The sequence below is a fragment of the Clupea harengus genome, chromosome 2, assembly GCF_900700415.2.
Source record: "Clupea harengus chromosome 2, Ch_v2.0.2, whole genome shotgun sequence".
Taxonomy (NCBI): Eukaryota; Metazoa; Chordata; class Actinopteri; order Clupeiformes; family Clupeidae; genus Clupea; species Clupea harengus.
Window position 1 is genome coordinate 29,708,486 of NC_045153.1, and position 65,211 is coordinate 29,773,696.

Consider the following 65,211-nt stretch of genomic DNA (forward strand, 5'->3'; position numbering starts at 1 on the left):
GTGGCTGCCACTCTGGTCTTCACTGCTGTCAGCTCTGCCTCTTGTGCTGCGTGTTCCATCTTGAGTTTCTCCACCTCAGTCTCTCTGGCAGACAGTCTGGTCTCCACTTGGGCTTCACCAGTGTCCATCCTTGTCTTCAGCACTACCAGTTCTGCCTCTTGTGCTGCTTGTTCCAATTTCAGTTTCTCCACCTCAGTCTTCATAGTGGTCAGGTCTGTGTGTTGTGCTGCAGTGTCTTTCTGCACGTGCTCCATGTCAGTCTCGGTGACTGCCACTCTCTCAGTTACTGACCTCAGATCAGCTGTCTGTGCTGCAGCTTCCTTCCTCAGATTCACCACTTCAGTTTCACTTGCAGCCAGTCTGGTCTTCACTGCTGTCAGTTCTGCATCTTGTGCTGCATGTTCCTTGATCAGGTTCATCACATCAGTCTTCACAGCTGTCATCTCTGCCTCTTGTGCTAAATTCACCCTTTCCAGAGCCTCCACTTTAGTCTCGCTGGCCACCAGTCTTTGTTTCACAGCTGCTAGCTCTGTGTCTTGCTCTTTATTTTCAGCCTCTATTTTGTTCAGCAGATATTTGGTGTTCTGTAGCTCATCACGAGTGAAGCTCAGAGTCACCCTCAGCTCCCCTACCATGTCTCTGAGTTCCCTGAGCTCAGCAGAGATGTCCAGCTGGGTAGAGACTTCAGCAGCAGCAGCAGCAGCAGCCCCAGTGCTCTGGCTCTCTGTGTGAACTTCAGTCTGGGTGCCCAGAGTCAGAGATCCACACATGGGGAGCAGCAGCACCAGCAGTGTGATGACAGCCCTCATCTTTAACATCACTCCCTCTCTGACACACAGTAGTTTTGTAGTAGTAGTAGTAGCAGTAGTAGTATTTGCAGTAGCAGTAGTAGTAGTTGTAGATGGTTGTTAGTCTCACTCCTGAGACACCCTCTTTTATATGCCTCAGTTACTCCTTCTTGACCATTGCTACTCGCAAATACGGAACAGCTACAAAACCCCTCCCCCGCCCCGCTTTTGGGAAGTCGGATCACACCTCCGTTATGCTCATCCCTACCTACAAACAACGCCTAAAACAGGAAAAACTTTTTTTTCGGGCAGTTCAACGCTGGAGTGCTGAATCCATTAGCACTCTCCAGGACTGCTTTGAAACAACAGATTGGTAGATGTTCTGTGTTGCAGCTGATGGGGACATTGATGAATACACAGACTTTGTCTGCATATATCTCTAAATGCATCGATGATGTTGTCCCTAGGGTCAGTGTTAGGACTTTCCCAAACCAAAAGCCCTGGGTAAATGGTATTGTCCGACATCACAGGCTATAAAGGGAGAAATAGCAGTGATGATCAGCCTGCCGCCTCTCTACCTGATGACCTCAAAACCTTTTACGCATGGTTTGAGGCAACCAACCCCCTTCCTTCCGCGAGACTGGCAGAAGACCGAGACACCTACACTCTGTCCCTGACAGTGGCTGACGTGAGGCGAGAGCTTCAAAGGGTGAACCCTCATAAGACATCCAGATCCGATGGAGTTCCAGGCCGCGTCCTCAGGGGGTGCGCCGACCAGCTAGCGGAGGTATTCACCTCCATATTCAACCTCTCCCTACCTCTGTCCGCAGTCCCCACCTGCTTCAAGCAGGCCACCATCATCCCCATACGTAAGAAACCATCCATCACCTGTTTAAATGACTACCGCCCTGTAGCACTGACCTCAACCATCATGAAGTGCTTCGAGCGGTTGGTCAGAACCCACATCTGCTCAAACACCCTAGACCCCTTTCAGTTTGCATACCGCCCAAACAGATCTATGGATGATGCCATCGCCCTGACAACTCACACCACCCTCTCCCACCTGGAAAAGGGTAACACATATGTGAGGATGCTGTTCGTGGATTACAGCTCAGCATTCAACACTATTGTGCCTGCCAAGCTCGTCCCGAAGCTCAACTCAGTATGCATATTGAATAAAGAGATACTTATCCACAACATCGGAGCGAGGTAAACTTAATTTTTTTTAAAAGGTTTTCACCTTACAACTTGTTTGGACAGTACTGGCTGCTCTAACTGAGAGCCTGCTTGCGTGTCTACAGATTCTTTATTTAAATGAGTGAGAAGGAAGAAGCAAACAATGCAAACAAAGCTTCCCTTTTTTAAAGCATGTGTACTGCACATTAATATTTGTGTTCTTTGTTTAAAGAAGAGGTGTAATTATATTGCTTTACATGGAGTGAAAAAAACACATGAAGAATCCATTCTAAGTATATTTTGTAATCATTTGGGAGAGTGAAGTTCACAATGAGCATTTTGTTCAGCAGAGTCTTGGTGTTCTGTAGTTCATTCTGGGTGACAGTCAGCTGCCCTCTCAGCTCCAGCACCATGGCTCTGAGTTCCCTGAGCTCAGCAGAGACGTCCAGCTGGGTAGAGACTTCAGCAGCAGCAGCAGCTCCAGTGCTCTGGCTCTCTGTGTGATCTTCAGTCTTGGTGCCCCGAGGCTGAGATCCACACCTGTAGTGTGATGACAGCCCTCATCTTTAACATCACTCCCTCTCAGACACACACAGTAGTAGGTGTAGCAGTGGTTTCTGAGGTCCAGTGTGTAGACACCCTCTTTATAACACTCAGTTGGCTCTTTTGTAAGATATATGTCCTTTGTGTTCATATGACAGAGCTGATTTTGTGGGTATTGATCTTTAGTTCCTCATTGTAATTAGTCAATGTATCCCATCTGGGAGGAAAGATAAGAAAGCCACTGAAGGTGTTGTGGTGATCAGAATCATCTCTGAGTCTGCCATGTGTGTGTGTGTGTGTGTGTGTGTGTTTGTCTGTGTGTGCGTTCGTGTGTGTGTGTGTGTGTTGGAGCTCGGGGGGTGGAACGAGAAGGCCTGAAATGTTGGGGTCGGAGGTCAGAAATAGTACGGAGGTGGCATAGCTTTGGAAGGAAAAAGGGGGTGGTATGTAGCTGTGTAAAAAAATAACAGAATGACTAAATGCAACTAATAAGCAGTCATACTTGGACACATTTGTGTGTGTTTGGGTGTTTGAGACAAAGACAAAGAGTTAGTGTATGTGTTTGTGTGAGAGAGAGGGTGTGTGTTTATGTGTGTGTGTGTGAGGGAGAGAGAAAGAAATTGTGTATTTGTTTGTATGAGAGAGAGGGTGTGTGTGTTTATGTGTGTGTTTGTGTGTGTGTGTGTGCGTTTGTGGGTTTGTGTGAGGGAGAGAGAAAGATATAGTGTATGTGTTTGTGTGAGAGAGAGGGTGTGTGTGTTTGTGTGTGTGTGTGTGTGTCAGGGAGAGAGAGATGAACAGGCAGAGTGAGAGACTGACAGGCAGAGTGAGAGAGAGTGACAGAGTGAGAGACAGACAGAGAGACCGAAGGACAGACAGAGTGAGAGAGAGACGGTACCAGTTAAGCTACAGAACCTACAGACAGGACAGTATACATTGTGTGAGTTTGTAGAGAGAGAGAGAGAGACAGACAGAGATGGACGGACAGACAGACAGAGTGAGAGAAAGAGAGAGAGAGGGAGACAGACAGACAGAGAGACAGAAGTACAGACAGAGTGTGAGAGAGAGAGAGAGAGACAGAGACAGAGAGAGATAGAGAGACAGACAGTTAAGCTACAGAACGTACAGACAGAATAGCATACACTGTGTGAGTTTGTGGAGAGAGAGAGAGAGAGAGAGAGAGAGAGAGATTCATCCAGTCCTCACTATGACCCCAGACACCACAGAGAGCCTCGTCTCACAGAGCGCTGCCACAGACCCAACAGCAGAGACATTGGTGGAGACTGTGCAAGAAGCCCTGACAAGTGTGTGTGTTTGTGTTTATGTTTGTGTTTGTGTGTGTGTGTGTGTTTGTGTGTGTGTGTGTGTGTGTGTGTGTGTGTGGTGTCACCAATGCATAGGAGTTGGTGGCTCATATGAATGGCACTGAAATAATTTGACTCCTCAAACACTTGTATGAATGGAACTGAACTGGTTCCCATATACTGTATATAACTGGCACTGAACTAAATTGACTCCTCTGGTTCCCATACATATGAGTGGCACTGAACTAATCTGACTAATCTGGTTCCCACACACTCTCCTTGCCTGACCCCCTGCCATGTTTGCACACAAACCTCACTGGCGTAGTGCAGCGGGCCTTCGAGATGCTCTTCAGTCAGAGACAAACTTGGCGTGTGTTTAATGTGAGGTGATTGAAGTCAACCCTGTGTGTGTGTGTGTGATGTATGTGCATAGGCGGAGATCCCGGGGGGGACGTGTCCCCCCCTACCATAAAGTTGTCCCCCCCAACAATCATTGAAAACTAAAAAAAATATATATTTTTTGATTTTTTTTTAAAAATAAAAATACGACGACACAAGCGGTGCTAATTATAGACGTAAAAAAAATGTGTTTTTTAAGTGTTGAAAAATCATGTTCCCCCATTCCTCAAAGTGGTTTGGTTCACATGCTGTTTCCAACGGGCAGGGCTACCGGCAGCTCCGTGTTTCAGTTAATCAGCCCAGTAGCCTACACGGTCAGATTGTCAGACTGTTTTCTCCTCTGTCCCCTGTCGCTGCCGCTATGATACACGATATGTAAAGAGATTTACCTCATTTTCGAACGCAGTAAGAACATGTAAAGAAGAAGTTTTTTTCTAAACTCCATTTACGAAGTTCCAATCGATATGCACAAGTATACATAAGCTTATTAATGGATTGGCATGACAACGTGAACGTTTGCAGATAACACACGCATGCCGGTAATTAACACAGTTAAGATAGCTTGCTAGACAGTCTAGGACACTGTCCTGTCAGGGCAGGTTCATGCTAGACAGGACAGGTAGGCTAAACGTAGGTCTACATCTCAGTGCCTCTCCAGATTTGTTAAATTATCTGAAGTTAAATTAGTCATCTTTTTCTGCGGTCCATGAACTATGCTGGTATTGCAATATGGAATGACAGTGGTGTAGGAGGTAGAGAAGTCGTATTGTAATCAAAAGGTTGCTAGTTCGATTCCCTCTTGAGCTGTTTTATAACTTATTTTGAGCATCAAGTTCTCTTGAACTTTGGACATTATTTGTCTGTGAATAGATATTTCGTGTTAGTACATTTAATGCTGTTTAGATAATTCTAAAATGACTTCGAATTTCTGTTTGTAAATGTGATAAGAGAATTCGGTATTTAGCAGTTCATGCTAGCTCTCGTGAAAGCAATTTTTTCATGCCCCCCCCCCCCCCCCCCCCCCCGGAATTACACTCTGAAATTTGACCATGTATTGTCCCCCCCTACAATGAAATGGGATCTCCGCCCCTGTGTATGTGTGATGTGAGGTGAATGAAGTCAACCCTGTGCTCCCGTAAATCACACACCCCGGTCGCCATGGCCCTGCTGAGTGATGAGGGGGGGAAAGAGTTGGCTGGAAATTGAAAGAATTCAAGGAGTGGAGTGTGGTGTGTGACTTCCTGGAGCTCCACCTGTTGAAGAGCTAAGCACTAATTGTAAGGATGTTTCCTAAGTCACACACATGGACTTCTGTTTAGTCTGCCAATACACGAGTGAGCCCGATATGCATATTGAATAAAGAGATACTTATACACAACTCTGGAGTCCGAGGTAAACTTTCGTTTTTTAAAGGTTTTCACCTTACAACTTGTTTGGACAGTACTGGCTGCTCTGACTAGGAGCCTGATTGCGTGTCTACAGATTCTTCATTTAAATGAGTGAGAAGGAAGAAGCAAACAATGCAAACAAAGCTTCCCTTTTTTAAAGCATGTGTACTGCACACCACACATAAGTCCAGGCACGTGCACAGACATTTTGGGGGGCAGGTGCTCAAACCAAAAAAAGGGCACCCATCGCCAAAATTATTAATGAAATAAAAAAAATAATAATAATAAATAAATAAAAAACACAGTAGGATATTCTCAACTTAAATATTTATTTTTGATAACAAACTAACTCAAATTATCTCCTGAACATAACTCAGTCCTACACTCTGTCTGTCCTTCCTCATCCATGATGGGCTCCTCTGAACCAGGTAGGGTTACTGATTCTCCCTTATTTGTTTTACTAGTTGATGGCCTGATCCAAGATAAAAGAAAGCTGCTACCCTGAGCTCCTTGCTGCAGTGCCCTGTCCTTCTGCTTTTGGAGTCTCTCTTTTCTTGGCATTTTGCTGCAAATTTTGTAAATGAGATAAATCAATGTTGTGCATAATGATCAAGAGTGACTTACATTATCTCTGTAAAGCTGACAACACAGTACACACACATTTTGCTTACTGTTTTCTGACTGAGTTGAAGCATAAGCAGCATTACACTAATAATATAGTCATGTAGCTCAACTTAAGACCTACCTTTCATTTCAATAATTACGATTTTAAATGAAACAAAACTAGTGAACTAGTCTAATTTGTAGAACCGTAAAACTGCCTTTAAATTCTCTGCCTGCCTGCTTGCCTGTCTGTCTGCCTGTATCTCTCTCCCTCTCTCTTCATTAAACACGACAAACGTCAGTAAACAGCTGGACAAGGCTTTGAAATCATGGATTTCGTGAGTTTTGTGTTTGTTAATTTTTTTAGGAAACGTCGGACCAGTTGCGACATAATGTTTTCAGCGGCGCTAATGTTGTGGTTAATTTATCACCAAACAACGTCGGGGGATTGCACAAACACCGTCATTACCTGTTTGTCTGATGCTGCGGGTCAGAGAAGTAGGCTGCAGCCGTTTGGCCTGGCGCTCAGCACTGCATGAGCACTAAAAGTGGAGGAGGAGGAGGGAGGGGCGCGTGGGGCTTGTGAGCGCCGGGTAGCATGTCGGGGCGAAATTCTCAAAAGAACTCAAATAAATGCCCCGTCAAATATCAAAACACATTTGGGGGGAATTGATGACAGAGAGAGTAATTTTTAATGTTAAATATTGATGAATGAAGAAAAAATTTGGCTCCAGCGGAAGGGGCACTTTTCTCATCCAAGGTAAAAGGGCAGGTGCTTGAGCACCACTAGGGGTCTATCTGTGCACGTGCCTGCATAAGTCACTGTGTGAGAAATAATCAGGACATCAGGTTTTTAGTGCCTCTTTTATTGTACACATGTCTGACCTAAGGTTTACTATGAAACCAATCAAGTTATGAAGATTGGAAGTAACTTTCATGAGGCTGTATTCAAACCAGGTTTTGAGAATCAACATTGTCCCAATTAAATATTGAGTTTTAGTTTAAAATTAATAGAATTGTAATTACAGAAATGCAATTTTGTGGAACAAAAACTTTTACTAGCAACATATCATTAATGAAGCACTACCTTATTGTAGTCTAATATTCACAAGGTGGCCATTTTCCTCTGCCGTGTGTTTCTGTTAGCGTGTGATGACACAAGATGTCTATACTGATTAAGAGAGAGAATAGCAAGACTCTTAGGGTTAGGGTGGTTAGGGTATGCACAGGCAGCTGTCTGTAAGAGCCCCTAACAGATACGCAATGACATTCCACAAAGCCCACTTCAGTCATGGGGAATCTGGGCTAAATGTATGCAACTAAATATAGATATTCAGTTAGAGACAAGCTATCAAACCAAGCATTTCTTAGGGTGCCATATGAAATTTGTAGGTGTGCCGTTACAATACTCGCTGTCATCATCACCCTTCAGAATTTTGCTGTATTCTAGTTTGTTGTTGAGTTAGTTAGTTGAAGATGGTTCAATCAGGTAATCTACTTTGTTGGGTTACAGACAAAGGAATCGTTAGTTTGGTAGGAGGAATTTAGAGAATATATGACATCATGAAATAAAACGACCACAATCTTGAAGTCAATCCGACACTTCAACAGACTTACTGTATACACATGTACTGTTAAAGCATCACCGTTAGAGGGCAGTATTGGCATAATTAGAGCAACAGACAGACAGACAGACAGTCAGACATACAGTAGATGGATAGCAGGATAGATGGATAGCAGGATAGATAGATAGATAGATAGATGGATAGCAGGATAGATAGATAGATAGATAGATAGATATGCCTACTTTATTGATCCCGAAGGAAATGTAGGCATCCAGTAGCTTTTATCACACAAAAGCACAAATACACACAAGCAGGGTTCGAATTACACTGATGCTCGGGATGGCCGAACTCAGGGCATACCTAGTACCATTAATTCTTTCCTCGTATTCGTTTATTTCTATAACTGGTGTGATAGCAATCTAAAAGTGATAGCAATCTTTCAAGCTTTTGGGTTGATTTTCTTATTGTTTCTGGTTATGGTGTATAGCCTTATGGTCAATAGGTGACTGACTGTGAGTCGTGTATGGCCTTATGGTCAATAGGTGACTGACTGTGAGACGTGTATGGCCTTATGCTGTGATTCAGTGTTGCCTCAGTATTTGCTCTGAAGCAATTCATTTTTGTATCATCTCGACATTTATGCATCCGGGTGAATTTAGTAATAAATCATGCTCCCTGTGTGATACTATGGTGTGTGGCAGACATTCATTTATGATGAGGCAGAACTCATGGCAATATACTGTATACCTAGGCTGTATTGCTGTTGTGAGGTTTTATTGTGTACGGAGTGCCATCCTTAAGGTGGGAGCTTCAAGGAGCTGCAGGGTAATTTGAACACTGCACACAAGAACAGTAGGCTATAGTGCTGTGAACCATATGAGCTGTCACTGTGAAAGAGTGTGCCAATAGTGGCAGCGCAAAATGTAGAGAAAATTGTGGGTAAAGATGACAAACATATTTTACCAACATTTTATTGTTATGGCGCTATATAAATCAAATTTGATTGAATTGAATTTGGTGTTGGCATATATAAGCGCATATACTGTTTAGGTTGGAGAATCAATAAACATGACACACAGTCTCTGAGAGTTTGGGAGCACAACATGACTCACATAAAAAAACTGTCCTAGTTAAAAGCTTGGGATCAAAGTTTCTTCACACACCCTTTCTTAGCCCTCCTCTTATTGTTAAATAATTCACTTTCTTTAGCTCTCTCCTGGAAAGAAGATAGTACGATGCCTTCATGGTTTTTTTGGCCTTCATATTGAACATTCATAAACGTAATCTTACAAAGACAGAATCGAAATAAAATATGCCTTGGTGGGTGTGAGAACCCATGTTTTGTAATCAGGAAGTTTCTAGAAATGGCTGATTGACACAGTTCTTCCCACTGCCTGTCACTGTGAAGAGGATCGGATTGTAGTGCAGTGAGCTTCAACCAACGGAAGACTGGGGTGTTCCTGGAATCAGAATTATAATGGACCAAGGAACAGATGCAGGTTAGTCGAAATCTGGATTATTATCCTGGAAATTTGTATGTGTATAACATGTTCATCTCATGTAAAACATGCCATATTTGCATATCAATATCATATCCATATCAAACTGTTGAAATCAATGAAAGAGTTCTGAAGACGTGTGAACATTTTAGTTGGTAGGAACGATTTAAGGTCAGGTTTTTTTTTTTACATATTTAATTTTTTTATACACTTTTACATACCTCCCTTGAACTGTCTAATATCTACCTAGGCCGTAGCATGATATTTTGTGATGTTGGCTTCATTTTTCTATCAGCTTGTCTTATTGGCAATTTTTGTGAAAATGTATAGGCAAATGTATAGCAAATGTCCTTGTAACAAGTTTGTGGAATATGTTATAACTGTCTACATACACAGTATGTATTAAAGCTCTTAATGCACTGTTTTTAATGTCTACTTTAAAAAAATGATTGCATTACCACATTGATGCTGTTTCTAGTACTTACATTCCAATAATATGTCAAATTCTAAATGTGTAAATTGTCCATTGGTGTTCCGGTTTTGGGCTTATTTCTGCTTGTTTTAAATGATAATTAAATTCCCTTGGGCTACACTTCACAAATAATAGACAATATAATTTAGAATTTAGAAATAGACATTCATTGCAGACATAATGAGCCCACAGGATGAGGATCATGGCATGTTAGCCATCGCTACAAAGCAATTTGAGTGGGAGATCATTGCATTCTCATATTTTATTGACCATAATTAATCTTGGACACAAGGTACTTTGAGCAGCGATAAGGTCCTCTTGGGGTTCTTGCAAAGAGATAAGGGCTTGTCTCAAAGTCTAAAAGGTCTTTCGGTCTGATACAGATCTATCACCTTAATTATACTCCAGTGCAGATACAAAATTCTCTAGTCTGGCACACACTGCATGGCATCTAGCAGAAGAGAAAAGAGTGGTATGTTTTTCCACCCATTCAAGTCCAGAGTCTGGAAAAACGTGGCAATAGGGCGTAACAATAGTCTGCATGTGATGACATTCATAAACAATATATGTAAAATCTAAATCTGGTGTAAACTGGTGTTTCCCATTTCATATAAATCATGTCTGCACTGCAATTGGTCAGACCAAAGTCCAGACATCTGTCAAAGATGAAATAGTTTACACAGCATAGCAGTTGCTTTATAGTCACCACTTCAGTTTGAACTGAAAAAATGTATGGGGTTAAATTGTTGGAGGAAGTTTCCATAGAATATTTGCCTACATATTTTCAGGCATTCACAGTACATATCATTTGAATATAGCAAGGTGCAGCTAGTTGTTTCATTTCCTTCCCTCCAAAGGCACAATGAGTCAGTGGACAGTGTTTGTGGTGAGGACAACAAATGAAGAAGGATGATAATGTCGTAGTGAGATGCATCCATAATTTCTGTCATATCAGAATCTAATTACAGAAATTAGAGCTTGTGAAAGAACAGCTCTGTGCCCATTGTATGCTGTTAGCCCTTCTAAATAAAGTTTGTGCCATATTAACTTGTGTGGTAGTCATCACTGTTTTCTAAATAATGTGTGTGCCATATAAACTTGTGTGGTAGTCATCACTGTTTTCTAAATAATGTTTGTGCCGTATAAACTTGTGCGGTAGTCATCACTGTTTTCTAAATAATGTTTGTGCCATATTAACTTGTGCGGTAGTCATCACTGTTTTCTAAATAATGTGTGTGCCACATTAACTTGTGCGGTAGTCATCACTGTTTTCTAAATAATGTGTGTGCCATATTAACTTGTGTGGTAGTCATCACTGTTTTCTAAATAATGTTTGTGCCATATTAACTTGTGCGGTAGTCATCACTGTTTTCTAAATAATGTTTGTGCCATATTAACTTGTGTGGTAGTCATCACTGTTTTCTAAACAATATTTGTGCCATATAAACTTGTGCGGTAGTCATCACTGTTTTCTAAATAATGTGTGTGCCATATTAACTTGTGTGGTAGTCATCACTGTTTTCTAAATAATGTGTGTGCCATATTAACTTGTGTGGTAGTCATCACTGTTTTCTAAATAATGTGTGTGCCATATTAACTTGTGTGGTAGTCATCACTGTTTTCTAAATAATGTTTGTGCCATATTAACTTGTGCGGTAGTCATCACTGTTTTCTAAATAATGTTTGTGCCATATAAACTTGTGCGGTAGTCATCACTGTTTTCTAAATAATGTTTGTGCCATATTAACTTGTGTGGTAGTCATCACTGTTTTCTAAATAATGTTTGTGCCATATTAACTTGTGTGGTAGTCATCACTGTTTCTTGCAAGATTTTGCAAGATGTCTTGGAACTTCATACATACAAATAGACCATTGCTTACCTATGCAAATCTTCAAGTGATCATGCATATTAATAATGTCATGTTTACGGTCAACAGAGGAAGTCTGCCATACATCTACACTGGCAAGAGCTGAAAGCAAGGATCGTCCTCCAGACAGTAAGAGGAACTATTTGCTAAATTATATAATTAATGATATTGTAAAGTTCAGTGATTATATTATTGTAGTTCCTGCTAATTATTTTTGTTAGCCATCAGAAACTTTGTACTGACCTGGTATCTTGGATGACTATATATCCATTCACCTGCCTCCATCTTGGATGACTATAAATCCATTCACCTGCTTCCTAATACCTTGAATAGTTATCTGTGGCAAATGTGTTGTCAACTCACTTTTTGCCAAATTAGAGAAAAATCAGTAAATCACAAAGCAGCCATGTCTAACCTTGTCAGATGTTGAAGCTAATGTATAATATGTATTGCAATATAATATGCAAAATAAACAAATAAATAAATAAATAGTACAACGAACTATTTAGTCTATACATAGTCTCAATAACTATTTACATTCCACTCCCTATCATCACATTTCAAGGGTCACAGTGTAATCCTTCTGGCCCTTCCTCTCTGCAATTCATCAATCTCATCATCGTATGAAATCTGACCACCAAACTCATGGTTAATACTGATTACAGCCAGACCACCAATGCTTAGTTATTCAGCATTTTGGTGTATTTGGACAGTCTGACATACTTTTTTCATTCCAAGATAGGCATAACTCTTGATAAGTTGAATCAGGTCTAATTAAACTGGCTAGCTCACTACACCAAAACTAACGTTGTTAATATTACTCAAATTTCAATTTCATGACACAACGAAAATGACACAAATTGCGGTACAGCTGAACTTGTGCTGTTTTGCTACAAATAGCCTGATTACAGTTTAGACTAGTGGCAATAACAAATGTCACACCCCTTCACTGGCTAGCTAACATTAGCAAACTAGCAAGATTACCTGACATTATGATCCATTGGCTAAAGTTGACACTACAATCAAAATTGCATACCTTTCTCCTTGGCACGTTTCTGTTATTCTTCCTTTCTTTTTGTATTGCGCCCCGGATGGCTTTTGCCTCTTCATAGTTCTTTCTAGTCTCTTTCCTCCACGCTCGCTTTGACACACACTCCACCCATACCCATCAATGTGCTAGCATGTTCTGACAACACAGAGGTGGTACCCCTACCTCTTTAGATTTTTGGCAAATGTTTCCCTTTTTTTATGTCAAAATATTGGTTGGAGATATTAGAAGGGGCGCAAAAAACTCTGCCCAGCAAAACAAAAAGTTTTTAAATTAGATTCACTTCAAGCACGATGGACTATGCCCCGTTGCCCATTGCCCTGTTCATTGCCAATTGCCCGTCAATAAAATGAGGGACCATATCATGGACTTATAAACTCATAAAGTAGTATAAACTCGTGTACTGTACCTTGCATTGGTGTTTAGAAGTGTGTAGGGGAAAACATAAATCTTACCCTTGATAAAGTGTCTGAAGAGAAAAGGGAGAGTTACACTTCTAGTCTAAATAAAACTTATTTGGAATTTCTTTTAGAACTTATATTCCACAATTATCTGTCTTAAAAATCCAGATGAATGAAATATAAAAATAAAAATGTTCTTTTCGTCATTCCAGTGTCTGACCTTCGGATTGTGCTCCTGGGAAAGAGTGGAATGGGGAAGAGCTCGTGTGGGAACACCATCCTGGGAAGAGATGCATTTCAGACTCGCTCATCTTCAGCCTCTGCTCCTGTGACCCAACAGTGTGACATGGCTACAGGCAGAAACCGAGGCAGAGGCAAGCGTCTGCTTGTCACAGATACTCCAGACCTGTTTGATTCCCAGCTCACCTACGACCAAGTCCGTAAACAAATCACAGACATTAAGCACTTAACTTCTCCCGGTCCTCATGTACTACTGCTAGTTATTCAACCAAGTAGACTGGGAATTGAGGGTGTGGTACTGAAAATGATAGAGGAAGCTTTTGGTGACAGAGCTTTAGCCTTCACAATGGCCATTTTCACACATGTTGATAATGAGGCGGAACGTACCTTTATTGATCTACCCGTCAGCAAAAACTTACTAGGGCTCCTCAGTAACAGATATCATTTGCTAAACAACACAGACAAAGATGACCGCCGTCAGGTCAATAGCCTCTTAGATAAGATTAACAAGATGGTAGAGGAGAATGCATGCCTCTGCAACCCTAAAACTGGGACTGAATATGATAGCTTGGCTAGTCATGTTTCAAAATATGTCTCTATCACAAGACCTGATCCAGTGGGAGAGAGCATGTGTCAGAAGGGTGATAGGCCACACTCTGAACAGGAAGCACCCAAGCCAAGATTGACGCCGAAGCCCGGGGACCAAGTGTCTACAGCACAGGGGAAGGCACAGCCAGAGGGGTTGACTCACAGGGAAAACACTGGGAATGTTGTGAAGGGTGAGTACAATTTTAAGTTATAAGTGAATGTAAGTAAAAATGTACGTGAATTTCAGCATTTGTGTGGTTAGGCAATGTGGTTTTTCTCACCAATCTTACATTAACCATCTGACAGAGAGTGTGCGGCTCGTCCTACTCGGGAAGACAGGAGTGGGGAAAAGTGCTACAGGGAACACCATTCTCGGTAGGAGGGAATTTCAGTCTTCAAGTATGCAGCAATCTGCCACAATCAACTGTGAGAAGAAAAGCACAGTGATTGGTGCGAGAGAGGTAGAGGTTATTGACACCCCTGGACTGTTCAATAGCGCTGTAACACCCGAGAAGGCTTGCGAAGAAATTGGAAAATGCATTAGTTTTGCATCGCCTGGGCCCCATGTGTTCCTGCTGCTGCTCTCTGTGGGACGCTTCACCCAAGAGGAGAGAGAGGCGGTGAAGATGATCCAGGAGATATTTGGAGAGGAAGCCAACAAGTACACCATTGTGGGCTTCACCAGAGGAGATAATCTAGATGATGGAGATATTGAGGGGTACATCCAGAAAGGCAATGCCAAGTTAAGAGAACTTATTCAAGATTGTGGTGGCAGATATCACATTTTCAACAACAAAGACATAAACAATGAACACCAAGTCAGCTCTCTGCTAGAGAAGATTGATAAGATGATTCATCAAAATGGAGGAGGGTTTTATACAACCAGGTTCTATGAGAATATAGAAAGAAAAATCAAAACTAGGGAGAACAGTCTCAGGGAAATGTCTCAGCAACCACTATTACAGCAAAGTACAACACATTCAGAAATAAATGACCAAAACCTTCACACAAGTAAAAAAAATGAAAATAAAGACGTATCCAGTTTTGAGAAAAGTGTTACAGACAAGGAAGGTATGAAGATATATGTAACACCAGATGGTTTGGTCATAAGATTTGAGGCTGAGATGGCTCAGGCAGTGGAAACAGCAAGAGTAGTTGAAGAAAAAATAAAATCAGGGAATGCCAAAAAGACAAAAATCTTCTGCAAAATAGCATAGGATATCTGTTCTGTTCCTAGTAAAATGCCTATTACAAAATTAGCAAAGACTGTTGAATGAATGCACAACAGTTGCTAATAGTTTGTACATATGTACCATATCTGAAACACAGCATGACAAAGGAAGATATAGTGAACAAGGAAACGAGACTGAACAAGGAAACGAGATATACATTATCTGATTGAAGTACCAGCAGTTTTTTGTGGCCAAATGATCACACCCTCTGTCTTATTTAACAGATTGTTTGAAAGTGCAAAGACAACTCTTGTTATGCTGATTACTGTTGTGCTACAGTATGTGTTTCTTGTGTATTTATTTCTGTTTTCTTTGGTTGTTACAGACAGTGAGTGCTGCCTATAATTGCCGCTTTTCCCCGGTATTAGCCAATATTGGTAAAACACCTCAGAAAGTAGTACTGTAATTTTACGTTTGTTTCTTTTCTTTCTTTTTCCCAATGTTTTTGTTTATTGGTTTATTGAGGGGCCAGTAGCTAGTCTCTTGCACCTGATCCTATGCTCAATGAGCCCCTAGCTCCAATTTGCTGTGATTTTTACCAGTATTCCTCACTTGTTGACAAGTTGCCGTGTTTGTCTTCCTTAATGGGCGTGCTGTGCCACAAGTAAGATATTTGTAGTGTTGTTGCACTAGCTATTGGCTTCATCTGTGCGATCCTGGTGTAATTTATGACTGGCTGGCCCTCCATATTTTAATCATGTCTTTTGTATAATGTACAGTATAATAAATGGGCCTATTATTTTTTATATACCCGCCTCTGTAAAATCCTTAAAGAACTCTGTGACAGGGAGTAGGAAGGCTTTCAATAATAAGGTACATCTTGTTACACTCATGATGAGTTAAAATGCATGCCACTACCAGAGACAACAACAGATACACCTCAAGATAGACCTCCACAAGATTTCACAACTCAGGCACAACCACTGGCTTGCTTTTTCAGCAGCCTCAAACAGCCTCCTGTAAAGTTCCTTTGAGTGGCCGTCCTCAAAAAACAAAGTCCAACAGAAGTGATGAGGTATTTTAGCTACAAAGCCTCTAACACCTATCTCCACTGGTCTTGTGTGGCCTTGCCAACCTCGTTGCCTTGCTTCAGCTACCAGTTCCGCATACTTTAGCTTCCTCCTTTCAAATGCTTCCTCAATCGTATCTTCAAAGGGAATTGTTAACTCAGAAAAGTAAGCAATGCGTAAACACTCAGAATACACCACCATATCTGGTCTCATAGTATTCACAACAATACATTGTCGAACTTAAAGTTGTCTTAACAATTAATTATCTAGGCTCTGAAACCTGTCCTCAGTCACTCAATGTTGAACTGTACCACCTGCTTAAACTCCTCACAGGTTTTTCTACAATACGAGGAATCACTTCACCACAAGCGTTGTGTGTGCTATGCAATGAAATAAAACTTCTCTTCCACCAGTTTTTCCTTATTTATAGAAACAATTCTACATTTTCAGGATTTACGTATTGGGTGAAGAATGTTGAGCACAAGCCGTTGTGTGTGCTATGCAATGAAATTCTAGCTCATGTATACCTGAAGCCTTCGAAATTGAGACATTTAGAAACAAAGCACGCCAACTATAAAGATAAACACTTAAATTATTTTAAACATATGAGCCAAAATCTCGAGGCATCCCAAAAGACATTTGAACGTGCCATCAATGTTCAGGAGCAGGCACTGCGTGGATCCTATCTGGTCTCCTACCGGCTAGCTAAAAGCAAGAAGGCCCATACGGTTGCAGAAGTTGCCATCGATATGTGTGCACTGCACTCATAGGTGAAAAAGAAGCAGCAAAATTAAAGACAATTCCCCTGTCAAACGACACTGTTCATAGGAGGATATATGATGTCCAATGATGCTGAGCAGCAGCTCACTTAACATCTCTGCACTATTTTGCCTTACATCTCAATGAATCCACAGACATGGCTAGCCGTGCCATTCTCTTGGTTTATGTGCGGTATGTGCGGAATGATGACTTTGAACAGCAGTTCTTATATAATGCAGATTTGCCAACATCTACCACTGCAGCAGAGATTTTTTGAACATAAGTGCTGTGATAAGAGGAACATGTAAGTCCATCTCTGACAAAAAAGGTGAACATGTAAGTCCATGGATTCTCCTTAAGAGGTTGAACATGTCAATTCATAATTTCCTATTAAAAAGTTGAAAATGTATGGTCCATAATTTCTCAAAGAAGTTGAACATATAGGCCTATGTCCATGATTGCATAACTGATCCTGACTATTAAACAGTTGCATGTGTTTTCAATGGTAAAACAGTAGTATAGTATTAAGCCTAGTAGTAGTAATAATACAATTGTTAAATTATTCCCACCCCCCTCCCGTTTTGTCATTTCTCCCGTATTTTACGAGGTCCAAACATATTTTATTAATCAAATCAAAATGTTTGTCCAATGTTCTAAAGTTGCCAGATCATGTATGAAACGCAATCAATACACTATACCATTTTCAACCCATTTTGTCAATCTGGCAACCTACAACCTATTGCGCAGTTGATCATTCTGCTCCGGCTATTGACGCGCAAAGTTGAAACTCAAAGGGAAAGGGAAAATGGCAGAAGGCGACGCCAGTGTAGCACCAAAGGAGGATAAATATGCTTGTAAATGTTCTTGTTGGACAGAGGAGTTTCTATGAATATCGAACAGTGGTCACCAACCTTTTTTGGCCAAAGATCACGACCTCTGCCGTGGTGACAGGCAAGATCTACCTATTGAGGCGTTGAGGCTGTACTTACAACTTAACTTTTTATTTAGCCTAATTGTAATTGAATGAAATGAAACACTTTGGTCCAGCTTTCAAATTGATGTGACCAAGAACACACTAAATCACTTAATTTCAGTGCAACATAAAAAGGAAAATATTTGTTCACCGCACACAATATGAACAAGAAAAAACACATTTGCAATGAGCAGGCTGGATATGAACTGCTTTATTTATCAACTGAAGTTACAACACAACACTGACAATCTTTATTTTCAGATTTGACAGTTGTTTTGAGGCCCCCATGTTGCCACTCTTCAGAGGAGAATCAAGGAGAAGCACATCTTGCAATTGGCTACCTTAGATAGTTTTTCTAATGATTGAATGCACCTTTCAATGGAATTGAAGGCTTAACAAGCTAATCAGACTAATTATGTGTTGCAATTATTCAGTATTGAGTAGTTACAGGTATTCAAATCATGAAAATGATTAGGGTGCCTAAATATTTGCACAGCCTATTTTTCACATTTGATTTCATTTCACACAATTAAATACTGCTACACTAAATATTTTTGTCTGGAAAAACACCCCAGTACTCAGTGTTAACTAGAAAATGAATAATATACCACTGTGAGAGTAAATTAGAGTAAATTATCATGCAGCCTCAGAGGGGTGCCAAAACTTTTAATACGACAGTATGCCTCCTTATTAATATTTCGAAAACCAACGCGGGAAGTGGGAGTGGAACTAACATAAGCGCAAACGTACTCATGTAATGTGTCACCTTTAACATTAATATTAATATTTAGAAACACGTTGCAGTGTTAAACGAGTTGTAGAAGTTAAAATAGACAAATCTGTCTGGAAAACCGTTCTTTTGGGAAAGCTAATACATAACGTTAATCTATAAATAAGAAGTTTTTTTTAACAAACTGGCCGATAACCAACATAACAACGCCATCCAAGAAAGCTCGAGGATGTTATGCACGCGAGTTGAGCCTAGTTGCGAGCTGTCAGACGAGCTGTCAGAATGTTGGAAATATCTCTACATCTACGACGTGAAGTGCCCCCAAAAAGTTTTGTCTCCATGTTACTTTGAATCTCAATAGTAAGGCTATAATGGCCATATACATATATACATGTGTATATGTCTATGGTAATCTATTTTGATAGTTTAGATTTCTTCTCAGTATTTTCAAAGTGCACGAGCTGTGGGAAGCACAAGAAAAGTGAGCGTCTAGCAGCGATTATCATAGACATATGCACATGTATATATGTCTATGGCGATTATATGGCCTTACTATCGAGATTCAAAGTAACATGGAGACAAATCTTTTTGGGGGAACTTCACGTCGATCAGAAACCCTTGAATATAAAAATGACTCAGTGAAATCGGTTGCAAAATGTAAACGCTATAGTGATTTTTATACAGAAAAACCGCAGATCCACCGTTCATGTGTTTGTTTTACAGGACAGCTGGTCCCACTCCAATATGGCGGCGACGTAACTCGTCACGGCAACAGGCTGAAGCAGTCAAAAGGGCGTCTATCTATATATGTCTATGGACACATCTGGTGTGTGACTAACGAAAGAATAGCGTAGGACTGACGCATGACTAGCGTGGGACTGACACATGAGGAGCGTGTAACAGCGACCAAGTGACGTGTCACTGGTGCACGACAAATGTGTGCTGACGTGTCACTGGAGCGCGACAAACGATAAGTCAACCTTAGACGAGCGTGTTGAGCGTGTGATTAACGTTTGAATAATGACAGAATAGCGTTTTGCTGGCTTGTGGGTTTTATGGTGAAATGGGTATAAAACGCTGGAAAATCATAGTGGATTCAGTTGATCTGAACAGTGAACATCATGCCGCCAAGACGACGAAATGTTGTGAGGGGGGCTTCTGCTACTAGCGCTGCTGCAAGTAAGAAGATGATAAATGCTGCTGAAAGTAAGAAGAATACAAAGTCTCTTTCACTAGCAATGTCTTCGGACAAAGATTTACTGTTATTATTACTGTGATTTACGAAATAACGGGCGTTATTCCTGGGGTTTTATGTTATTAAAATAAATGATTTAAATTTGACACTGAATTTGTGTTTCTCAATGTTTATTATTAGAAAACATCAACACATCCACACACATTGTCCATGACCAGTCATTGCATGACATGATAGCATGGAATATGTAGATTTATAGTGCGCAGAATAACGTTTGCAATGATGTAAGTTGCGTTTGTTGATCACGTATGGTTAATAACATATTAATTGTAGAAGGGACATGATAAAATCAAGATCTTCCCTTGGTGAAAAAACTTTCGCCGATATCTTCCTAAGAGAGATGGGTTAGGGTCTCAAATTTCCCGGGATCAAAGAGGACGTTAGTAGGCATGTCCAAACTAAAAATCACGTCTCAGGATTGCTGCGCACATAAGCTATTTTGGGTGCATCAACTGTACTCAGTCTACCCTACACAACGACTGACTACGATAGCCAAACGCGTGCAACGTTAATAAAACGTTCCACGAACGTTCTCCAGCGTTTAAATTAAACGTTGAAGAACGCTGGTCTCCATGAGAACTTTTGTGCATGTTCAAAAACGTCTCGGTTACTTACGTAACCTCGGTTCCTTAAGCAGGAACCAGATATAACACAATGGTACATGACGTCATGTCATGGCTACAAATCGAAGCATTTATCTATTCACGCCTGAAAGGCCGCGAGATCTGTCAGCGCGCGCTCCTGGCCCCGCCTGCCAGGAGTACTATAATACCATTACGCGCGCCCAGATCTGCCTTGGAAAGAAACTGAGCAAGACAATCAATCCAAGGTAACACTGTACACGCCAACCTTGTTATATCTGGTTCCTGCTTAAGGAACCGAGGTTACGTAAATAACCGAGACGTTCCTTATCGCAGTTCACTGCGATATAACACAATGGGACCCTATACATTCCCGCGTGATAATACAGTGGCAGCCAATTACACACACCAGCTCTACTTAAGCCTTTGCCCTCATAGAGGTTCATACGGCCGCTGGCGGTGAACATATTAACAGGGCAACCTTTGTCATAGGCGGCAAGGATCGCGATCCTGCGCCTGTAGGAAACCACCCTGGAGTGTTTCATGTGCAACAAACATGTAGACACCGATGAACACACTTATCATATACATCGTTCTCAGGTCAGGGGATTCAGAGATCGCTCGCCTGCAGAACACCAAGAATTTAACAGGGCCACCTTTATCATAGGCGACAGGGATCCGTGATCCTGCGCCCGTAAGAAAACCCTGGGATGTTTCATGTGCAACATAACATGTAGACACTAATGAACACACTTATCATATCTATCGTTCTCAGGCCAAGGGATTCAGAGATCGCTTGCCCGCAGAACGCTATGAAGAAAACTAGGTTCAGCCACATCTAACATATAGAATCTAATGAAAGTGTGGCGAGAACTCCAGCTTGCAGCTTTGCAAATATCTTCCACTGAGACGCCCTTTAGTAAGGCCCAGGAAGACGAGACCCCCCGCGTAGAGTGCGCATGCAACTTCTCCGGGGGATCTAAAGACAAGCTCTTATAAGACAACACGATAGCCTCTACTATCCAATGGGAGAGGCTCGGTTTTGATAGAGGTCTGCCTTTTGCGCGTGCACCGAAGCACACGAATAGCTGATCTGACTGTCTGAAAGCTCTAGTGCGCTCTGCGTAACAGCGGAGAGCGCGCACTGGACAGAGTTTATTCAAACGTTCCTCCTCTGCTGACGCAAAGGGAGGAGGCGAGAAAACTGCTAATTCAATCACCTGATTGCGGAATGGGGTTACCACCACTTTAGGTGTGTAAGCAGCATTAGGTCGCATAACCACTCTGTCACCAGCGATCGAGAACTGAAGGCACGATGGACTGACTGACAGGGCTTGCATGTCACCAACGCGTTTTGCTGACGTTAACGCCAGCAGCAGCGCGGTCTTTAAAGAGACAAACTTTATGTCCACTGTCTCCAGGGGCTCGAACGGAGGCCCTGTGAGAGCACGTAACACCACTAGCAGATCCCAAGAGGGTATGAGGTGTCTCTCTGGCACCCTGAGCCGTCTCACCCCCGCCATAAAGCGTGACGCTAGCGGGTGACTGCCAGGAGAACTGCCATTAATGCCTGCGTGGCAGGCTGAAATGGCAGCCATGTACACTTTGAGAGTAGAAGCCGCCTTCCCCTCATCAAACAACTGCTGTCGGAATTCGAGAATAACGCCCAGCGCGCAGTTAACGGGGTCGTGCTGACGCGCAGCACACCACTGCTCAAAACTGCGCCACTTCAGCGTATACAGAGCCCGTGTTGATACAGCTCGGGCACTCTGTATTGTAGCCACCACCGCGTCCGACAAGCCTGACGCTATGAGCCTGCACCTTTCAGGTGCCAGGCTTTGAGACGCCACCACTCCGGATGGGGGTGCCACACCGTCCTGTGCGCCTGCGTTAGGAGGTCTCTCCGTAGAGGCAGCTCCCAAGGCTGCTGCACTGACATATTGACCAGATCTGCCACCCACGGCTGGTTGGGCCAGTAGGGGGCTATCAATATCAATTCCCTGCCCTCGCCCGCAATCCTGCACAGCACCTGCTGGAGGAGCGGGATCGGGGGAAAAGCATATAGGGGTAGGGCTGGCCACTGGTGGCCCAGCGCGTCTATGCCTAGTGGGGGATCGTCGCCCCCTAGCGAGAACCAGAGCGGGCAGCAGGTGTTCTGCCTGTTCGCGAACAGGTCCACCTGCGCCTTGAAAAAACGCACCCAGATCTGACCTATCACTTGTGGGTGAAGGCACCAGTCTGCTGCTCGAGGATCGCCCCTCGATAACAGGTCTGCACCGTAGTTGAGGTGGCCTGGTATATGAACTGCCCTGAGGGACAGGACGTGCCTCGCTGCCCACAGGAGCAGGCGAGTCGCCCAATGGTGTAATGACGGGGAGCGCACTCCGCCCTGGCGATTCATATACGCCAAGGTCGCAGTGTTGTCCGTCCTCACTAGTACATGCTGACCACTCAGCCTGGGCAGAAAGTGTTGTAGAGCTAGGACTACTGTTCGCAGCTCTAACACATTTATGTGAGACGCGGCTTCTGTCACAGACCAGAGACCGTTCACGCCTCTCCCTTCGCAGACCGCTCCCCAGCCTTTGGTGGAAGCGTCTGTGGTCACCACCACCACGCGACGCGACACTATGCCCATAGTGCCTGACGCGGCGAGAAACCAGGGGGTTCTCCAGATCGCCAGGGCTTTCCTGCATCTGGAGGACACCACTACTCTGCGATGCCTGTCTGTGACTGCGTTGAGCTTCATAGACAGGTACCATATTTGGAATGGCCGCATACGCAACATCCCTAACGGGAGCGCTATAGCGGCCAAAGCCATCATTCCTAACAGGCGTTGGCAGCGCAGCGACGAGACTGACTGTCCCCGTCGGAACTGGCGCACGCATGCTTTGATGGCACTCTTCCGTTCTTGAGACAGCCTGACCTCCATGGAGGTGAAGTCTAAGATCATACCCAGAAAATGCGTAACTCGATACAGGTGTGCCACCACTAGATGGCCATCCTGCACTGCTGCAGCTTTTGAATGGGAAGCAATTAACCAGTCGTCCAAATAGTTGTACACGCGTAAGCCGCGTAGACGTAATGGGGCGATAGCTGCCTCTACGCACTTTGTGAATACCCTCGGCGCTAGGGACAGGCCGAATGGGAGTGCGTTGAATTGGTACGCTATTCCTCCGAACGCAAACCTCAGATATTTCCGATGTCTGTGGTGGATCGGAATGTGGAAATAAGCGTCTTTTAAGTCTATCGTGATAAACCAATCGTTTGGCCTTATAAACTGCACAAGCCTGCGTGGGGTCAACATTCTGAACCGTAGCGGCATGAGTGCTTTGTTTAACACACGTAGATCTAATATAGGCCGATAATTCCCGTCTCTTTTGGGTACGAGGAAGTAACGGCTGTAGAAGCCTGCATTCCTTTCTTTGAAAGGAACTCTGCTTATGGCCTTTTTTCTGAGCAGGGAGACAATCTCTTCCCGTAGGAAGTGAGACTGTTCTCGCTGTATCACAGACTGTATTACTCTGCTGAAAGGCGGAGGGGAACGGGCGAATTGCAGAACGTAACCCTTTGAGACCGTCTTTAGCACCCATGGTGACACTGCGCATGCGCGCCAACTTTCTGCACAACCAGGGAGGTTGTGTTCTGAGTTGAATTTGTCGGGGACTAACCCGCTCATGGTCAATGAGTCTAAGCCTAGATCTACACCCACTCCGCCTAGGGAGGGGGACGAGATCTGGGGCTGCCCCCTCATGTTTTCGAAAAAAAATTTGGGGGTGCGATTGCACTGTGTGCATCGCGGGGGGAGTTGCACAAGCATGCCTGGGCACTGCGCCATCTGGGACAGGAGTTAGGACACATGATTGTGGTGCTTGTGAAAACCTGCTTACCGTGCTGGACATGATTTCCACATGTGAGCGACGGGCTGATTTCTTTGGAGGCGGTGTGGGCTCCACCGCTCCCCCCTGTGTGACGAGTGGCTGACTGTCACGGTCAGGGAGCCTGAGGTCTCCCTCTGCCTCGCCCGCGGCGAGTGGAGTGCTGCCGCGGAGCCTGGGCTGCGCCCTGGGCAGGGCGCGCAGCTGGTTGTTGTGCTGCAGGCTGCGCTGGAGGGCGGAAGGGATGTCGGAACCCGCTTCTCTTCCGGCCCGGTGCGGGTGTGGTGTGTCCTGAGGAGGACGTCTCACCCGCGCCACTAGAGCGAGGCATCCAAGCCTGGAATACCTCTCTGCTCTTCTGCTGTTCTTCGAACTTGGCAGCCATTGTGACCACTGCTTCCCCAAAGGCGCCCTGGACAGAGACCGGGGCGTCGAGGAGTGGTGCTTTTTCTCTGTCTGACAGCTTAGCCAGTGATAGCCACAGAGACCTCTGGGTAGCCACCGCGGCACCCATCACCCTTCCCAGTGCCTGTGCCGTGCACCGAGTTAGTCTGAGCGACAGAGTTCTGCCACAGACGGGTGATCTTCCCCCAGCGACAAGGCAAGCTCAGTCAGGAGCTTTGCCTGGTAGCGCTGTAGCAATGCAGCCGTATTGTTCGTGCAGGCAGCCTGCCCTGCAGCCAAGTAGGACTTCTCTGCCAGTTGAGCCTGGTGTCTGCTCACCCGCGTGGGCAGGAGAGGCTTCTGGCCGAGACGCATCGTGGGGGATGCGGGCGAGAGGTAGCCCGCTACTGCATCCTCCACCTGAGGAAAAGAGAGGTAGCCCCTCTCCTTAGCCATGTGGAGCTGCATGTAGGGCGCGAACCCCGGCACCGGGGCTCGGCCCGAGTAGGGTATCGCCCATGTCGCCTGCAGTTCCTCGTGCACCTCCTCAAAGAAGGGGATGCTGGAGGGAACTGACGTGGCGGGGCCAGCATAGAACTCCCTGTCCAGCAGCGAGGACCGCACACTGGGAGGGGGAGGGAGAGGGAGCCCGAGGCAGCTGGCTGCTCTCAGCGCAACCTCGTGGAGCTGCTGGCCCAGGAGCCGAGACGAGGTAGGAGGTGTCTCCACCCGCAACCTGACGTCATGGCTCGTCTGCATTGCTTCCGCGATTGAGCTGTGCCCATCGGAGAAGTCTAGCAGACTATCATCATCCAGGCTGATGTCCAGCTCGAGCGCATCGTGGGGGATTGCCTGGACACCGCTTGGTTGAAGCTCCTCCGCCTCGCTGCCCGCAGCCCCAGGGCTGACAGGCGGCGGAGACGGGGAGAGACCCGGGAGCGGAGCTGCCGCCGCAAGGCGACTGCTCACGCTCACCAAGTCTAAGGCTGAAGACGCACTCATTCTTACGGGGGCGTCAGCCCCGGATGGAACTAGTGCAGTCTCCTCGGCGTCCTTGCGCTTCCAGAACGCAAGGCGCCTGGCAGCCTTAGCTAGCGGGAGGCTAGCACAGATGGGACAGACAGGGGCTTCGCCTGAGAAGGCGCCCTCCGCGTGGTCCCTGCCTAGGCAGGTCACGCACCGACGGTGGCGGTCGCCCTTGGGACGGACGTGACCGCAGTCGGGTAGTGTCTGGCCATCTTTTATCAATCTGAAAGTAGAGAAGAATGTTAAAACACAAGCACACTATCTGCAACGAACACGTTGTTAGCAAGCTAGCAGGCTAGTCAGGGACTTAGCCAGCCAAGCAGCAAGGATAGCAGCAACTACTTTCAAAAATGAAATTAAGCCAATGAATTTCGTAGCGCCCTGAGCTAGTGAGGGTTAAGGAACCCGATAACTCACCAACCCGTAGAGAGCGAAAGCACACAAAACTCTTTTGACTGTGGTAAGCGTTTGAGAAATACTCAGAGATGTTCACTCCGTCTTGCGAAGTTTCAAAAGAGGCAGATCTGGGCGCGCGTAATGGTATTATAGTACTCCTGGCAGGCGGGGCCAGGAGCGCGCGCTGACAGATCTCGCGGCCTTTCAGGCGTGAATAGATAAATGCTTCGATTTGTAGCCATGACATGACGTCATGTACCATTGTGTTATATCGCAGTGAACTGCGATAAGGAACAAGGCTTACGTTTATAAATATAGAAGTTAAAGAACATTTTAGGTAACATAGCAGCATACAAAATAGCATACAATATAGCAACATGGCCTTAATAGCTTTTACATTGGTAGAATATTGTATGGTTTCAAAGTCATGGTGTAGTAGTTGTGTTTAATTTGAAAAGTAGATCATTATTATCTATTTGCATTTGTTGGTTGCATACTAGTTTTGTTGCCCCTCGGTCCATTGGTACCCTGCATGGACCTGCGTGGACACAGTGGCTGACCTATAGACCAGCTTATCCTTTCTCCCTTAAGAAAATTAGGCAGTGTTCAAAAAGTAGTTAGTACATGAAGGATTAACTGACATCCAAGCAAAAGTCATTCTTTAAAAGGCTGTTTATATCCCTATAATTAGAGGCTTTGGGGAAGTTATGACTATATATAAGGTACTTCACTGACAGATTATCACTTATATTCTTACCATTGGAGAGTTGCTACACTAATAAATTCACCTCAGGGAGTACACAAATAGGTGCTGATATCATCACAAATTTTGTTTAATGATGCTGAGCCTCAAAACCAGAAATATGACCACTGTAATGATTTATGACTACAGGCCACCCCAGCCAGGAGAAGCAGGAAGAGAACATGCCTCATCAAAGTTAGAGCATAGTAGGTGTTGAGGTCAAATGAACATTGTCAATCTTAATTTCAGTTAATTACACCAGCTAACCTGACTTTGCTTTAAAAAACTGCAAGTCCCAGAATGCACCACTAGCAGGCCAGCGCAGGCTGCTCATTATTTTAAGTTGGAGCACCTGTGACGGACAGGTCTCTCAGCAAACATCTCAGCAGAGAGAGAGGCACACAAAGGGTCTACTCGTGGTACAACCAAAGAAGCCACTGGTACAGTAACTTATTGAGTTTCTTATTGCGATGATTATTTGTTGTTGGAAGTGCTATATAGTCATTGATGGTTGATGATGGTTGTATGAATTGTTTGATTTGTGTAATGATAACAACCAAGCAGCACACAGCATACAGGCAGCATATCATATTTTGCTGCATGCATATGAGTTTAGCTTTTTGTTTGAGTGTATTTTGTTGATTATAAATTGAACAATGATGTTTGAAGTGCTTTTCTTAAAAACACCAATGCTGCATACTGTTTGCAGTCATTGAACAGTCTCTGTCATTAGTTGGAATTGTTTCAGCAATATCACCTGTTGTAAGCCTTGGACTTTAGGAGGTCTCAGCCTCCTCTGGTACCAGTCTCCATCGAGGGGGTCAGTGTGGAGGTGGTCAACACTTACAAATACCTAGGAGTGCATCTGGACAATAAACTGGACTGGTCAGCCAACATTGATGCAATCTACAAGAAGGGTCAGAGCCGGCTCTACTTCCTGAGTAGGTTGAGGTCCTTCAATGTCTGCAACAAACTCCTGCGCATGTTTTACCAGTCTGTGGTTGCCAGCGTCCTCTTTTATGCTGTGGTGTGCTGGGGAGGCAGCATAAAGAAGAGGGATGCGGGGCGACTAGACAGGCTGGTGAGGAGGGCGGGAGCTGTTGTGGGCACCGAACTGGACTGCCTCACAACGGTGGCGGAGAGAAGGACCCTGAGTAGGTTGCTGACTATCTTGGACAATGTCCACTACCCACTACACAGTACTCTCAACAGACAGAAGAGCATATTCAGTGGCAAACCAACCAGACCAAACAAATAAGGAAAAATAAAGATCAATCTGAGTTGGAAAGAGTTGTCCTGTGCGTCCTTTGGGGTTCATGTACCAGGCCATTTCAAGTTGGGCCAGAGAGTTAGACAAGAAAAACCTAGGAACTTGATAGTAGGTGATAGAAGATGACCAGCTCCAAATGTTTTTTTTTTACCAGTTACAGATAATATTCACATTTCTCTGCCTGTTTGTTCCCTGGAATTGAGCCCATGACCTTGGTGCTGTTATCACATTCATCTTTAAACTGAGCAACCGTAAAATATCAGAGACAGAATGGATATATACCAATAGGAAGAAAACTACTGAAATAATACAATAGACATGAACTGATCAACTGAGGGGAGAAACGAAGATATTTGTCTCTAAAAGACCGGTGACAATTTTCTACTAGTGGAGGTATGAATATGTCTTTGAACACCATGCATTGAGTTCTGCAAGGGAAAAGTTGAGATATAAAGGGATGGGCAGTCGGATTATGAATAAATGGTTTCATCTGCAGATATTCTTCAGTGCTTCAAGTGGTGTCAAGTTTGTTTTATTTAAGATAAACCTTTATTAATCCCCGTAGAGAAATTCAATTTCTGATCCGTATTGCTGTTCAGTTTCAGAGTTCTTCTTTCACAGGCCCTTTCTTTGACCATCCAAATGACTTACACTAAAACATTGTAGTGCTTTATGAATGCAGTTGTTACTACAGTGCCCTCCACAATTATTGGCACCCTTTAGTAAAGATGAGCAAAATGAGATGCGAATACATTTCTTTATTATTTATCCTCTTGGTCTTTCACTCAAAATATTCACAAAAATCTTACCTTTTCATTGAAGTAAAATTATTGAAAGAAAAAAAAAATGTTGACATTAAATAAATATTATTCTCCAAAACAGGTGTGCCACAATTATTGGCACCCCTTAATTTAATGTTTTGTGCAGCCTCCCTTTGCCAAGATAACAGCTCTGAGTCTTCTCCTATAATGCGTGATGAGGTTGGTGAACACATGGCACGGGATCTGAGACCATTCCTACATACAGTATCTCTCCAGATCCTTCAGATACTGAGGTCAACGCTTGTAGACAGCTTCAGCTCATCCCACAGATTTTCTATGGGGTTTAGGTCGGGGGACTGTGATGAAAAAACCTTTATTCTGTGGTCGGTGAACCATTTGTGTGTTGATTTTGAGGTGTGCTTCGGATCATTGTCCTTCTGGAAGGTCCAACCACGGCCCATTTTAAGCTTCTTGGAGGGGGCTGTTAGGTTTTCATTTAATATCTGCTGGTATTTGACGGAGTCCATGATACCACGTATCCTAACAAGATGTCCAGGGCCTTTGGAAGAAAAACAGCCCCACAACATCAAAGATCTGCCACCATACTTCACAATGGGTATGAGGTACTTTTCTGTATGGCTATCTTTCTGTCTACGCCAAACCCACCTTTGATGTTTGTTGCCAAAAAGCTTTATTTTGGTCTCATCTGACCATTTAACTCTGTCCCATTGAAAGTCTGACTTACATTTGACAAACTTTAGGCGCTGTAGTTTATTGTTGATTGACAGCAGAGGCTTTTTTCTGGCAACCCTCCCAAACAACTTGTGGTGATGTAGGTGGCATCTAATGGTGGTTTTGGAGACTTTCTGACCCCAAGACTCAACTAACCTCTGTAATTCTCCAGCTGTGATCCTTGGAGATTCCTTTGCCACTCGAACCATCCTCCTCACGGTGCGTGGGGTCAATTTACAGACAGGTCCTCTTCCAGGCTGATTCCTTACATCTCCTGTCGCTTTGAACTTCTTAACTATTGCCCTGATTGTGGAAATGGGTATTTCCAACTGTTTACATATTTTCTTTAATCCTTTTCCAGATTTCTGCAGCTCAACAACTTTTTGCCGCACTTCGACACTATGTTCTTTTGTCTTTCCCATATTGATGGGTATTTGGCCTGTGTCACCTTATATTTATACCCCAGTGAAACAGGAAGTCATGGTTGACCACTACCATGAGTTCCTAATCAAACAGGTGAACTTAAAAATTTAAAACATGACTGGTAATATACTTCAGTTAGATTTTAATTATAAGATTTTCTAGGGGTGCCAATAATTGTGGCACCCATGTTTTGGAGAAACATTTTTTATTTAATGTCAAAAAATAATTCAATAATTTTACTTCAATGAAAAGGTAAGATTTTTCTGAATATTTTGAGTGAAAGACCAAGAGGATAAACAGCAAAGACACATTTTTTCATAGCCTGTTTAGCCCATATTCACTAAGGGTGCCAATAATTGTGGAGGCCACTGTATGTATAAATAACTCTATATATTTAATTAAGTATTAATGTATTAATTATCTATCTATCTACTTATATATACATATACTGTATATAGGTATATATACATCACATCATTATGAGGCATTGTGAATATTTTATAACCCTTCATGAATGTGTTTATAATGCTTTGTGAATACTGGTTTTAAGTAAAGTGTTTCCAAACAAACTTTTGGATGCTTATTTGAATATTCATGAGGACACGTGTTTCGCAAATTTCATTCAATAAATATTAAATAAAAACACACTAAAATAGACACAAAAACATACCTAGAGACTTCTGTGCTATTTGCTGCATTCTGCTATTATTATAAATGGTTACCAATTCGGCCATGTGTTTAGATAATTGATGTTGAATGGTGAAATATAAATAGATGATTGGTGAATAGTAGAACTGTTATGTATAGACATTTACAGCCCTTCCGACAGCTTCCCTTTACTGCCCCAAAAGCTTTTTAAAATAGTGCTAATAATTGGTGCTTGTTTAATTTGTCTGATATTCAGTTCTGTCTTTTATATCTCCTTACAACATAAGGGATATATGCTTTCATAGCCTAGTGATGTGATTGTCAGAAAGAATAAGACTGTCTGTGTCTTCTGTAGACGTCACGTACAGGCTGCCACCAGTGGCATAGTGTCTCTGCAGTACTGGATTTGAGTGACATACCGTGTGCACACAGATTAGACTACAACTAGACTAGTCAAATTATTTGATATTTGAAATGAAAGGCTTGTGTCGGGGTCAATAATGGCTCAGTCTAATCAGCACTTCTGTGTTGGACAGGGCTGTCCAGGGTGGGGCACCACAAACGAAGTTATAACGGTGGTCCCCCTCCAAACCCCAATTATTGCAATTATTGGGGTTGTATATAACAGAATTGATATATAGAATGAACAACCCCTAATCAGAAAAAGCCGTTATGTTAAATTAAAATTAAAACTGTAAACAGTGATTTGTAGATCCTCTTGGACCTGTATTACATTGAAAACAATACAACAGCACATTATTTTATTCCGACACTGAAAACGATGCTTTTCAAAAAATTATTTGCTTTTTAAGGGTTGAACAGGACCGTATAGATGCCTTTCCCTTCTGTTCAGTGCAGAAGAAACCTTGCTTCCTTTTGCTTTGACAATGTTCCCCAACTCTGAGGAGTCTTTTTTCCAGCAGGACAATGCTCCATGCCACACAGCTAGGTCAGTGAAGGTGTGGATGAAGGACCACCACATCAGGACCCTGTCATGGCTAGCCCAATCTCCAGACCTGAAATAAAAGCTGTGGAATGTGATCAAGAGGAAGATGGAAGGTCACAAGCCATCAAACAAAGCCGAGCTGATTAAATTTTTGCCACAGGAGTAGTATAAAGTCACCCAACGGCAATGTTATGGTGGAGAGCATGCCAAGACACATGAAAGCTGTGATTGTAAATCAAGGTTATTCCACCAAATATTGATTTCTGAACTCTTCCTAAGTTAAAGCATTAGTATTGTGTTGTTTTAAAATGAATATGAACTTGTTTTCTTTGCATTATTCGAGATCTGAAAACACTGCATCTTTTTTGCTATTTTGACCAATTGTAATTTTTCTGCAAATAAATGCTCTAAAAGACAATATTTGTATTTGAAATTTGGTAGAAATGTTGTCAGTAGTTTATAGAATGAAACAAAAATGTTCATTTTACTCAAACACATACCAATAAATAGTAAAACCAGATCATTTTGAAGTGGTCTCTTAATTTTTTCCGCGGCTGTATATATATATATATTAATATTACTACATAACAGTCCTTAAAATAAAAGGGCAAGTCAATGTTTGTTTACACATGGAAATCAATTTCAGGTTATTCAACTCCTTTATTGTGATCTTCATCGACTGGAGTTGTACTCCCTCTCACAAAAACAAATTGCAGTTTTGCATATAGAAATCAGACACGTATCTTCACACATAGAAAAGCAAAGTCATGTGCAGTTCACCCTTTCCCCCTTTCTTAAACATACAGGTCCTAAATTGGCAAACATAACATTTAGAAATGGACAAAACAACACAGACTAATATATATGTATAACTTAGTCACTGACAGACTATTATTCCCCATCTTCACTAAACAGTAATACAGTATTAGACCTAGTATTTCATGCAGTAAATTATGCGATTGTGCAGGAAGGTTGGGTGTCTTTCCCGGCTTTCATTTTTCTTTCCTGTGACTGAGCCAATTCAGAAGCTTGATTTATCTCTGCCTCTTTCCTTACATTCTCACAGAAATGCATTTCTTCATATACAGCGTCTTCTGCTTCATCTCCCATGGGCACTGGAATACTGGGTAAAGGCTGACCCACGCTAGACTGTGGTTGCTGTATCTGATATCTTACTGTCTCACCAGATGTACCCCTGTCATCCTGCACTTCCCTCTGGTTTTGCTCTGACTCAGTGGTTAGTTCTTCATACAGGTTATCATATAGAACAACATATACAGGTTCTGATTCCCCATATGCTTCCTCATAATGTATGTCTTTAGGTATGTTATAGTATATGCTAGCCGGCAATTCCTTTGGATTTTGCATCATGAGTCTCTTATCTTTGGCTCTTATCTGCCTTTCTGTCTCCTCAAACATGGCTGTGGTGTAGAAGCTTCCTCCATTTTGCCGAATCATCATGTCAACCTTCTTAAGCAGAGAGTTGACTTGGCGTTGAATGTCCTTGCCTTTATTGTTGAAGACATGGTATCTGCCTCCACATTCCTCAATCAGCCCTTTCAGCCCAGCATGGTCTTGCTGAATGTACTGCTCAATACTTAAGCCCTCTTCCTCCAGAAAATCACCTCTGGTGAAGCACACAATGATGTACCTCTTGGCTTCCTCTCCAAATATCTCCTGGATTATCTTCACCGTCTCTTTCTCCTCTTGGGTGAAGCGTCCCACAGAGAGCAGCAGCAGGAATACATGGGGCCCAGGTGATAAGAGGCTGATGCATCTTCTAGCCTCTTCCTGGATCGTCTGGGCTGGTATAGCAGTATCAAAAAGCCCTGGAGTGTCAATGACGTGCACTTCTCTAGAACTGATCACTCCTGCCCTCTTCTCGCATTTAGATGTCACTGAGGATGCAACAGCTGAAACCTTAAATTCATATCTCCCAAGAATGGAATTTCCTGTTGCACTTTTTCCAACACCTGCCTTCCCAATGAGGACCATCCGTAAACTCTCTATAAAACAGAGGCAGAAATGAATATGAAATGCCAGTAGAAGCCACATTTTTTGTCAGTTGTAGTTGCAGTTTCAGTTATATAATGAATTTACAACTATAACAGATCAGATACAGTGAACACACTCCCAAAACAAATCAGACTTGTCCACCGGCACAACCAACACACACACACACACACAAACAGAAACAATTGGTGAAGTTGAAGTATATAATATTGTCAATCAAAAATTGTGAAAATAAATCATTAATGGATGAATGACTAAATGGTAGACAAAAAAACTTTGACAAACACTATGTGACTGTCAACATCATGAAAATTAACAGGATATAAAGGGAATCTTTCAGGGAGAAATACAAATTTTATAATTTGTTGCAATTAATGCTTATGTGTCATGAGTTGATGGTGTTTCCACTTGAGAAAGATGAGCCATCTAGCTAGTACAGTTCTGAACACTATGACATGTTGTGCTGAGGTCAGGACCTGAAGGGATCCCCCAAAATGGCAGTCAGGGGGTTGGGGTGAGTAGAAGTCCAGAACCTGTCCTTTTTGACACATATCGCTCATATATGTCAAATTACGCTGGGGACATGTCTGCACCACTTTTTGGAATTACCCCTTTCGTCAACACAACCTTCCACAACTGAAAATAAAATCTCACTACAATGAATAGATAGCTTCTCAAACAAAGTGCTTAATCACCAGTGGAAAGACGATAATTGACACACGAGAATGAAAGTTGTGTGTAACATTAGTCTATGTTTGCCGTGTAGTGATGGCTGTAGTATTAGCAATGTCTTCCAATTATAATTTTGAGAAATGTTCAATGAGGAAAGACATTTCTCCACAAAATAATCTATAATGCAACACCTGTCTAAAAGCTTGATAAGGGAAAAACTTACCAGCCCCACTTGCTTTTTGTAACGCCATACCTGAAAATCAGAATTTAAAAAAAAAAATTCAAAAAGATTTTAGATAACACATTCTGACTCAATAAATGTAAGATTTTACATCACCTGCACTTGACCAGTTACACCAACTATTGAACGAGCCCAACAGTGCATACACCGTGTTCTCCAGATCATTGTTGGATACTGCTTTTAAGGTTTTCTTAGAGAAAATTAAGTGATTCATTAATTTACAATCAATCAATTGTTTATATAGTTTTTCTACTACCATCACATCTAATCTAAAATAGTTCAGCATCTCAGAACCTTCTAATGTTTTGCTCATGTATCTAATTTTACTTTTTAAATAAATGCACTTTTTTGTATAAACCAATTACATTTTGATTGAATGTTTTTGCCTCAGCAACCAGGACTGGTCTAAAGTTTCACTCCAGTTTTATATATGGGCCATTCTACCGAATTGGTGCAAAGTCAGGTTGGAAATATTTTGAAAAATGTTATGTTTTATTCCCAAAACTTTGTCCGTATATATATTGTACCATATCTAAAGTACACATGTCTAGTAAATGAACCGTCAATTTTTATATTGTATTTTCAGAATGGGTTGGAATGTTTTTCCTCTCCCAAAAATTGTCACTACCGAAACATAGTAATAAACTATAGGAAAAACTTATTATTATTAACCTGTTCAGAGGGTATTTTTACAAATATTTCTTGAAGGTTTTCACAATGAAATCAATAAAAATGAATTTTTTACCAGTTCAATTTATACAATTCATCAAAATCTAAGTGCAATATTTCTTTGTAAAATGCAAAATATTGATCATATTGATTCCAGAGTTGATGATTGATGAAATTGAGCATACATTAAACCAATCAGTATCATAACATTTTAGTTGATAACTCAATAGACTTTATTTTTTACAAAACATCCAGTGTTTCGGTAGTGACAGCACTGTTTCGGTAGTGACCACAGTATTTTGTTTGCAAGGTTGTATCATATTTCCTCAACCTTATTGCTTAATCTTAACTCATACCATGCTTTAGGTTGGGAATATTAAAAACAGAAATGTTTTGTGCTTTTGCTGTCTTTTCCTCCATGATTTTCTGACCTTCTTTTGCTCCCTGTTGGATAAATCACTGATACATTTCAACTTTCCTTCTTCCTTTCGTTTCTTATTTATTTCTCTTTCCTTCCTTAAATATTCTTGGTGTTTCACTGGGTCATCCCTCACTCTTTGTTGGTATTCTCTCAGCCTCTCTGCTCCACTTTTTCCTTTTGGCATTTTGGTGTCTTATGATTCTTTCTCTCCTGAACAATTTCAGATAGAAATCAGCATTATCTACATCTTTACCATTTAGTCCACATAACACATTTATTTCAAAATGATGGGATTGAACTACTTACCATTCCATTTTGTCACTACCGAAACGATCATGTCACTACCGAAACTTTACCATATGTTTTGGTAGTGACTGTTTCGGTAGTGACTGTTTCGGTAGTGACAATTCTAGCTAAATTTAAGCATAAATAAATAATTCTAGCAAGCACATGGCTAGCAAACAAATCTTTGAAGAGGTGTACACACAAACAAACATAATACTTTGCATAAAACCCCAAAAAGTTTACTTAATTGAAGAAAAAAAGGTGTTCGGTAGTGACAATTCTTAAGGTTACACACTGATTTTCAGACTTTGGAACACATTTATATTAGTGCTGTCAGTTTAACGCGTTATTAACGGCGTTAACGCAAACCCATTTTAACGCCGTTAATTTTTTTATCGCGAGATTAACGCGATCTTTTTATTAATTTTGTTTTTTTTAGATTAACGTTCTTTTTGGCCTTGCAAACTGTGTAGTAGGCTAACGTTACGGTTTAAATGAATGGTGAGCGCGATACGGCGAATTGGATGATAAAAAGCTTCTGAATGGAAAGTTTACTTTTAAAAGTTGTGTTGTGCAAAAGAAGCGAGCTTCACTGTTGTCTGAAAATGGCAGGCAGCTGGCTGAAAGCAAAGAAGTAGTAGGCTTACCTTTTATTGGTAACCTAACTGTTACGGTTCATTGTTTCTGAAATAAGAGGCCTGACTGCTATGTTCCCAGCCAACTTGAAAAAAAGAAAATATTAAGCCATGGTTTAACTGCACTATAGGCTGAGTCCTTGTTTACCTGAAATGTGCACTTCATAATTTTATTTTGTACCGCCCTGTTTGGCAATAAAATAAAACATTTGCTTAAAGCAAGCCAATCCACTTTTCCATGTTGATAAGGGCATTAAAATAAAAATAAAATGATGGAAAAAATAAATAAACGAAGGGACATTTAGAATAGATACAAATTTGCGATTAATTGCGATTAATTTTGAGTTAACTATGACATAAATGCATAAATATTTTAATCGTTTGACAGCACTAATTTATATCAAAAGTTTGGGATCTAGCTACTTACCATTCAGCCATGAGGGACAGGGATGCAGTATCACTGCCTGGTTATAAATGCAGGGGTGTGGCTAAAGAACAGGCTCAGCCAATAGACTAAAACTCCTGTGTTTCGGTAGTGACATGAAAACTATGGACATGATTTTTTGAGTATAGTTTTTTTTTTTTTTAATTAAACCCACAATAAATCTAAATCTTCCAAGTTCTGTTTAAACTTAATCATAAAGATCTTTGAAATAAGATGCACTCGTCATTATTAGTACTGCCTGATATGTGTAGTATGATACATTCCAGAGATTACAATGAGGGCCAGTGAGTACAGAGCTGTGTGCAAATCTCACTCCCTTATACTAGTGACAATAGTGGCAATGTGTTGTAGCCTACTTGCTGGCACATGTGCAAAGCTCCTATGCTTAAGATTGTAGGTTCAAATCCAGTGTAGGAATGTATGTCCAACCTGGAGTATGTCAGCCATATCTTGACTATTGCACCACAAAGTCCCAGATCTCTGATTAAACTATTACACCATTGTAAACCTGATAATGTGATTTACACTCTTGCAAGCCAACACAATCAGTTGTGTTCTTGTGAAGTCAAAATTCTTGCCACAGACCAAAGACTGCTGGCTGTCTATCTATGTTTTCACATATCCCCTGTATCTTTCTCAGGTTGTACAAGCAATAGATAGACTTACACCTCTCCTGGCGTGAGCAACTGCTGGCCAGTGGTAGTTCATAGTAGTCTGTCACCTGACTTCCATCCTCTCTGTGCAATGTGTGATATCTATTTCTGAGGGGAGCCAGTAAACCGTCTTTCACTGATCTATCGATAAAAGTGCCTCCCTTCTTATCGTCACCATGAGTGAAAATAACCATTGGAAAGATTAAAGCTCTTTCTCCAAATGCTTCCTGTATCATGCTCAACACTCCACTTTTAAGTCCAAGTCGTCTTGGCTGGATAATTAATAAAAAGGCATGAGGCCCTGGAGCTAAGAAGGACCTGATGGCTGTAATCTCTCTCTGCAGCTCCTTCTGTGCTAGTTGGGAGCCAAACAGGTCTGGGGTATCGGTCCCATGCACAGGGATGCTATTGACTTCCCCCTTTCATTTGAAGTTCAGAACAAATCCCAGATGAGAAAACTTTCATGAATGCCAAATTTGTTCCTAAAACACCGGAAGTGGAGTTCAGAAGAAATTCTTTATTAAATTCTTCTTAACTGCGTTCGAGAATGAGGCCCATTGATCCCAACTTATTTGACCACTGGCTAATAAGTGGAAAGGTGACCTGTATATACAGTATATATATCATCATAGCCTTGGGGGGGCTTCAGTAACTGGCTTCAGTAACAAGTATTGCATAATTGCAAGACAACAGTCAAATATTTCACAGGTTTCTATACATAAGTACTTCCTGTTATTCCCTGCTAATCAGTCAATACAAATGTTCAGGACTAAATTAGTTCTTAACACACAGGAAGTTTTGTTACCATTTCAAATACATCTACCACAGCTAAGTGGAGTGGTCCACTTTTTGTCAGCCTTTTGAAATACTGGCAACATTCATGTAGCTTTTTATTCACTGACCTTACCTTTTTCAGAGAGTAGTTGGAGCATTATGTGTGTAAGGAATTTTACATTGCATCTTTACGACCCTTGCAACTCAAACATTATCTCGTTTCCCATAAAGATAGAAGAAAGAACTCTCCATCATCACCTGAATGTTTTATTTAAGAGCTGTGTGCAGGGTACAAAGTGCATCAAAAATAAATCCATAAAAAGTAAATTGAAATAGACATAATATAAGATGTCCTCAGATGTGTATATAGGTTATCCATGCAATTTTCCATTTTTCACGTTATTTAAGAATGTTCTTGCTGGGTATTTAACGGAAAGTGGCAAAGTTGTGATTGGAGTGTTTCTGTATACAGAGCTCCCACACGCATTCTTGTGTGTAGCCATATCTGTGCCAGGTATGCTGGATTTTTGACCCTGCTTTCTATTGTTGCTAGTATTATTAGGCCTACAGTTTTATGTTTTATTCTTCACCTAGCTTTGTCATTGTGGTTCGAACACTGGGACACTGTAAACGCTATTTGAATTTGTATTGTATTTGCTTATCCCTGGCATTACAATATTTTGTTCGTATTAGATGCACACGGTGCAGATTGACTAAACTGCAGATTTGACGACTCTTTAAGTCGAATGTGAGACAAATATTGCAATATAGGGCGAAACTAACAAATACTGCAATATAGGGCGAAACTAAGTAGGTTAACACACAAACGTTGTAGATGTAGCTCTTTTTTGTGTAAAGGGCTGGATATAATGCTAACTGGATATACATTTTTTAAACTAATGTTACTCCTCACTGTAGTATAGCTCTTAAGTTTGAATTTGCTTCATTTGTAGTTGGAGACAGTGGGCTCGGGTCTCACCAGTAGGATTTATACGCTCTCAGTGATACTGACTCAAGTGACCCAAAGGACTCATTAACCAGGATCTGTTCAGTGAGTGACTCAGTCCGTAAACTCGAGTCGAGTTTGCCATTTCTAGACAGCACTGCAGTTCCTTCAGTGACTGGTGTGTGTGAAGGATAGATACCACAGGCCCTTTCTTCCTGCTGCTGTCAGAATTTACTACACCGCTCCCAATCGACCACACAGACCAATGCTGATAATTCACTCATGTGCAGTATCACTGTAGAATGTTTACTAAACTGTGCACTGTCTGTTTTTTTACTTATCCATGCTCCCTGCTATTGCTCTATCCCCTCTGCTGCTGGAGAACTGCACATTTGTGGGAAATGTAATAAAGGATTATCTTATCTTAATTATGTCAGTGCAAGTCCTTTTGTCATGGTTTGTAACCAAAACAGTCAAACTTAGTCATGTTGTCAAAATAAAATATATATAGCGTTGAAGTGAATTCCTTATTTCCAAATGTGCTTTTTACTGTATCTTTTCTTCTCAGTAATTTATCACCATACCGGATAATTACATGTCTCCAACTAACTGAAAATTATTTTCTAACTATTCATCACTTATTTTTGTCACTATTTATGTCACTGACTATTCAAGAAGGCCTATTTTAAGGATATCGTAGCAGGATCCAGAAAATCACTAAAGAGAAAGTAGAGTAATACACTAATCAAACCTGCTGAGAAATAATGGGACAATCTTGCAAGCCAAATAAATCCTTTGAGAATCAAGTAATGTTATCGAATCATGATGGTTATAGACACTTCACCAAGTAAAATATATAGAACAGTAATCAGCATTCTTCTGAGTCCACAAAATTCCCTAACATTTTTTTCTTGTGAAGAACGTTTACTTGAAAGTTAATTTTGTATTTGCAAAGTTCAAAAGAATGAAAAATTGCTTTTATGATGTGCACCAGTGATTAGATAATGTGGAAGTTGAGCAAATAGTTTTGAGAATTTTTGATCTAAGAAACATACCAAAGTGACTAAGAAAAACTCTACTTACAAGGTGCACAGTCTGCTTGACAGAAATCCAAGTCTCTATTCATAGTAAATACTCGATGTTTTATATTTAACACTGAATGACATTTATCTGACTATCCTAAAATAATCCTAAGTAAAAAAAGAACAAATTATATATTATTTATATATTTATTTTCATTTTATTTTGGTGCAAAATGTACAAAAATGATGGGCATTTAGTTTTCTGTCATTTATGAATATCAATATTGAACTGAATATTATGCACCTGGTAATGACATTAAATATAAGTTCAACACAATGGATTGGACTAACCTCTCAGCATTCCTTCTTCCTCTTGAATCTTGTCTCTGTTTAAACATCACTGTGTGTTCAAGTTCAGTTTATGACCTAACGCTTACAGGTAAAGTAGGAACACCCCATGTGCCGGTGTGCCAGGCAAGTCAATCCAACAGTCTCAGAGAGAATGACATGATATGATCTATACACATGATATGAGTGACTGACTACCCCCTTACATAATCCAAATTTGTTATCAGTTTTATTCTTCCTCTACTGGATAAAAAGGGCCCTTATTGTTTGTATGGTTAAAATTTAAATCCTCAAATCTTTTTAACCATCACTGAATCACTCCATCATAAAACTCTGTCCTTGCAGTAAAAGGAGAGTTAGGAACAGCAGCAAGTGACTGTGGGGGAACTTTGACCAGAAACTACTGAGGTAGCGATAGTTCTCTCAAACTCAACTTGTTATCACAGTATGGACTCTGATCTCCCATCCCCATCGGCGACCACACCTGGACAAAGGTGATCCCAAAAACACACCTTGAAATTGGTTAAACCATACATAATGTTTCTATTGTACTATGATTTACTAGTCAACTGAATGTCTGTCTATCATTCTTAGAGGTCATGGAGCACTCAACAAACCTGTAAACGCATCACTCAACTACTGAATTAGGGGTTACCAAAGTCACAGAGAAAAAATAACTGCTGAATAACTAGAGAAAATAGCAGAATATGTTGCACTCTACTTACACTGCAAAAATTGAAATCTTAGTAAGATGAAATATCTTAAATCAAGGCAATATATGCTTGTTTTTTGTCTGACAAGATATTTCTTCTTAACAGGCATTTTTTATGATAGAGCATTTCACTTGCTTCAAGCGTGTCAGTCCTTATTTATCTTAATAAGGTATTGGATAGTATGTTTTATGTCCACAACAAGCAAGTGGAAAAGACTGTTAAAGGAGAGTCATAGTTGATGAAAGTAGTTTGGGAGGGAAAAAAGCACGTCATTAGTTTCCCTTCGTACTGTTTGAACTGTTCTAAATTGGAATGAAAAGTTACTGTGATGGACATATCACCATTTTATGGGTTTCTCAACTGGGTGGGTAGCACCTGATATTACTGCTTGAATTGTCCACGTGTCCCGTCGTAGTGAACTTGAGCCTTGATTACATTAGCGCAAATGTGAAGCAATGGAACAGACAGATGAGAACAGGTCAGTCCAAATGTTGAATATTATTTGAAAATTGTGCACACTTACACATTTAGTAAATAATAATGGACTGTAGATGCAAATATTCTGTTTCATGAATGACTTGCTGCTTTATCTTATTATGCTTTATTTCGCCACTTTTGGACCAGAATTGTTAAAAGTTTCACAAAACAACCTAATGTAAATGCAAGTATGGTATTACTGTTAAATATTTATCGGTTGTAGATTAAGATGGTTATTTATGGTATGAGATATTATCAACGAGGACATTTTGTAAAACTTACTTTTAGCATTCACTGCAAAAAAATGTAATCTTAGTAAGATGAAATATCTTAAATCAAGGCAATATATGCTTGTTTTTTGTCTGCCAAGATATTGTTTCTTACCAAGAATTTTTTATGTTAGAGCATTTCACTTGCTTCAAGCGTGTCAGTCCTTATTTATCTTAATAAGGTATTATAACTTGTTACTGAGATTTAATTACTGGTTCTAAGCAAGTTAATGCTTGAAACTAATTTGATCACCACTGATAAGTACAACACTGCTTTGTTAAAGTCGGAATCAAGACAAATGTACTTGTTTTTAGTCTGGCCACACTAGTTTTTAGATATATTTGGGTTCTTTTTTTAAAAGTCTTGATAAGTCAAATTGTCCTGTTCTGTTGGCAGATCATTTTGCTTATTTTAAGTAATACAACCCCCATTTTATTGTGTTGCATTACTTTAAGAGTGGATTTAAGGTCTTATTAAAAATAGTGTAGTTATTTGTTCATATATTTACATGTAAACACTGAAAGGAAATGTATTTGGAGCAGCACCTTACATATTTTTATGGAGAGTGTTGGCGTCTGTTCCCTCACATGATTACATATAAATGTATCTTGACAAACTAATGAACCAAATGGTTTTCATACATTGGAGTCCAAAAGTCTGAGACCACTAGCAAAAATGCGCCTCTTTTCCAATTGAATACAAAATAATTAGTGCTGTCAAACGATTAAAATATTGAATCGCGATTAATCGCATTTATGTCATAGTTAACTAAAAATTTATCGCGATTAATCGCAAATTTTATCTTATTTTTTCCATCATTTTATTTTTATTTTAATGCCCTTATCAACATGGAAAAGTGGATTGGCTTGCTTTATGCAAATGTTTTATTTGATTGAAAACCAACATTGCCAAACAGGGCGGTACAAAATAAAATAATAAAGTGCACATATCAGGTAAACAAGGACTCAGCCTGTAGTGCAGTTAAACCACGGCTTAATATTTTCTTTTTTTCAAGTTTGCTGGGAACATAGCAGTCAGGCCTCTTATTTCAGAAACAATGAACCGTAACAGTTAGGTTACCAATAAAAGGTAAGCCTACTACTTCTTTGCTTTTAAAAGTAAACTTTCCATTCAGAAGCTTTTTATCATCCATTTCGCCGTATCGCGCTCACCATTCACTCAAACCGTAACGTTAGCCTACTACACAGTTTGTGAGGCCAAAAAGAACGTTATTCTTAAAAAAATAAAAAAATAATAATAATAAAATCGCGTTAATCGCGCGATAAAAAAATTAACGGCGTTAAAATGGGTTTGCGTTAACGCCGTTAATAACGCGTTAAACTGACAGCACTAAAAATAATAAACTATAAATTATAATAATAGCTTAGCAATTTAAGGGGAAAGTTGAATGTTTGAAAAATGTAAATGAATGTCATACTATCTTAGTCTTTCACATGCCCCCTTTTGCTTGACAGCATAAAGCTCCACAAGTTTCTGCAAAACCTGATGACCCATGATAGTGCAGCATGATTTTATAATGTTCCTAAGAGATTCCTGTTATGTCATGGGATACTCAGCTTTCTCAGTCTTCAAGTGGTCCCATAAACATTCTATAGAGTGTGGGAGTGATCCTTGTCATGGAGTGAAATACAATTTTTCCCAGTTCCGCTATGAGAAAACGACTGAGGTTTTAGAAAATGTACAAATGGTAGTCAAATAACTGTAGTTGTTTCTGTCACTTTTGAAACTAAATTTTGGAAGTAGAGGCGGGTGTTTGGGCGGTGGTGGGGTGGTTAGTTTATGATACAGAGGGTTGATCACGAGCTTGCAGTTGTGTCATGGCTGGTTTCTTCAAGTCAATTTCATGTTCTCATATTACAGACCTTTACCCGCAATAAAAGAGAGAAACCGTTTCAAAATACTTTCCCATGTTAATGTTTTGCTAAGCTATGTGTGTTGCATGTGGATTAAATATCAACCAATAGGCTTTGTTTTCTGAACTGACCTGAACAAATAGGTTGATCCGTCGCATATGCTGCCCTCTTGAGTCGCAACTTTAGCATGAAGTTGTTTCAGGAAACTAATCCGACTCTCCACTTTCGCACAACTACTATCTCGGACATATTCCTCTCTTTCATTTATTCCAAATATTCATAAGACATCGTGACCATATAGATATGCAAGAAGAAATGTATCTACGTGTGTTTTATTAAGACATGTTTACAATGATGCAACATTTCAGTCCTTAACCTATAGCCAAAGTAACACGCCTTGTAATTATGCAATAGACTCACTAGTTATGTTCATTGCTTGAAAAGAAAAGATGCACAACAATCTTTCATCTGGGGAACATTTTGCTGCAAAGTCCATCAATCCATGAATGAATTTTCAATTGATAGCATAGCAAGTGTATTTAACCTCTGTTGTCCCATGGTATTGTGTGTAAATGTCTTAATCTTTTTCAACTTTGAAAAGTTTCTCTCTGTGGTCACTGGCATAGCGATTATGATTTTTAGCAGTGAAACCTTTTTTCTCTTGAACCACTCTAGATTGAAGGAGCAGTTTCTGTCCTTTCCAGAGTGAATGATGTTGGCTGGTGTGGTCCCAAACATTTAATCCAAATATTTGGCTCTAACGAAAAGGTACTTAATTTAACTTTTATTGTTGTACTCATTTGTACTTCTCTTCCAATTATTTTTCTTCTTTTATGATGTAGTGCAGGGGTTTTCAACCGAGGGTCCGCAACGACATTGCAGGGGGTCCGCGGCATGAGCCTATGTTGAGTAGTTCACCATTGACTTTTTTTATCTTTATAAATATACCTGAGCCTGTAGACATATTTATGTCAATCTAAATAGTCGGAATAGCCAAGGCGCATTGCCAAAAATACTGATGTATCTAGCGACGAAATTACACTGACAAATGCTATAGGCAGAATACAGGGAGGGAGGGGGCGTGGCAGCGGCGGTTAGTTGTCTACCCTGATAATTTCACATATTTAAGTGTTATAGGCAGAATATGTGTGCGGGGGGAGGGGGCGTGGCAGCGGCGGTTACAAACATGAAAAGAAGGGTACGGGACTATAAAATGCTTTGAGAATCACTGGCACATCAGTGGGCCGCGGATTACTTTCTAGTCAGAATGGTGGTCCATGGGACAAAACCAGCTGAATACCCCTGATGTAGTGGATGATGATAGCCTGCATCAGTTTCCTCTAATCGGTCCAAATCATCCAAAGTGTTTTCACACTGCACACAAACCAAACCATGGTTCAGTTTGATCTGGGCCGAGATCATCTCTTTTGGTCTGACCAAATATTGGTCCTTTGGTGGAATGACTCTTTAGTCAGGCTGATTTGGCTTGTTATATTTCTGAGCCTGCCTCTCACCCTCTTCTCCCTAGAAACTAAAGTGCATTTACAGCACAGGGACTGAGCATGAACACCTGAGTTTTTGTTGTTGTAGAGAAGCTACAGAAGTGTAGGAAGAATTCTGCTGAATTCTATAAAAAAGTGTGTGTATTAATTATACACATTAAATGCAGGAAATTGACAAGTCTTTCACAATTTAAGAAACAAAACAATGTCATGTTTCGAATATACACAAATATATCTGTCTTTAAATGTATTTGTGAATATGCCTTTGTTAATCTGTAAGGTCGTGCCTTGATGGAAAATAAAATGGAAGAATTTCTATATGCCAATGTAGAGGAAACATGTGAGTATTATTATCTCTCTCCTACCATAGATATCCCCTCTCTGCTTGTTTTATTGCTTTCCAACAGCTTCTGTTACAGTGTACACACTCAAAACTTGTCCTTTACACCATACCTGAAATCCTTGGGGTTTTGTTTGTAGTGCCCATTACCCCTGATCTGGCGAAAACTTTGAGGGAATTCCTAATAATTATTTACAAAGGAAGATGAAATAATGCTCAGTAATGATCTCTGTTCCAAAAATCCATGTGAAGAATCTCATAGTGATGATTTTGAGGTTATCCATTGAAATTGATAAATGACGAATAAGAACGATGATTTGTGATTATGATTGTGATAGTGATTATCCCTTTAAATTTATAAAAGGAGGGAATGTTAGAATTCATTTTGAAACACTGTTCATGATTTAAGGGTATATTAATCAAGTGCCTTGTATTAATAATTACCTTGTATTAATCATGTGCTTATGTAAGCAGGAACATGGCTGGGTGAGCTCAGAGATGATGAGAAGGGTCAAATTGTGCTTATTCGACCCTGTGTAAAACTGACATCCTTGTATTTCACAAAGCGCAGTTGGGATGACACAAAGGGACTTTAAGTCGAGCCTGGCTATTCTTGCTGACATTAAAAACATTCCCATTTACAACACATACAATAGCATGAACACCTGGGTTTTTGTTGTTGTTGTAGAGGAGCTACAGACGTATGAGGATCATTTTGCTGAATTAAAAAAAAAAAAAGTGTGATGGATTATAATCAAGGACTAAACCTTTAATTAAATGCAGGAAATAGACAAGTCTTTCACGATTTAAGAAGCAAAACAATGTCATGTTTCGAATATACACAAATATATGCCTACAGTCTTTCAATTAATCTGTGCATATGCCTTTGTTAATCTGTAAGGTCTCGCCTTGACGGAAGATACAATGGAAGTATCTCATGAATTTAAGTATACACTGAAAAAATGTGAGTATTATTAGCTCACGCCTACCATAGATATTCCCTCTCTGCTTGTTTTATTGCATTCCAACAGCTTCTGTTACAGTGTACACACTCAAAACTTGTCCTTTACACCATACCTGAAATCCTTGGGGTTTTGTTTGTAGTGCCCATTACCCCTGATCTGATATAAGGCAAAGGCCTTATTTCTTTTCTAAGGATGGACTCAACTACTCAACTACTTCTTTTTGGCAGTACATTGGATGATGAACTGAATTAAATAAATGACATTAAGGGCTCATAGTGTGGGTGTAACTTACTAAACCTGTACTAAAGATTCCCCTATCTAAATATATTAAAAAACAAATACTATGAATATAATTGTTTGTTTATTTTACTTGAAATAGTGAGGAAATAATGTCAAATTAATAAGCACAAATAGATTTTACAGGTATAACAAAAGAATAATGCTTTGAGTGTTCATTGCAACATTTATCACAATGTCTACACTTTTAAAGCCCAGAGGGATTGTTGACTGAGCACTTGATTGACGCGCTTACTCTTTGAATGTAAATAACGTTCCAACTTTGCGTTCCACTTCTTAGTTATGATATTTTATTTCTCACAATAAAATCCAATCAATAAAAGGTGTCCATACATCCAAACATGCATCCTAATTCACACGATTTACAGAACTTTGGTGACACAATGAAGCGGTCAAAAAGCTATGTGTGCTCTCCCTCCGTCAAGCAACACCTCACACCTGCATGAACTTTCCTACCTATATTGTGTGAGCCCAATTAAGGTAGAGCGCCATCTAGTGTCCCAAACAAGGTTAAAACATGAACCCAAATGGCTCCTACACTATGTGGGTTCTAAAAAAGTATATAAAACTGTCAATCAAATGTAATACATAACATGTAAATAAAAATAGGGTTTGCATGGAGAGCAGTGAAAATGGATTATGGGCTACTTTTTGTTGGGCCTCTCGCTGACCATTTGTCTACTGCTCAGCATAATGGTGCATTCCATTTGAACTGGGAAGTCGGAATTTCCCTGTTCCCAGTCAGAGATTTTAACTGGAACGCATCCTGAAGGTGGATTTCTGAGTTGGCCCCGTTCAGATAGTCTTTTTTTGCCTAGGAAGGTTCTTAACTGAGTGAAATCACCTGGAAGTATCTAAGTGACAGCCATGATAAGAGCTGGTTGAATTCTCTAACTGCTTAGGAAAGGTAGCTTGATGATGTCATACTCATAATTCTAGTCAGAATATGAGTCTGATACTGCTCCATTGGGCTGTGATTATGGGGCGTATTTCAACCGAACCAGGGAAAAAAATGCCTCTTCACTCAATTGGATATACCTAGAACCAATCAGAGCAACGTAGTATGACCATAACGTAGACCATCGGGGCCAGCTGATACATTAAACTTTTACCGGATCCCGTAGGAAGGACGGCAAAAACATCTTTTCGATCGACAAATGCCTTGATCACTCTTTCGAAATGAATGTGCTGTCAATGTCTTCTAAAACAGACTTGAATCTCCACATTTCAGCTCTCCAACGGCAGCCATGTTTGTTGAAAACGAATTCAACCCAAACGCTCTTAGGTGACCTGGTTGATTACATTACGGTTGATTATCTGTCCATCATCTTATAAAGCCCGCCCTGACAATTGGATTGGTCCGAACACATTTTTGTAAGGAGATAGTTTCTCCCCAACGGAGCAGTGCCAGACTGAACTTCCAGACCTCAAATGTTGTGGGCGGGGCTAAGTTCCTCTGGTACCCAGGCTATAGGAAAGGTGCTTCAGCGCTTCTTTTTGTATTAGCATAGGGTACACAGGACCATACTTTATGAAAGGAAAGGAGATAGTACTACCCCACAATTCCTTGCGGCAGCAGCATCAACTCAATCAACAACCGATCAACGTGACCCACGTCAATAACTAGCGCCTTCACATAATTAGTAACCTACTGTACAGTGCAGTAAAGTGCAGTCGGATTCTCTTAGCTCTGCACTTGTCTTTTCCTAAGTCCTTGAATTCTACTACATATCTTTGCATGACCTCATGAGATTTTCTATCAAGGTCAATGAAAAGTGTCTAGAAAAAGATGATAGGATGGATTATCTGACTGCAGTCTCGAAAGTCAGACAAACCTCACCAACCCCAATTCAAAATAAAAGATGGCTCCCCCTGACAGTGTGAAAGCTGTGGCAGTATACTTTGGGTGTGTTCCATGGGTGTGTTTGAAAAATCTTAAGAGGAAGATAACTGTCTTACTACCTTGATGTCTCGTCAAGACAGGTGTCTGGTGTGAGATATTTTTACGGCTGAAGATATCTAAAAAAAAGTTGTTTTCGAACAGTCATTTAAGATAGCTTGTACGATAACGCTGAAAGAACGTTAGGCTATCTAACACAGATGATTTTAAGGTATCTTATTAACCCAGAAGAGACGGAATAACAGATTACGAACAGTCCTTCCTTCTCTTCTTTAAAAGAAGGAAGGTAGTAAGACAGCATTTTAAGAGTTTTCGAACTCAGCCTTAGATAGCTGTCTTGATCCTTGATCTCTCGTTGGACAGGTGTCTGACGAGACATGTCTTTTCAGGGAAAGGTATCTCAAAAAAGCGTTGGTACGCTGAAAGAACGTTGGGCTATCTAACGTAGGCTAACGTGCTAATGTTAGAAAAGTTGGCTGACTGGTGCCTCGCAAATCACATCAACCATTATTGCTGGTTACAATAACAGTGTTATCAGATAGTACAGTGTCTATTTCTCGGTAACTTTTGAAAAATCTAATCGAGAAAACGCCAAAAGATGTACATTTACATACAAAACATGGCCGTCAGCGGAGTTTGTTCCGCTATCTTTGTTTACAATTTGCAGTTGCTGGAGGGAGCTGGCGCACAGATTTATGGGTAATAGGCAGCATTTAGGCTGCATCGATGCATCCTTGAAAAATGACCGTCACACGGACGATTTCAAGGTATCTTATAAACCCGGGAGAGACAGAATAACAGTTTTCGAACAGTCCCTCTTTCTCTACTCTAAGAGAAGGAAGGACGTAAGACAGCATTTTAAGAGTTTTCGAACAGAGCCTACATTAGCACTTCTGCCTTAATTGTGAGAGGTCCTCCCATGACTGGTACGCATTTTGAACGCTCGATTACCCCCTTGCCTGTAATATGCAAGGGGTAGCACAGCTTCCACACTACCTGAAAGGGCAGTGGTAGCGCCTGACCATCTCTCCAATGCAAGAGAGCCAATGTTTAATAAATGTGTAAATGTTCGATTTTGAAATGTTGCTCATGTCTCCCTTTTGTGTCCAGCATCTGTGTGTCATCTTGTATTGCCTGTGTTTTAGTCCCTGTGTTAGTTAGTGTACTTTGTTATGTTGAAGTTAGACCTGCCAGTGTGATATCAGTAGGGTTGGGTACCGAGAACCGGTACCAATATGGAACCGGTTCCAATACAACCGGTACCTACCCGGACCGAAATGCAACGCAGATTTCGGTGCTTCATTTTGGTGCCTGAGACAATTGACACGTCGCTAGGCAGATTCCGCGGGGCACATGTAAAACTGCCCCAGCTCCCAATGTAAACTTTGTCCTGTGTCGCTCACGCTCATTGGTGTTTTCATAGCAACAGTCTTATGACAGTGAAGAGCAGGCAGCATTTCACAGAGCAAGCACAAACAGAACTAGCCATCAACCTTTTTACAGAGAAAATACCGAAAGGTAAACGGTCAAAAGTGTTGCACAAGTTTCGCACAAAAAGATTCAAACATCCCGACGTGCAGCAAATGCAACAAAACAATTGCGTGAAAAGAGGGGAGAGAAGGCAAGAGTCAACGGCAGATCAGCAACCGAAGACTGAAAAATAAACGGAGATGACGGCTAAACTACCTATCGCAACGACCCGTATTAACACCCGAGACCTATAAACGCCCTCACGCGGGTAAATGTTACTTAATATTGATTTCTGTATCAACCAGGATAACGGATTTTAAACACCATACGCTCCTACCCAAAAGGGGTATTTAACTTATATGTGTGCAAAAAATTGCAGTTGTACAGCGTTATTTAGTGTACTAGACAGCGATTTATTTCTGTGTGTACAAACCCTCATCGAACAAACTGTTTCAGTTGAAATCCAAACAAGTTACCAGTCCTAATCTAGACACCCACCGCTACTGAAATATGTAAGATTGATTGATTAAATATTTTTCGATCTATAAATGTTTTTAACTGTTAGTCACTTTTTTAATAGCTGGGGCGTTAATAGGTATCTTTACGATACGGTAGTCTCTTAAAGGGGCAGTACACATTTTCTCGTACTCAGGGCCTCATTTACTAACATTGCGACCGCAGCTTAATCTGCGCCTTTGCCAAACCGCAAATAACGCACGGTATTTTGCATCCTATTTATCAAACAAGAACATTGCGCCTAACACCGCCCATTAGTGTTATTTAGCGCTCCGCTAAAATAGGGAACTAAGAGCCTACGTGTTCCACCATGGATGATGAGCTAAAATTAAAATTAGAGCTTTTGGTTCACGAGGTTACAGCAAACTAACCCAGGTAAATATAGAAACTCATAAATATTTCTCCGTTTAGCCCTTCCATCCACATTAAAAGTTGTGATCACTTTGAATTCAAGACTGTCTTTTATTGGTGAGCTGATTTTGGGAAATTCAACTTTTCAGCGAACATTGAGTTTCTGGGTTGCTATGGTTACCCCTCAGGGTGCCTGTGCAGCTTCATATTAACGAGTTTATGTTCACAAGTTCATATTCACACATATTAACATGAGTTAATCACACACAGGCAACTGCAAATTGTTAATATGGTTCCCTAAGCTAGAGATAGCTAGGATAGTTATTAGCCAGGTTAACTGCTCCATAGCATCCCGTTAAATAGTCTGGTAGGAATACACGACACCCCTTACTTTAAAACGGCGCATTCCAACACTGAAAATCAGGCTTTTCAAAAATGCTGCCCTAGCAGTAAACCATACAATGACCGGCAATTCTGGGTAAAGCGTGGCCGAGCAGCTAGCTGGTGGGACAATTTTGTATATGCCTATATTAAATGATATATCAAATATAAACATTTAAAAAAAATAAAATTTCTGATGTTCGTATTTTTCAAATTTCTCGCAGGCACATAGTTTTCATTTAGCAGCTGATATGTCATGCTGAAACACCTCTTGTTTCGTTACTAATAGGGTACATAATTAGGTGCATTTTACGCATCTCCTCCCATCTCTTTGCGACGAACACCCACTTTCCCTTATACACTCCCAGCAGCGGTAATCTAAAGTGCGCCACCTTTGATAAATACGGTTTTAGGTTTTTACCCGCTATTTTACGCCTGAAACAGGCGCAATCCTGTTAGTAAATGAGGCCCTCAGTGTGTTCAAGTAAGCTTTCTGGGGCCCAGTTGCTAAGGGTGACCCATGGTCCAGCCATACAATATAAGCCATGATAACCTAATTTAGTTTTGCACCAAAATACTCATCATTACTTTTCAACATTGTATTTATTTATTGTAGCTTTACTGAAATAGGTAGTGTTGCAGGGTGTGAAAAAAGTTTGAAATGTTTAAACCTTTACATCACATGATATTAGCTTTTTGAACATTATTCACAAGGTGCTGCCTCTCCAAAAAAAAAAAAGAGTCATAATATGCTAGCATCATGTGCTAATTCGTAATGTTTGACGGAGCGGTTATTGAGCTATTGCCCAAAAAGTGCTTTGAGCCTACCTCACTTCAGGGGACTACAGCACGAAGGGACACACACCTTATATTCCATATCAGCCATGTGGGGCTACAATCACGGCAAGTATAATGAAGATCAGCGAAGCCTATGAAAATGTGTTTATTATAAACACTGCTCTGCAGCAGCAGTCATAATTAGTAACTTTGCTGTATTGGTTGACATTCTACTTTATTCATGTTCGTAAAGAACAAACCAAAATAATACCCCTAGAGCCAGTGAGAGGGTGAAAGATGACTCACAGGCAGACCACATGGCTTTGGTCTTTGGCATGGCTTTGACTATGAGAAAGGGGATGACTACGGATATCACCATTTCGGGGGAATAAGGGGAAAGCTTTGGCGGAAAAGCAAGGTCAAGTGAAGTCAAGATGACAGGTTGAAATAGAAAGGCGGTTTTGAGAAAAGGAGGCAGCTAAAGAAGCAATGGCACAGATTATGAACAGAGAGAAGGTATAAGTGTACTGCAGAAGCAGAAGGAATGTAACATATTTTCCTGTGAATAACTGAAACATTAAATAAAACATGGTTTTAGGTTTCAGGCCAAAACTTTTTGACCTACAGAATTTTATATGTATTGTTGTACTTTCTTAAAACTGTGTGTGTTTCTATGTGTAGGGCTTGACCGGGAAAGAGTTCAATCACTGAAAGGTAAGTTTACACCCTATTTTGGGATAAGGAAAATCTATCATACTGCAGTTGAAAAATCTTTCATTTTAAATACAGATATTGTACCAAATGTCTAAAATAGATGTGGACTCACTGTGCTCTTGAAGTATATTGAGTATGAGATGTTATGAGTTGCTCAAACCTGTAAATCAAAACCTTAAACATTTCACTTTTCTTTTTGAGCTGGGTTAGTAAGGATGGTCCTGGTTGGTAAAACTGGAGTGGGAAAAAGTGCCACTGGAAATACGATTCTTGGAAGGAAGGAGTTCCAGGCCTCTCCTTTATCAAACTCTACAACAAAAAAGTGTAAGAGAAGACAAACAAAAGTTGATTCAAGGACTGTACAGGTCATTGACACTCCAGGTCTGTTCGACACAAATGGCTCAAATGAGAATGTTAGGGTGGAAATTGGGAAATGCATCGCCATGTCCTCACCTGGGCCCCATGTGTTCCTGCTGCTGCTCTCTGTGGGACGCTTCACCCAAGAGGAGAGAGAGGCGGTGGAGTTGATCCAGGAGACATTTGGAGAGTTCTCTAAAGCATACACAATGGTGGGCTTTACTCATGGAGAAAAGCTGAAGGAAGAAAATATAGACATTGAGACATACATTGAAGAAGGCAGTAAAGAGGTGAAAGACCTGATTGAGGAATGTGGTGGCAGGTACCATGTCTTCTACAATAAAGATGCTGGCAACACAGATCAGGTCATCACCCTGCTGGAGAAGGTGGATACAATGATTCTGAGAAATGGAGGAACCTACTACAACACAGACATGTACATTGCGACTGAAAGGCAGATTAGGGAGGCTGAGGTTAAGGCTTTACAAGATAAAGTGAAAAAAATTGAGAGAGATTGTTTCACTAAAATATTAGATGGAGAACAACAAATACTTGACTTGAAAAAACAGCTACAAGAAGCAGTCAGAGAAACTAGTGAGAAAGCAAAGGTGCTGGAGGACAGTATTTCGAATATGAAAGAAACAATGATGGATGACCTGAGTGTCAAATTATCTAATAACAACATCCGCCGAGAAAGTATTCGGGAAACTGCTGAGATGATTGAAGCTACAGAGATAGCAAAAAAGGTAAAGGGAAAAGAAAAATGTAAAATTTCATAAGCCATCTAGTTGAAGATTCGACTATGATGTGTCTCATGTATGACTTCTGTAGACAGTTTCTCATGATCACGTTTACTGAGGGTATTTTCTAGAACTTGATTTCATTCGGCCCAGCTGTCTTTCTCCGTACCACCTTATACAAATACTATTGAAGTACTTTCTTTTTTGTTTCCCCTATATTCCTTTACACATTTTGCTAATCTTGTAAAAAAATAAAACAAACAGTAAACTCTGTAATAATAAATAACCCATAAATCATGCTCACGCATGCATGTCGTGCTCACCCATTGTGCTTATTTGAAATTACTATCATTATTGTTATTGTCATTATCATTGATATTGTCATGAAACTGTTAAGCAAAAGTTTCAGCCCAGCTCCTTTTTATTTGAATGTTTTTACCTAGGGTCAGTCTAATCATAATACAAGCAACAGGTCCTGGGCAGGTGTAAGATGGTAAAACCAACTATGGATTGTGCCAATATCTTGAACAGGAGCCAGGAGACATACTTAAGTAAATGCCAAGAGCCAGATCTACTAATGTTTTGCAATGCAACATGTGATAGTCTCAATGTGCAAAGATGTTAAAACAGCTCTGGACACAATATGAAAGTAATACACAACTGTACTATACAAATGAATTTCATTAAATCTGACTTACATTTTTATTATAACTAACTCAATAAAATTCAATGATGATGTAATAATTCATTTCTACTCATAATAAATTACATGTAATGCATTATGAACACTTCTGAGACTCATCCTTACAACCATTGCAGTTTTACTTATTTGACATCTTGTAAGTAAGTCAATTGTATTCATAAGGCACATTTTAAAACAGAAGTTGTACCAACCTGCTGTACTAAACTAAGAACAATAATTAAAGGAGCCGTCTACAATTCTAATCTCACACTTTTTTTTGTCAAATTCAGCTAATTGCTCATCACTACCACCTAGCTGTCCGTTCAGTGTTTGTATACACAGTCCTGTTGTGACCTCTAAAAGTCTGAAACCTGCCATGACAATTACCAATGATGGTACCATGATACTGGCGTACAGCCTGCATATTTGGAAAAATAGGGCCGAACTTTCTAGCAATTAATGCAGTGTAAGAAGCAGGTCCAGAAATTATGCATTATTTCATTAAGCTAAAGGAAGTTGTTCACCAATCAGCACTCAATGGCCTTAATATAATTATAAAGGCCATCAGGGAGCTGTTTTTGTTGAGTCCAACTGACAGGTAAAGTTGTGTGTCATCAGCAGAGTTACTATAGTTTTACATTTTTCATTATTTTTAATTTTTAATTAGTCTTTCAGTTTGGTTTGTTAAGTGCAGCAGTAGTTTTATTTATATTTTGTGGAATTGACTAGTTTTAGTTTTTCAGGTGTTATGAAGAAATCCTTGATTTATAGAAGCTGAAAAGGGTAGGATGTGTCACAATCTGCACTTTTCCTTGTGTTTCTTTGTGACTATTTGTAGTTTTCTTGTGTGTTGTGAGAGCATGGCCTTGCAAGGGCAAACAGTGGGTACACAAACTGGAAAAGAGCAGTCAGACACAGGAGTTGCGGTGAATAGAACTTAGGATTTTATTGTACAAACTGAAGGGGGAAAAGGGAGGGGGCGCACAAAGGGAACTCAAAAAGCTTCACCGGTCTGGCCGTTGGCGTCAGGGGCTTCGTCGGGCTCTTTCTGAGGCAAGAGAGAGATAGACAGCGTTTATTCGTCTTCAGTAATATAAAAGGCAGGCCGCGGGCCTCTTACCCTGAGACTGTCTTGGAAGGTGTCTGGTTCTCACTCCTCCGTAGCTCAAGACAGTCTGGCTTCCGTATCCTCTGTTTGAGTTTAAAAAGGCTCCTGATTGCCTGATTGATTCAGTGCACCTGGGAGGGACAACCAGAGACACCTGGGTGGGGAGGAGTTCCCTATGAGAATCCTCTGGGGTAGTACCGCCCATCCAACACCATGCCTCTTAATTGCCTTCGTTTGGCTGTACTCAGCCATGTGGGGCACTGCTCACCGGCTGGGCCATCACAGTGTGTGTAATACTTCCTTGGTTACTTCCTTCTGTTTATTGTGTGTCTGTTCACCCCCTTTGTGTCACTTTCTCATTGGTTTCACCTGTCTTTTTTTTAGTCCTGTGTATTTAAACTAGGGCTGTCAGCGTTAACGCGTTAATCTATGCGATTAATGCGGCCGCGATTAACGCGCTAAAATATTTTAACGCAATTAACGCAACTTAAAAAAAAAAAAAATGTAATGCCTTTATTTGGATAGGACATGAAGTTATGACAGAAAGCGAGGCGGAGAAGAGGTGGGGAGAGGATTGGGAAATTACATCAGGCCAGACTTGAACCTGTGTCCCCTCGGGCAATGTAGCCCGTAAGTAGGGGGCTTGGCCTACCATTTTATGGGAGCGATGAGGGACAGGTGGGGCTTGAATAGCCCCCCTTGTTCAAAGTGGGGAATGACAGAAAAAGTTTGAGAACCACTGCGGTAGTTGAAGATGGAGAGAGCTGAAGGATTGTTGGGCGGGAAGTCTCTGTTTAAGAGTCAAAATGACGAAACCATCGACAAAACTAAAGTTGTATGTAGCATTTGTCAAGCTGAATTTAGCTATCACCTTAATGCAAAGCACCCGACAGAAAGCAGTCCCAGGTTAGATGATCGCCAAACCACACTCCATGACTTGTCTAGGAAAATAACTAGACCAGTCCGTGAAAAGGTTACCATTTGGGTTGCGGGTGACTGTCGGCCCATCAACATAGTTGAGGACAGTGGGCTGATTGAGGTGATTCGAATTGCTTCAGGGGAAATTCTTACGATTTACCGTCGAGGGGCACCATTGTGTTTAAAAAAAATACAAATAAACAACAGTTTCTAAAATACGCCCTGTCTGAAGTGATTACTTGTTTATTTATAAGATTTAGTTTTAAGAAGAAAAACAAACTTTTAATCGCGATTAATGAATTTAAAAATGTGCGATTAATTAGTTAATTTTTTTTAATCGATTGACAGCCCTAATTTAAACCCTTGGTTTTCTTCAGTTCTTCGTCTGTCAATGTTCGTGTTTTCACATTGTTATGCTACTCGTTTGGTTTGAGAAACCGATGCCTCACAGGTCCTCAGCTGTCAGCTTTACTAAATTATTAAAGTATCCATAAAACAGCAGTCTCATCTTCAACAGTGAGGATGATCCAGTCAGACATGATTGTTTAACATGGTTTTGTAAAACAACCGTAGTTGTTTTCTGACCTACTGGCCTAAGGAAATGGATAATTTCCGTTCTGTTTTCTGATGTAGGCACCACTACTTTGATCAAGTGCTTTGACAATACGTCTACTATCTCTCTACGTAACCTTGAACAGTAAACTTTAGCCTTCAGTTTATTGGTGTGCAGAGGTAAGGTCGGAGGTCAAAGAAGAATACGTTTAATCCTTGAGAATTTTTGTGAAGTTAATTATGTCAAGTAATACATGTAACAAAATAAACATGTGAAAATATAACAATTAGCCTGCAAATGCATCAGAGGCTACATTCTACTATGAGCTGAACACAATATGGGGCATTCTTATTCAGAACAAAACTAATTATTTACAAAATGCCTATGCCTATTCAACTCAGCCCATATGCTACCAGCAACATAGTGAAGGGACCGGCATTATGAGATTTATAGTTGATAAGGATATGCCATAGTCAACAATTCAATGTATCTTATACCTAGTTATAATTGTTACTTTTATTTGGATTTAACTAGCATGTAAGCATTTCCTGGGTGAATATACTTGGTTTTGACCTGGGGAGTGAGGTGTGACATTGCTCTCACCTTCCCCCGCAGGTCGAGACAAAGGGCCTTGTCTCCATGGCCTATTTGAATAGACGGTAACACCCCTTAATATCAGTGTATTTAACAGATTGTCCTTGAAGGGACAATTCAGATATGCTGAGGTGAAGCGCTGTGAAGGAGTGTGGATCTTCAAGTCTCTGTCTCAACAATTTCGGCCGCCATTGTTCAAGAATAAACCTGGATCCATGACTGACGCAAATCCAAGACTGAGTTTCCAATATATGGTATAAAACTAAACCCTATTAATAGTTCGAGGAACAGATCCTCAGCTGCCAGGCTGATTAAATACATTATGTTAAATATTGATATTTGAATCTTGCTGTTATTTGAGGATCCTAAATGTGGCAGATACATGGAGACTCAATCAAGAGAATGGTCAGGAACAAGGTTTATTCTGTACAATGGTGCACACCCAGGGAGAGAGCATGGTTTCATGAGGATTCACCCGCATCTCTGATTAGACAATGAAAAAAAGTGTACATTGAAGTATCCTAAACAGAAGAATGGGTGTCAACCAATAGCCCCAGCCCTACATGAATATGTATCAGGCAGCTACTCTAATACGGGAACTGACACGATGTTGGCTCACAGGGGAAGTTGTTGATTAGTGAGCCGTGAGCAAATCTTAAAATGGCTGATTACTTGGTACAGATGATTCTCACAGGCTGGGGGTGTAAGAATACAATGGCACTCTGACATGACCTGACATAAGAAGTTGTGAAAACACACATTCCATCACAGCTCCAGAGTATGCCAGGTGGCAGGACACTTAACCAGAGACCATTACACCCCAACCGAAGTCTAATTATGAGATATATAGATGCAGAATACAAATTAATATGAGAATCATTGGATGTGAGGGACAGAGGCGACCACCCCACGTTTTATTATAAAAATATTCGTATTCATTTTATAGGGGACTCTCTCCAGTAACCCCAAACATGTTCACAAAACAAACATAAAAAAACAAAAGCATGAATGGTACTCACGCAAAAACTAGGCTCACTAGGCAAACAATATTCACAGTAGTCACAGCATGCACTTAACCTCACAGCAGGTCAGGTCTCCTTCTCTCACCCCCTGATCAAGGAATGTGGCACCCTTTCAATAAGCCTGCCACTTTGGGCCAAATTGGGCCAAGCGACCCTCATTGGACTCAACCATTGTAGTGGGGGTAACCCTCCCCACATTAGTCCTATACATAACATAGTAAGTGAGATTTAAGTGAGATTTTGTACCGTCACCTTCCATGGGCTCATGTTGGCAGCTCCTCAGCACCTGTGTTCATTTGTGAACCCCCATGGGGAAAATATTGTCAATAACATCTGTATAGGGCATTAGTTCCGATTATTGTCAGACTGTCAATGCGTGGTGGTGCGTGCAGCGCTCCACCCATCCGGTCAGGACAATATATTAATAAATTACCACATTTAAAACTGATCTGGGCTGTCATCACCTTCAGTTTCCTCTTCTTCCTCATCATCTGTTCCCCAATCAATACTGTCATATTTGAGATTAGTAAATTGTAGAAATCATACTACACCTATGTTTATTTCTACAATACAGTAAAAAATAAATAAAATGTTTATACTGTTCCTGAGGTCAGGGGCCCGTTCGTCGTAGAGTTGAAGCTAAGTTAATCAATTGGCCTTTTAGCCCGTTAAGATTAGCGAGCTGATTGAGAACAGCAAATATCGGTTCGTTAACGGCTGATCCGCATCCAAATCATGTGGTTAATTTCAACCAGGCTAAACTTACCGGGGCATTTGCGCGTGCACGTCCTACTTCAAAAGGCAGGAAAGGTCGATCACCAAAACAATGATTTTCTAGCGGTATAATGGTTCTAAACTCAAAGAAAATTGCTCTTTTTTTCTCCGCTGGTGAGCAGGAGATGAACATGAACGCTTATGAAGAATACAAGACCATAATCATGGCAAAATTCAACACCGCCACCGCTGTGAGAGCAAGGTGTGTTGGGATGTTTATAGGGTGATATCTATGTATGAATAACTGACGGCAAGTGTCAACTAGTACAGAGGATCCCTCTACCGGTTCGAAACGACAAGGTTGCTAGTTTGAATCCCCTCACCTCCTTCCTCGATATAATTCTACATTTTCTTGTAAGTCGCTTTGAATAAAAGCGTCTGTTAAATGACTACATGTATTAATAACAAATGCAATAAATTGAAGCAGTGAAAATAAATTGTCTGTATTTCTCTCTATTCTTATCATGAGTCCACCTCAATCATTTTCTACAATAATGATATGCTATCGTGTACTAATAACTCTCATATCATTATGAGTGCTTTGTTCTCCGCATCACCGACAGTACAAAAATGTACCACTCGCAAAAAAGCGCAAGACAGTCAATGTTCGACTGTGGTGTTTGCAATAAATGACTCGAGAAGGTCTTGTAAATGAATGATTCCTTGTCGGCTGAATCGGTAGCGCTCATACAAGAATAATTGATCTTGGCGATTTGTTAGGGAATTATTTCCCTTATCAGGACTGTATTTAACCTCAGAATTAAGACACACAACCAAGAATATAATAAATAATTGACTTTTACTCTGTCAGAGAGGAGTGAATGGCGTCAGACCGCTTCTTAACCTACACTCCTACGAGAGGAGCGCAGTGGTTTCAGAACGCTGTTCAACCCATCACTAACTTCCCTGGTACCATGTAACAGACTTTATGCAGAGACAATGTCACAGAACATGCAGGAAAACACTCCCCCCTTGTACCATCCCGTACTCTGGTTCCAAGAGATAAGAATGTTTACCTAAGACCCCCAAACCCAGACTTTAACACAACAGTCCAGAATGAGTTCACATAAACACATGGTCTCCTAATTCAGTCCTACCCTAAACATCAAATGACAGGTCTGAGTTTAACATCTCTGTTCTCACAGATAGAATTCCTCTCATCAGAACAAAGGAACCTCTGAGACTAATATCAAACTACAAACACATCATGATAATAATTATATAGCATATTTCTTTCACATTTCCCTCCTGTTTATCATGAAAACAATACTAGTCTAAACATCATTAAACTAAAGCATCATCATCTTGATGGTTCCAAACAACAGTACACTCCATACAGAAGTACATACAAGACTAGACATGAGAACTTTGAAACATGTAGAAATACACATCATAAAAATACAAAAAGTATACAAATTGCTACAATAGAGAACAGACTTTTCAACACCACTTACCACCATGTACCAGACGTAAACCAAGAAACCAGATTTCACCACTTTGTCTTGTAATAAAGCATCACATAACAACCTTCATTTGCTGTAAGGCTTCAGTCACAGAGACACTATGAATATAATCCAATATCCAAATACAACATAACACAAAACTCCCCCACTAGCAGCAGCGAGTAATTACACTAACTAATCTATTTTGCAGCACCATCCTTAACATGACTTTTCCTACTCCTAGGGCCTAAAACAGAAACAAAAGAACCTTGGAGCTGGTGGTCCAAATCTTTTAATCACCAGTCACGTCAATCCCCCCCACACGCTGTCATGCTTCTCAACAGCAAATCTCTTCTTACGAGGTACTCTGCCTGCGAGATAGCACTGACAACACAAAAATGGTCCATGACCTGGGCGGGGGCGCATACGCCACCCCAGTGTGGAAGAAGATGACTGTACCATATACTACCACACAACCACAATACCTCTCTCACCTTAGGGGTACCCTTGTCAGAGTGGCAATGCTCTGCATTCCAACCTCAACATAAGGAAATGTTCCTATGGACAGGGTACGACTTTGGCTGAGGAAGCAGTGTTTCATGACAGTATAGCAGTATCGATGACAATTTCATTACACTGTTTCCGTCTCAGAGAGCCTACTCTCGTTGTTCCTCTAATAGAAAAACACATTAGGAATATGGAATGGACTGCCACTTAAGGTGACAGCTAGGTTGTGGCATGTTTTTTAGTTCTGCTAGTGGGTGGGTATTGTTACACAGATCCTGCACCTGGGTATCGTCTGTATAAAAAATGGCTTACTGTAGCCCCAGTTGTCTGGGGCACACTTCTCTCCAACACAGATCATTGCTTGGAATGAGAGTAGCCTTGATTTAAGTCTAGGGTGAAAGTAGGATGTTGGCATTAAGGTACATACATAGCAATTGGTCCTATCAAGTCTGTTCGCTTGCAAAAATGCATATCTATACAATGAATTAGTAAAATACAGATGAGTAACGTTCCCCATATGAAATCCACCTCTTATGGATTCTCTCAATTACACTTGTAGAGGACCATAGACCCAACATTACCCCTGAATTAATCATTAATAGTAACAGTTTAAACATTGTTTTACCGGAGTTATATATTGTATACAGAAAAACAATAAACACAAATAAACAAGAAAAACAATAAACACAGATACACCTCTACTATGTTGACCAGAATCTCTAACCCTCAGGGCGCTCCCTGGAGGTTAGGTGACGTTAAGACGGAAAAGAGCTATATTTCTCAACCCCCTCAAGTAGGCACGAAACCCTACTCAACGCTAGTGGTGCATCCTAAAAAAAATGAACGAAGTTTACAGTGTGACAGATGAATCCAGGTGGAGCGTTCTGCAATTTTAACGGCAGTGGGGGTAGACAGTAGCACTTGATATGTTTCCTCCCCCCTGTCGTCAGACCAGCTCTTTCATTTGATGATTTTGATGAACACCCAGTCACCTTCACCTTCACCTGGCCTTGTATCTGTGGAGACACAAAAAAAACTCGAACAGTATTTGGTTCTTTACATTTCCTAGTTTGTAGTATAATTTGTGACACACCAAAAGTTGGTCTTATTGTTTTGCACAGTGCTTTTGCTACTGTGAAATTTAATTGAGTTATGCCGAATACATATCTCACATTTCATACAAAACATTTTTTTAATAGGTTTTTAATCCATATGTTGTATAGTGCTCATGTACTATTCTAACCATTCCCCCAGTTGATACATAAGTATCACCATTACTCTTAATCGCTGCCCATTTATATAAAATCACACTAATATGTGAAATCTGACAATAATTCCTCTCACCTCCTCTCCTTTTAAAATACAGCGTGTGTGTGTGTGTGAGTATGCACAGAGGCCAGAGCCCTCTGTTCCCCCTGACAGCCCCCACCCGTGTGCTTCTCTGTCCGTCTGAACAGCCAATCACACAGGTTTGTTTAAAAAGTCGAATTTGCCTTTAGCGATTTTACGTCTTAAAAACAATCTACAATAATTCCGGGCTATGTTAGTCACTCAGTACTTTGGCACATACAATAGCTCACAACACATCACAATCTCGTATTTCCACTTTTCTCTTGTTATGCCCTCTGACGGCGCACTACTAAGGTAACGAGGGAAAGTTTAATATGATCTTTTTCGTTTTATGCGCGTCGCGCTCTCAGCAATTTTAAATGCTCTCTCTTCACAGATGTTACACAAAATACCTTCAAGTAAACTATGCCAACAACTGGTCACTTGCTTATTTTAGTTTTAAATATCAATTTAAAACGTTAAGTTCCGATCAATAATCTTGCTCCAATGACTGAATGCCCACATCAACGCAACCGTGTTCGTCATCTCATCTATCAAGTTCACACCGTGAATAAAAATACACGGACATTTGCGATTACACTACAGGACAGGCAAACCTATCATCAAACCCTCAAATCTACGTTTAGTCTCGCCTCGGAGCACCAAACAATCTCTTAATGAAACAAATGAACTCGTTTTTGCAAATACAATTCTTGCAACACTGGAATTATTTCCATTCATTACTATAATATCTATATATTTATAGCACTCTGAGATTCTTCTGAATCCCACTCCTTTATTCTTCATTATAGATGCTACACTGCATTTCGTTGTCTCAGTACTTGTACTCTGTGCAATGACTATACAGTTGAATCTAATCTAAACTTAACTCCGGGCCTCTACCCCTGTGGCTATTCATGCAATTCGATTATTTGGATAGAGATTTTTTAGTTGATCAGACCAAAATTCCTCATCCTCAAATCGATCTGCACTTGTAATTATTTTATTTAAGCAGTATCGCCATCATTATCATATAATGATACAATGATAATTAGATGATACACAATGATGATCACAATTCCAATGTGTCCCTTCCCCACCTGTGCTGTTAAATCAGCCACAGTCACTGGCGGCTATTTCAATGAGACACATGGATTGCGCGCGTGCGCAGTGTCTGTCTATGCCAGTATCCCAATTTCTCATTCACAAATGCTCAACTCTATTTATGTCTTTACATAATTTCTAGTAACTCCCCCTTCACGCACTTAAGACTAAAAAGTGCGTGCAAATGAACAAAGCAGATAAAATGTATAGAGTTTTCACGTGGCCACAGTAAAATCTCTATAGTTTATCAAGCCTGCAGTTTTCCCCTCTTTCTCCACAAGAATAACACTTATCCTCACTTTCTTTTAATCTTCTTCTTAACTTTCCATTGACTTTCTTATCCTCTCTCTCTCTCTCTCTCTCTTAAAACCATCTTGCCTTCTTACTTTCCTCAAACCATCTCATATTCATTAATTATGGTGAGTTTTTTTGAATTAAGCAAAATACTTCTCTTGAGTCTATGAAAAATATCCGGATATTTTCCAAAGTTTTAATTTTGCCTAATTTCTTACTCCATTCACGCCCTCATTCACACACAGATGTACATCTTTTACGTAGGCCTACAACATAACCATAGTCCCGGACTAGGTTTCTTAGTCCCCGACTAAGTTTTTAGCGCTAACAAGAGATCCCGGATCTCTTTAAAAAGATCCCCGACCTTTTTCTAATAAGTAACCCCAGGCTACTTACGTAATATTCTTGTTGTGCGTCTCATCTGGATTCGGAACTCGTCAAAGGCAGTGAGGCGGGGGCAGAAATCCGTCAACCGGCCCAACGAACAATTC

The 65,211-nt window shown here is 40.8% G+C and overlaps 3 protein-coding genes across 3 annotated transcripts; 2 read left to right on the plus strand and 1 right to left on the minus strand.

The window, feature by feature from the left end:
- Positions 1–12,946: 12,946 nt before the first annotated feature.
- Positions 12,947–15,099, plus strand: LOC105894802 (GTPase IMAP family member 8-like). Its single transcript, XM_042709385.1, has 3 exons — positions 12,947–12,989; positions 13,267–14,073; positions 14,189–15,099. Exons 1-3 carry the CDS (start codon positions 12,947–12,949, stop codon positions 15,097–15,099), a joined length of 1,761 nt encoding a protein of 586 aa, XP_042565319.1.
- Positions 15,100–32,576: 17,477 nt separating this feature from the next.
- LOC116222934 (GTPase IMAP family member 7-like) lies at positions 32,577–33,620 on the minus strand. Its single transcript, XM_031578236.2, has one exon. The coding sequence runs from the start codon at positions 33,618–33,620 to the stop codon at positions 32,577–32,579; it is 1,044 nt and encodes a 347-aa protein (XP_031434096.2).
- Positions 33,621–53,016: 19,396 nt separating this feature from the next.
- On the plus strand, positions 53,017–54,432 carry LOC116222936 (GTPase IMAP family member 9-like). Its single transcript, XM_042709390.1, has 3 exons — positions 53,017–53,023; positions 53,264–53,296; positions 53,498–54,432. Exons 1-3 carry the CDS (start codon positions 53,017–53,019, stop codon positions 54,430–54,432), a joined length of 975 nt encoding a protein of 324 aa, XP_042565324.1.
- Positions 54,433–65,211: the final 10,779 nt, after the last annotated feature.

Excerpts from the sequence above, each read along its gene's own strand:
- LOC105894802 (XM_042709385.1), top strand. The coding sequence starts at position 12,947 with ATGGACTATGCCCCGTTGCCCATTGCCCTGTTCATTGCCAATT. Across the intron at positions 12,990-13,266 it reads TGCCCTGTTCATTGCCAATT|TGTCTGACCTTCGGATTGTG; the intron begins GCCCGTCAATAA and ends TCGTCATTCCAG. Across the intron at positions 14,074-14,188 it reads CACTGGGAATGTTGTGAAGG|AGAGTGTGCGGCTCGTCCTA; the intron begins GTGAGTACAATT and ends ACCATCTGACAG.
- LOC116222934 (XM_031578236.2), bottom strand. The coding sequence starts at position 33,620 with ATGGTCCTCATTGGGAAGGCAGGTGTTGGAAAAAGTGCAACAGGAAAT.
- LOC116222936 (XM_042709390.1), top strand. Across the intron at positions 53,297-53,497 it reads AAGAGTTCAATCACTGAAAG|CTGGGTTAGTAAGGATGGTC; the intron begins GTAAGTTTACAC and ends TTTCTTTTTGAG.